This window comes from Phragmites australis, chromosome 18 (genome assembly GCF_958298935.1).
Source record: "Phragmites australis chromosome 18, lpPhrAust1.1, whole genome shotgun sequence".
In the NCBI taxonomy this organism is placed as follows: Eukaryota; Viridiplantae; Streptophyta; class Magnoliopsida; order Poales; family Poaceae; genus Phragmites; species Phragmites australis.
The window spans coordinates 23,324,941-23,387,463 of NC_084938.1; the positions used below are offsets into that span (position 1 = coordinate 23,324,941).

Consider the following 62,523-nt stretch of genomic DNA (forward strand, 5'->3'; position numbering starts at 1 on the left):
CGTGTCCTGCCGTAGGAGTTCAGGTTCAGATACCTGTTGGCCTCGTAGAACAGGCACCATGGTGCTGTTGTGCGCAGGTTTGCAGTGTTGGTGCTATGCCCTTGTGAAATTGCCAAGCATGCAGGGGCGGGCCATTGCTGGAGTCTGGCATTGGTAGAGGCCAGATGAAAAACATGAACATCTCCCAGAAAAAAGGAGCCACATGTTTACTCCGAAGAAAATCGCCTTCGAGGTGTCAGAAATCTAACTCCAAAAGGAGCAGAAGGATGGACGGCTTTGTTGTCCTGCGGTTACTTGGTCATGCATCAAGCATTCAAGCTTTTCCTTGCAGGATGTTTCTGTACTGATGTCTGAAAACAAACCGTGAAATGTAAATGGTTACTTATTCTGCTGAGTGTCATGCCATTTGTAGCGTTCTATAAGTAGCAGTTCCTCTGAATCGGAGTGTAGATTTGTGCTTTCATGGATCTGACGATAAAGTTGGATACGGATATGAAAAATGAGTTTTCTTTATACTCTTCAGCATTAATATTTAAATAAATAGATCATCGATAATGAAAAGATTTATAAAAATAGACGTCTACCACTCAAGTTAGTTCTTTATCATCTTTTGAGAGGGCGGTAAGCACCCATGTTACCGTGACAGCATCTTACCGCCTGCCCTTACCACCCTACGTGAACAGTACTGCATCAGAAGTTCGGTTTACAACTCTATTTTCTACTCATATCTTCTCCAAATAAAATAGTAGTCTTCTGTTGCTCAAAAAATCTTATAACTTTTTGTACGTTTTTCATAATCTATGTGCAACATATTATAATTGAATTTACCTAAAAAATCATGTGTAAAATTTAAACTAAAATTCTCAAAAAAAATTACTTTTATAACTTTTAACAATTGTTAGGGTCTCAAATAAATTTCCAAAAATCTGAAAAATCACTAATATTCTTCTTATGTGATGGACTAATTTTTAAAATTATTTTCAGCCCTAGGTTATATGGTGAAAAATTGAGTTCTATTGTAATGCTCTAGTTATATGCATTTTTATCATTTCATATGTTATTCTTCTTTTTATTTAATTTGAATTCAAACATATACACCCCTTGACTACACCAGAAGTACATTTCATAGCTCTATTTTCCCCTCTCATCTTCTTTGTACAAAATAGAAAACTTTTTGTTGCTCCAAAATCAGGTAAAATTGACTAATATTCTTCTTATGTGATGGACTAATTTCTAAAATTATCTCTAATTTTGTAAATTTGGCTATTTTGTTCTCTACTGACTAGATGCGTTATAGAGCAGCTGACCACGCGACTCAACTTTAAGCATAAAATAACAACACCTTGCTGCCAGCAGAACATCTATATCGTGACTTACACTTTAGATACGAAGTGACTACAAGATAGAGTTTTAGATATGAAATGACAACACTCTATCATGCATCAGGATTTAGACACGAAGTGTCCACATGACTCAACTTTAACTATGAAATGATAGCACCTTTATCCTGACTTAGGCTCTAGATACGAAAGTGACCACATGACAGAGCTTTAATCATAAATTAAATATCAACGCCTCTATACTGACTAAGGCTTCAAGCACGAAGTGACCACACGATAGAGCTTTAAGTACGAAATGAGAAGTCAGGGTTCATTTGCTGGAAAGCGGTAGTCATTTCATGCATGAGTTGTAAATGGCTTTTATATAGCTACCTCAACACATCATGTGCTTTTATAGACTCAAGCACCTAACTCCACATGACGGTTGCTATTGAAGATGGATTTACGTCACTCATTTACTTTATTCGTCTCTAAACGGCTCAAAGTGATCTAAAGATAAGAATTATTGGATTATTAGAGATGGGTTTATTTTACTCATTTGTATAACTATTCCTTTTTCACTAATGACTACTATCCCAAATACGTCATGGTATGGAATTCTTTGTACTACAAGATCAAACCAAATAATAGAACAGCATCTCATAATTAACGTTCAACAAATTGGGATTCATTTAGCAAACGATTTTTATCTTCCATTTGAACTTATTTCCCTAATTCTTCTAGTTTCTTTAATGGGCCAAAAGCATCAGTGCCCCTGCTTTTCCGATTTGAAGCCATCGACTTGCCCTTACTTTGCAACGAATGGTTCATAGCGTCAAGTTAGAGAGTTTGACTAAACTGGACTATTTTACCCTTGTATGGCTACAAATAGCTAACCAACTATGGGAACATGGCTGCAAAACGGAAGAGAAGTGTGAGAGAGAGAGAGAGAGAGAGAGAGAGAGAGAGAGAGAATGGCAGAGAGGAGTGCTTCCAGCGGATGCAAGGGCTCTGCGTATTTGGGCTTGTTCAGATTTTATTGCGATTGCAAGAGCAAGAGCAAGAGCAAAGTTGCAAGGTGGAGAGCTGGAACTTCGGCCAACTATGATATGGTGTTCTTTAGATGCTATGATAGGGTGAGTTTTGTTCTTGTATGCAACATCAATTGAATTTTGAAGGTTCTTATTGTTTTTTTTCCATGAGTTGCAGAAATGCAACTTTTTTATGTGGGAGGATGTGTTGGAGAACAACAAAAATTACATTATCAAGGAAGTGATGAACCAGAATGCAGATGCAGGGTACAAAGTAGAAGCTTTACATGATATGTGGTTGCAACTAGCTGCTCTAAAGGAAGTACCCATGAAGATAAATATAATGGAAAGGAGTCTGAACCACCTTAAGATAATGGTGTTTGTGCTTATACTTGGTATGGTCTTGATGATGACTAGGATGTAAGATTCCTAGATGTAATATGCAGTGTAATGTTAAATCTTGATGTAAGGAGAAATAAATGGAACTAACTGGTACTTCAACATCTCAGGTCAGAAAGAAGATAGGAGGCGAAAATAGAGCTATGAACAGTACTTCTGGCGCAGTCAAGGGGTGTATATGTTTGAATTCAAATTGAATAAAAAAAGAATATCACATGAAATGATAAAAATGCGTATAAATAAAGCATTCACTACACGAAAACACCTCATCAAGTGCCGGTTCAAAATCGTCACCAGTGATGGGTTTTTTACCGACACTGATTACTCGGCACTGATAGTCACTGGCTATCAGTGCCAGGTATAGAACCAGCACTTGTAGTCGGTCTTGATTCAACGTTTTTCTGACCGAAAAAAGTTTCAGTTTTTTTTCGTGACCTAAGGCACCCGACCAGAGGCTAACCACCCGACTGCGTCTAATATTCGCAAACTCACGTGATATTCGCTCACATGCGGCAACCAAGACTCGAACTCAAGACCTCCTGTGCGCATGCATGAACCCTCTAACCATCTAGCAAAATAAATCCTTTTGACATCTTCTGACCGAACATTTGAATAGCTATTTAGATATCTAAATGATCTCAAATAAAAAAGTGATCAACCACAAAGTTGCAGATCTCATTGAGACTACAATTTTCATATAAAGTTTTTCCCCATCCGACTTCGTGTGAAAAAGTTATGAATTTTTTAATGTGAGCTGTCATCGACCACTGCTACAACTTTATTATAATTATTTGGGCATTTAAATGATATCAAATTAAAAAAATTTCAACTACAAAGTTGTAGATCTCGAGAGCTATAATTTTCTTATAATTTTTTTCTCCATCCGACTTCGTGTGAAAAAATTATGAATTTTTTAAGATGAGATGCGACAATAATAATTATCAGTGACGGTTCGTAAATAGAACCGACACTGATACTAATGTATCAGTGCCGGTTCGTGTCTAGAACCGGCACTGATACAATCACTATTAGTGCCGGTTCTTACCTCTTCAGCTGTTATTCGCGCGTGAGAATTTAAGAACTGGCACTGATATATTTTCAGTGCCGATCACTGTCGAACCGGCACTGATAGGGCACTACATATGTGGTGTTGTATAGTAGTGATTATAAAGAAACTCATTTTTTCACTATATAAACTAGGGCTAAAAATAATTTTAGAAATCAATCTATCATATAGAAGAATATTAGTCATTTTTTTCAAATTATTAGAAATTTATTTTAGGCCCTAACAATTGTTAAAAGCTATAAAAGTAGATATTTTTTGAGAATTTTAGTTTAAATTATACACATGTTTTTTTAGTGAATCCAATTAAAATAAGTTACACATGTACTATAAAATATGTAAAAAAGTTTTAGGATTTTTGAAGCAACAGATGACTACTATTTTATACAGAGAAGATGAAAAAAGAAAATAGAGCTGTCAACAATACCTCTATTACAGTATTGTTCACACGGGCAAGAGCCTAACTGCCCCCATCGGGGATGGTAAGACGTTGTCACGATATTATAGATGCTTACCGCTCTATCAAGTGACAATAAAAGTCTAATCGTCCTATAAAAAGTAGGAACGTACCCATTCTTATAATTTTTTTTATTATGGATCTATTTATTTAAATATTAATGTTAAAAAATATAAAAATAAAAAACTCTGAAAATGAAATGGACAATTCGGTCCTATTCTTTTGAATGGACAAGGTCCAACAAGTATTTTTGGATGAAGTTTAGACAAGTCTAGGCCCAAAATATTCGTCCTGCATCCCGACAAGCCCAGCCACACCGAGCTCGATGATGCTGGGCTCTTGGCCCCATCTCCCGCTGATCGACTCCGCCTTGCTGCCTTTATCGGCTTCAGTCTCTCAGACAGCCAAGGCTACGGCCCCATCGCCCGTTGCTTCGGCCTTGGTCGGCAGCTGCTTCGGTGCGGCCGTGACTGCCGAACGCTCAGTGCCTGTAGGCCGGAGCCGGAGCCACAGGCAGTGGTCACTGTTACGGACGCGTAATCGAGCCTTTTTGCCATTTCTCACAGAGGGATTAACGGTGAACTCGCGAAAGCAGATAGAATGAGTCCATTCACAGCATTAGTTTGTACAGTTTGCATGTTTGGTATGGGACTAATCATACCTTGCTAAATTGGAAACTAAGAAATGCCTTTTTTTAGAAGGATATGACAATGCTGTGGAAGGTGTTACCCATGATCCATCAGTGGAAGGTGCTGTGTCCGGTGGCCAAGTTGCAGGATATGGAGCACTTCATATGCACTTTAAAGGAGGTGGCATACAGACCTGTGAGACTACGGGTTTGTTTGTTTGCCTATATATAGCTCAGTCTGGCTCGTGGGATGCATACAACAGGTGTTTGATTGCCTGTATATCTCATTGAGCCTAGCTCTTAGGGTGCAAAAGAGATCCCTCAGTCTGACTCTATAGATACATAAGTTTTGAGCGCTTCTGTAGAGCCAGGCTCGCTGGATGTAAGCTGGTGTCCTGCTAATGATGTTATTAGCATGTGATTAGTGTGTATTAAGTAATATTGACGCATTTTGAAGAATATTAAGGCTTAACAAGATAAATTAAGGATTATAAGAGTGTAGTTACGTAAAACAAAAACTATGATAATACTTGTTTCTCCACTTTTATCTGATGCAACATGTTTTCACATATGCAACCAAACATTATCTCTTCTTAGCCAAGTTAAATAGATATTGGTAACCAAACGAAGTGTCATTGCATGTACTCAGCCTGACTAAGTTGAGCTTGGCTCACAGATACAGACTAGGCTAAAACGTGCGGGCAACCAAATGGACCCTACGAGACCAATGCCGATGTTGAGAGTCTCTACAACACCTTTAAGTGTGCCAAGAAGCCAAGCACCAGTGTTAGCCTTCCTGCACATGAGCGAGGAGGAAGGAGAAGGTATCTTTTTTTTTTTGAACCGAACCGACAAGAGAGTTGCCTATTGTATAAAATAAGAAGAAAGCCCGACAGATTGAATTGCTCGGTTAGTTGAGAGAAAACTGAGCGAAAACCACAAGTCACAACGGACAAACTACCTAGCTAAACTAGGCCTAGAGCACCGCAGAGACGACATTGACTCTTAAACCATCAGCCTAGCTAGACTAGGCCTGAGATGGTCGACAACACCCTGAAGTAGAAGAAAGCCGAATTCGCGGAGAGTCTCAGCCATACGACGCCTCCAAGGAGGGAACGACACCAAATACACCATCGTCAACCAATCTCAAACATCGAACCTGGGTTTTCACTCAGAGTCCTTCTCGGGATCGGCAGGGAATACCACATCGCTGCCTCCAAGAAAGGAAACAACGCCCGAGGACATCACCGGTGCTAGCATCGATATGACGTCGAACTATGCTTTCGCCTGGTATTCCCGACCCCGCTTAGCCGCCGAATAGAGCAATGACAAACCCCAACCAAAGTCTCACTGACACAACAGACCCGGAGATGATCTAGACATTACGGCTAATCACCATCGCACAAAGCTTGAGAGAGAATAATAGAAACAACGACACAATCACAAGCTGCCCGTGGATGAGACTAACCATGGCGAGCATACAATGCTAGGAACTCTGACCGTCGAGGATAGAAAGCCCAGACGAGAAGCGATAGCCCCTTAGCTTGGCAGAAAGACAAACAAAACATAGGAGCAGTGAGGCTTTGTCCTCGACTCAACACACGAGTGGCCATCGCACCGACGCAACTGAAGATGGAGCGCACTGACAAGGCTCAGGGAGAAGGAGCATGACATGACGGTCGCCCAGTGCAGACGCGCAGGACCGAGGAATGTCGCGTCGCCGAGCAGCTGCACAACACCACCGGACCGCCGCATCAAGGTCATCCACCATAGGAAGCCTTAGTGGCACCAAGAAGGGCACGGAGCTGGGCCTACGACACCAAGACATAGCGGTGCACCACCAGGATGCCCCGCATCCGTATCTGGCCGTCGGGCCACCACGTCGCACTGGTGGACGCGTGAGACCGACCACTGAGACGCCGCTTCGTGCCACCAGTTGTGTGGAACCATCGGGGGCACGTGGATCTATGCTAGGCCTGACCGTTGCATCGTGCTACACCGTCGAGCGACCATGTAGCTTTGTCGGGCGCCAGGAGCGCTGCTTCGGCCGCCGTGTCACATCGTTGGGCGTGCGGATCTACCTGTTGTTCAGTGCTGCACCACCGGATGTGTGGGACTGGCCGCCGGGACTCCGCGCCGCACCATCGAGCCACCTCGCAGCGTCATCGGGAGTGTGGAACTAGCCGCTAGGGGTGTGGATCTGGCCCTCAGATAGCCGCTCCGCGTTGTCAGGTGCACGGATTGGGCCGCTGCCTCACATCTCCTAACACACTGTGCCAAGGATCTAACAACCAGATTTAATGTGAAGCCACAGACGTGAAGGGGAAGAAGAGAGGGAGATAGGAGGAGAAGAAAGCCGTGATGGTCACCGCTTGGTGCCATCGCTGGCCATCGCCGCCACCACCGGCCGACAATGATGGCAGCGGCCATGCTGAGGAGTCTGTTGAGGTGGAGAGGTGGAGGGTGGTGGTCGCCCCCGAGTTGCCTCCAAAGCCAACGCGAGGCCACTTTGCTATGTTTCTGCCTAAGGAGAAGGTATCGTTTAGGAAGACAAAGTTGCGGAGAAGAGGTGGTGAATGTCGCAACTGAAAGCATGACCAATCGTCTGATAAGGATTCCAAAAGGAAGCAACTTGTACCTGCAAGTGTGTGCGGTTGTTTTTGGCCGACCAGGTGGTCACTGTGCTGTAATAGCGATAAACTCTGGCACTGTAAACAATATCTGTCTGTTGTTATGCAATGAGACTGGGGCTAAGCCCTAAATCTCTGTCTGTGGACACCGGTAAGCATATAAACACATCAGTCATCCTTATTCTTAAGTAGATCAACTTGATACCGTTCCAACCTACCATTGCATTACTTGTTGAGCAGTTGAGCTGCAACCAGTCCGAGGGAACTGAAAGTTGATTTAGCTCTGCATATCAGCCCCTTTTGGAGTAAGAAAGAACAGAAAAGCTGATGTGTGCGTGTAGATTGTGTCTGCTGGGAGCATTAGGCATGGTATGAAATACCGAATTTGGTCAAACGTGGTGATGGTTCAGTTATAGAATTTGTGATTGAGCTTGCTTTATTCATGTTAGGGTGTTTGAAAACTTGTAATTTTCATTCGGTTTTTGCAGTCCTATTGTGCAACTTTGTAATAATAAAAGGCTATGTGCATCATGTGTAAAAGCCGAGATAATTTTATCCCTTCATTAAAAAATGGTCTGAAACAATAAAGACATTCTGCTATACAAGCCGACCAAGGATTGGTTGGTGCCTCATTCGAAAATGGCGCGATTATGGGGATCTCCTGCAGTGAGAATGCAGGCTGGGACGCGCTGGCAACCATATTTACTTGAGCCTTATCGTCTCCTTTCTTTTTTCTTCTCTCTCCTGTCCTCTTGCATGCACTGTAGGATCATGTATCTGCAGCACAAAAGCGTCTCATGTTCGGACATGAGGTCCACTCACCTATCCCAAAAAAGAAAGCTCTAACGGACAGCACTAGGCATGGCGCATCCAGCGATGCCGCTGGGACACCCCGAAACGGAATAGCAGAGGAAGACCTCAACCACATCTCATCTGACAGCCAAGTGGCCACCGTACTTGCGTAGAGTTCGGTGCTACCCTTCCGTTGAAAAAAGAAGAGAGAAGCAAAAGAGTTCGGTGCTGTTGTACGCCTAGACGTGGTCTTGTGTACCCCAAGTGGCGAAGATTCGTATCCTCATCCACATTGCTCTCGGTCCCCGGAAGGAAGGTCCGTCGAACCCACCGTGTAGCAGCTAAATCTGCGAGGGATTCGGTCGTGATGCTCAAACTCCAGCATACGCGAGATAGGCTAAGTATCATATTTAATAGCGCATGGCCGTGATGTTATGTTAGACTCGTGCCTTATAACACCGAAAAATCCTAGGCCGGCAATCTTGTCAGACTGGGCGGTTTTCACTCATAGTGAGCATGTATTTCCGCACGCTAGTAGTTGCGCGCTAAACCTTTTATCATCAGTCACCTACCTCATTTTCATCAGTTCGATTGTCATTGCCTTTTAGCCTCTATCCCCCATCCCTAACTCTCACTCATCAGTTGACCACTCGTTATGGCCTGAGTAGTAGCTGAACACTGGAGTTTTTTAGATAATGTGAAATCTGGAGTTTACTGTGGTCCAAACTGTTCACTAAGATTCAGATGCTGAAATGGGTAATGCCAGGCGAGATGGTCCTGCATGGTTAGTCATTGTGAGGTGTTGTTGCTTGTCCGAACTAGCACGGCGACGTCAAATTGGCAAGGGGGACAGTAACATTACATTTGGCCCTCACTACCGGAGACGGCTTCTTTGCCGAGTGTCTCATACTTTGCCGTGTGCTTTTTCATCGGGCACTCGGCAAAGAGGCTCTTTGCCGAGTGACAGAGAGAACAAAGAAAGAACTCGGCAAAGAGGACATTTGCCGAGTGCCAGAGATAAAGAACTCGGCAAACATCAGGCACTCGGCAAAGAGGCTCCTTTGCCGAGTGTCATTTTTTAACACTCGGCAAACCCTACCTATTTGCCGAGTGCCAGAGAGAAAGAACTCGGCAAACACGTGGCACTCGGCAAAGAGGCTTCTTTCCCGAGTGTCATTTTTTGACACTCGGCAAACCCTAATTTTTTTTTCACTTTTGACCTCCAAACTTTTTCTGCAGTCCTCATACAATACCTGGTACTCCATGTTCCAATGTGGCACATTTCTCGGACTTTTTCTATATTTCTTTAATTTATTTCAATTAATTGAATTTTCTTGGATAATTCAAATTATAACTGCTAGTCATTCGAATAATGAAAAAAAATGAATGAAAAAATGATATTCATGTTATTTAGTATAATGTGAGGCCGTATCCAGGAACAGATCACAAATTTCGAACATCTTGTTCACGAAACATGACCACGAACTTGCGGTCGAGTTGTTTTTAAATTGTATAAAAAGCAAACGAAGTCCGAAAATCATGAAACTTGTCAAGATGTCATGATATCATATGTGGAGGCTGTGATAAAAATTTGAGAAGGTTTTGCACAAGTTGTCACGTACGATGCTTGCAAACCGAATAATCTCCGAAGAAACCTGGGTAAACTTCTTCGGTTTGCAACAGATTACAAGCATCGTACATGACAACCTGGGTAAACTTCTCAAATTTTTATCACAGCCTCGAACATATGATATCATGACATCTTGACAAGTTTCATGATTTTCGGACTTCGTTTGCTTTTTATACAATTTAAAAACAACTCGACCGCAAGTTCGTGGTCATGTTTCGTGAACAAGATGTTCGAAATTTGTGGTCTGTTCCTGGATACGGCCTCACATTATACTAAATAACATGAATGTCATTTTTCCATTCATTTTTTTTTCATTATTCGAATGACTAGCAGTTATAATTTGAATTATCCAAGAAAATTCAATTAATTGAAATAAATTAAAGAAATATAGAAAAAGTTCGAGAAATATGCCACATTGGAACATGGAGTACCAGGTATTGTATGAGGAGTGCAGAAAAAGTTTGGAGGTCAAAAGTGAAAAAAAATTAGGGTTTGCCGAGTGTCAAAAAATGACACTCGGGAAAGGAGGCTCTTTGCCGAGTGCCAGGACGTCTGGCACTCGGCAAAGAATTTCAATTTTTTTTTAAAAAACCCCTCTTTGCCGAGTGCCAGATCGGGGGCACTCGGCAAAGATTTTTAAATTTTTTTAAAGAAAACCCCTCTTTGCCGAGTGCCAGATCGGGGGCACTCGGCAAAGGGGGGATTTAACCCCCGGCCCACGCACCGCACACACGCAAAACCTCCCCGCCGCCGCCCGCGCCCGCGCCAGTCGCCCCCGCCCCCGCGCCCGCGCCGGCCGCGCCCGCCGCGCCCGCCCGCGCCCGCCCGCGCCCGCGCCGGCCGCGCCCGCCCGCGCCCGCCCGCGCCCACCCGCGGCCGCGCCAGCCGCCCCCGGGCTAGCACCGCCCGCGCCAGCGCCGCCGGAGCAGGAGGAGAAAGAGAGGAGGAGGAGGAGAGGAGGAAGAAGGAGGAAGAGAAGGAGGAGGAGGAAGAAGGAGGAAGGAGGAAGAAGAAGGAGGAGGAGGAGGAGGAGGAGAAAGAGAGGAGGAGGAGGAGAGGAGGAAGAAGGAGGAAGAAGGAGGAAGGAGGAAGAAGAAGGAGGAGGAGGAGGAGGCGCCCCGGCCGCCGTTGCCACGTCCCCGACGCCTTGTCCACCGGCGCCCTGACCCCTTCACCACCGCTGCCCTACGACGCCCACTAGGTATGCCATCCGTCGTCGTCGTCGTAGTATTACTAGTAGTTGCGGTATTTGTAGTGATGGTATTACTTGTGCATGTCGGCCATCGTGCCGTTCATATATATGTGCATGTCAGCCATCGTGCCGTTGGTTTTCTTGCAGGTTTTGGAAACCTCACCGTGCAGGGGAGGTGCTGCCGAAATTTTGTATTGACAGTTTTATGTTTCTTTTTTTTGCAGAGAAGAGCCAGTCGGAGCGGCGCCGGAGTACCTCGGCGACCCCGATCGCCTTCCTTGCCGCTGCGGGTCTGCCTGCACCGCGTCGCCTCGCTACTGCACCGACCCGCCACGGCCCCGCTAGCCTGACTCCACCGCCACCCTAGGTATAACCCCTCTTTCCGTATCATGGTCGTAGATCACGTAACCCAGTTAGGCGTCTCCCGTTCGAAAGAGATACGGTTGGAAATATGCAGATATTTCCATATCTAAAACCGTATCTGTTTCGAATTGTCCACGTTTTTTGGACAGCCCGCGGATGCGTAGGTGGGGTTAGTTTCCATGGTCTGCTCCGATCCGAGACAGAGTTTCGGCATCATCTCCCTGTTGTTCTCCGGATACACACTCTCCCTAGCAGGACGTGTATTTGGAGAACAGCGGGGAGGTGCTGCCGAAATTCTGTCTCGAATAGGAGTAGAGCATGGAAACTAACCTCATCTACGGATCCTCGCGTGGGATTAGGACCTATCCTCACCTATTAGATAGTAGGAACGTCGTGTAGATGCAATTGATGTTTATATTACTCGTCGCTATATATGTTAGAGGATGGAGGACCGTGAGTGGATGTACACGGGCCGCGCAAGTCAGGGTCAGGTCACCAATGAATGGATCGACAAGACCGATGCTTTCTTGGAACGGGCATTTGGCGTGGCTGCTAAAGGAGCGAGTAAAATTTGCTGTCCCTGCAGCAAATGTGCAAACAGGAAAAGACAAACGAAGAAGGTCATGGGGGAACATCTTTGGAAGAATGGATTTACGGCAGACTATACCCGGTGGGTCTACCATGGTGAAGCCGATCGTATGAGAGAGGAGGTGGTGAGACCACGCGTCGAGGATTATGATGCTGATGCCGGGGTAGCAAACATGTTAAATGACTATCACGAGGCACAGTTCGCTGAAGGCCGTACGGAGGAGGAGCCAGAGGCAACCGCAAAGGCGTTCTACGACATGTTTGCCGCGGCACAGAAACCCCTTCACGGCCAGACAAAGGTTTCTCAACTGGATGCCATTGGACGCATAATGGCGTTAAAGTCCCAGTATAGCCTGAGTCGAGACGCCTTCGATGGTATGTTGACAGTTATTGGCAGCCTGCTTCTGGAGGGTCACCTTCTGCCAAAGAGCATGCACGAGTCACAGAAACTCCTTCATGCACTTAAGATGCCGTATGAGCAGATACATGCTTGCCCGAAGGGGTGCGTCCTATTTAGGAAAGAATACGTGGAAGCAAAGTACTGTCCAAAGTGTAAATCATCTAGGTTCCTGGAGGTAGGTTCTGGTGATGGCCAGAAGAGGCAGCTTGACATTCCCGTGACAATCCTACGGCACCTTCCGTTCATACCGAGGATCCAACGGCTATACATGACCGAGGAATCCGCGAAACAGATGACATGGCACAAAAATGGCAAACGATACAATCCTGACAGGATGGTACATGCATCCGATGGTGAAGCATGGACCCACTTTGATGGCATTCATCATGAGAAAGCTAAAGAGGCTCGTAATGTACGTGTTGCGCTGGCAACAGATGGGTTCAATCCTTATGGAATGATGGCTGCCCCATACACATGTTGGCCCGTGTTCGTTATCCCCCTCAATCTCCCCCCCGGCATATGCTTTCAACGACAGAACATATTCTTGTCGTTGATAATTCCTGGACACCCGGGGAATAATATGGGTGTGTTCATGGAGCCTGTGATTGATGAATTGGTCCGTGCTTGGGAGGAAGGGGTATGGACATACGATCGAGCTACAAAGAAAAACTTCAAAATGCATGTTTGGTACCACTACTCCCTGCATGACTTCCTGGCGTATGGCTTGTGCTGGCAGAGCATGTCTGGCTTGTGCTGGCAGAGTTGAGCTATTTCTTTCGCCAGCTTTGTGCCAAGGAGTTATCTCGGACCGTGATTGCTGACTTGGAAAGAATGGCACCTGTGTTGCTCTGTAAGTTGGAGAAGATCTTTCCACCCGGCTTCTTCAATCCGATGCAGCATTTGATTTTGCACCTCCCGTACGAGGCACGAATGGGGGGGCCCGTGCAGGGCCGTTGGTGCTATCCAATCGAGAGATGTCTAAAGGTTCTTCGAAAGAAATGTAGAAATAAATGCAAAATCGAGGCTTCCATTGCAGAGGCATACATTCTGGAGGAGGTGGCGAACTTCACAACAACATACTATGGTGACAACCTCCCTAGCGTGCATAATCCACCCCCTCGTTACAATGCTGGCAAAAATGAATCGAACCTCAGCCTTTTCCGAGGCCAACTCGGAAGCGCAAGTGCATCGACCCCCAAGACCTTGAATCATGAAGAGTGGCGCCATATCATGCTATACGTGTTGACCAACCTTGACGAAGTGGCACCGTACATGCAGTAAGTTCTCAACGAACTTGTTAAATACGCCATCACTATTCTGCATCCAACCCCCTTGTTTCTCGTTGGTATAGGGAATTTCTTCATGAATTCTGGCGTCAATCAAGGGATCCTACCCCGCAGCAGGTAGATACCCTTCTTAGACAGGGTGCGGGAAATGGAATGCCCGATTTCATTTCTTGGTTCAAACGGAAGGTACCGTCCAATTTAGCTCGTACGTAGTTTGACATTCCAAGTTACTCGTACGTGCGAATAATATAACGATGTATCCTGCTTGAGCTTGCAGGGCCAGAGGGATGCGTCTATGTGTGCCGAGTTGAGACAGGTTGCCGATGGCTTTGCCTATAGGGTCAGGTCATTTTCTGGTTATGACGTGAATGGATATCGCTTTCGCACAACAAGCTACGAGCAGAGTCGGCCCAATCGAAGAACCACAAGTTCCGGAGTTTTTACGCCCGGCGTTGATGAGGTCGAGTATTATGGAAGAATTGAAGAAATATACGAACTCAAGTTTCATGGTTCCAAACCTTTTAATCCTGTCATATTTAAATGCCATTAGTTTGATCCTGAAGTAACGAGGCGGACATATTGTAATCTTGGGCTAGTCGAAATTCGACAGGATTCCGTCTTACCAGGAGACGATGTCTATATTGTGGCCCAACAGGCCACGCAAGTTTATTATCTCCCATATACGTGTCAAACCATAAGGCATCTTAAGGGTTGGGATATTGTGCACAGGGTATCGCCACACGGTAAAGTGCCTGTCCCAAATGATGAAGATTACAACTTAGACCCAAACACATATGACGGAGAGTTCTTTCAAGAAGAGGGACTAGAAGGGAGGTTTGAGATAGACTTAACCGAAGCGATCGGAATGGAAGTAGACAATGAAACGGTTATTGAAGAGGACGTTGGAGATGAGGTGCAAAATGTGAAGGACTTACAAATGCTTGAGCGATTACATTTAGACAATGAACATGGCAACATTGCTCATTCAGATAGTGTTGATTATTTCGACATGATTGATAGTGATGATGAGACTTATGATCCAGCTAATCCCGACCATGAAGATTATTTCTAATACATGTAATACTATGTTATTTTGTAATTACGTTTTGTTTATTTTGCATCTCTTTCTAAGTACTTCTTGTTTATCTGTGCTTATTGGTTTACTCTTTTTAATTGCAGGTGATTGAACAAAGATGGTGGGCGGTGGGATGAGGAAGCTAACGTCCTTGTACCGAAGGACAAGGAGGAGCAGCTGCAGGAGGGAGTCGTCGCCTGCCGCCCCGTCGCGTGAGGAGGAGGAGGAGGAGCAGGTGCCCCAGGAGGACGCGCAGGAGGAGGCGCAGGAGGACGCGCAGGAGGAGGCGCAGGAGGACGCGCAGGAGGAGGCGCAGGAGGACGCGCTGGAGGAGGCGACAGCAGGGGGTTCCGCTTCCTCTAGTTCGTCCAGCGTCTACTTGCGAGGTCCCACGAGCCTCCCTCAGCGACCGATACCTCGTGAGAGACGCCCGCTGATTCGACCCGAGGGGGAAAAGTAAGTAACTTTAGATGTTATCACTACTTTATATGATATGTTGAATATCAAAATAGAAATTGGACGATTGTTAATCACTTGGGCAGGAACTGGACGATTGTGGCGAGTGGAGGTGCTCACACACGCCAAGTCAATGGCATCCTCGGTCTTCTGTGCAAGGAGCACTTCCCTGGCCCGGTTGAGTACGCCGGAGTGACGGGGCCGGCCTACTCGTTTGACCACTACGCCGCCGCCCCCGATGCTGCAGATCGGGCCCGCAGGGTATTCAACAACAAGGCGGAGCGGGTGAAGCAAGAGCTGTGGGTAAGTCTTCCTCGCACTACATTGCTCAATACATCGTATTTATTGGACATTCTTGAAATAATGAATGGATACATCGTGTTTGTATGCAGGATTTCTTTAGATGCCAGGACGGACATGAGGCCAGGGCGGATGCGGTGGCTACCAAATGCTGCAAAAAACTCATCGTGGACATGCATTACGAGGCGCGCATCCAGGCCGTCGTAACTTACCACGGGACCGTCGTTGGAACGAAGGTCACCAAAAGGGACGCAAGAACCATGACGCTGACCCGGGACCAGTACCTGCAGGTAAATACAGAACATTAATACTGATTCCTTTTGAGATTAAGTAGGCTTAATTTCATCTTCTGATATGTCATGTACTTGATGGCCTGTAGATGATTCCTTATTGGTGCGCCGCGCATCCCCAGTGCTGGGAACAGATGGTGGACAAGTGGTGCTCACGCGAGTGGGAGGAGACGCACAACTTGTGCCGGGAGCGGCGTTTGATGATGCCAGGTGTAGCACACCATCAAGGCAGCCGCAACCTCAGCGGATACGCACAAACATGGGTACGCGAATTCATTTATTTATTCTAACGCTCAATTCTGCATGATTTCTAATCATCTTGCTGTTTTTCTCGCAGTCGACGTCACATGGTGGCCAGCCTTGCTCCATCTTCAAGGCATTTGCTATGGCCCACAAGGGCAAGGCGACGTCTGACGTCGACTACAACCCGGAGGACGGGCCCGAGGCGTACAGCAATGCGACCGTCCACAACCGCCTTAGTGAGTACACATCGATGGCAAGGGAGGTCCATGAGCCAGAGTACGATCCGAGCACCGAGGACCTTGATGGAGAAGTCGTCATGAGGGTGGGAGGAGGCAAGAAGCATGGGCGATACTGGATTGGCGACGGCGCAATCGACTCGGCCGCTACTCCCAGTCTCTCCCAGATTCGAGCAAGCAGCACGAGCACGAGCCCGGCCATACGACCTCGGAAGGACACTTCACACCACCGGGTGGAGGCACTCGAGGTTATTCCTGGTTTATTCGTCGTTCATTGGTTTTTTCATACCTTTCCTTTGCATTATTGTAACATTAGGGTGAATATATTGTAGGCCCAGCTGGAACAAGAGGGGAGGATACGGGAGCAAATGCAGGCGACGATGGAGGCCGAGCAGCGGAGGATGGTGGAGATTCTTCAGTACATGCAAAGTATTGGCGCTGCTACGGGTGTGGCTCCGCCACCTTCGCTATTCACTCCACCTCCACCTCCACCTCCTCACTATTCTACTCCTGTGAGTATAAATGTTTTAGTTTGTATGTTCATGCTTACGGTCAAACCTAGTGGAGTATGAAAGTTTTATTCATGTATGGTATATATTTATCTTGTCTCACACATGCAATCTCTTCTCCTTTGTGCAGAATCAATCGGCGGCATCGAACGATCCTCATGCTTCAGCGAATCATTCACCAAATCAGTTTCATTGACCATCTTGGTGATGATACTTGTGGTTGTTAATGGTACTTCTATTTGCAATTATGGTTGTAGATGATGGAGCACTTGGATTACTTGTGAACTTATTTGTGATATATTGTGAGACATGTGATGTTTGTGATATATATGTGGTGTTGGTGATATATATGTGCTGTTGATGATATATATGTGATGTTGGTGATGTTTGTTATATATATCTGTTTGTTTGGATGGGATGTCAAAAACAAATAAAAAAGACTGTTTTCAGTCACTTTGCCGAGTGCAATGGCCATGACACTCGGCAAATTGACAACATGCTTTGCCGAGAGCCACGGTCCAGGCACTCGGCAAATATGGCCTGTTTGCCGAGTGTCCTCCAGGTGGCACTCGGCACAGACGCCACCTTTGCCGAGTGTCCTCCAGGTGGCACTCGGCACAGACGCCACCTTTGCCGAGTGTCAGCTTAGCACTTGGCAAAGCCTTTGCCGAGTGCCCGATAAATTGCACTCGGCAAAGAGGTCTTTACCGACAAATTTTTTACCGAGCGCCCTTTGCCGAGTGTAGCACTCGGCAAAGCCTTTGCCGAGTGTATATCGTCCTTTGCCGAGTGCCTAAGGCACTCGGCAAAGAAGCTGTCTCCGGTAGTGCCTGTCTGTCTTCTGTAGGGTACGAGGAGACGGTGGAAGACGGTAAATTCTGCTGCCCAACACTGCTTCGGCAAAAGCAGTTATAAAAACCAACGGAGAAACCGAGGGGGGAAGCCGTTTTCTGTCCGAACTAACGACCTGCTGTTCAAAACTGGACACCGGAACTCAGTCCGGCAGCTCTTTTTCTCGTTTTTCTCATTATGCCATCTTCAGTGGATACAGTAAAATTTTATTATTTATAATATTATTATAGTATCTTCTAATATTATTATAATATCTCTTATGTTTTTCATCTTATTTTACTCTTTTTATTCTTCGAACCCATACGTACTCTATGAAATCTCTTTTCCAGCAGTATCCAGCTCCCATCCGCATCACTGTGGAGGTCAAAACCAATTCTGCTGGAGCTTTATAGTGGACAGAGGAGCGGCAAAGTGTTGATACAGTGTTGCCGCTTGCTTTTTCCGGTGCTGCCCGAGATGGCCTTAATATACCTAGCAATATGGCTCATGTAAATTGCAAGACTAGACCATTATAAATTCCACAATTATACTTTTTAAGATAATTGTTCAAAATAAAACTAAAAATTTCAACATGTCAAGAAGCTGAATAAACAATAAGCAAGTTTATTTTATTGGGATTAAGCCGTTAAAGACTGGTTCAATCTACTGATAAGTGTATTTTTATTATGAATAGTCACGTGATGGTGTCTGCTTGCATTTGGCATTTATGATCAATTTTCAAAATAGTAAATTCTCACGGTTTTGCTTATGAATACGAATCATGTGCATTTAGGATGCACATAGAACTACAAATAATTGAACTTGTACGCACATATAAAAAAATTACGCAAAATCTATTGTGTACATAAAAATGTTGCTACTATGTATTTGAATTTGTAATCATCACAATATTGCATTTACATAAACAAAAGCAACGAGCTTAATACATGTACAATATATCAAAAAGATATACGTTCAAACTGTAGTATAATCTTGTGTTTAGATGTATCAAGGGCTAATTGTTGGAGATCATTTTGGTGGATGAATCAAATGATACTTTCTTATCAATTCACTTGCTAATAATGTCCGATTATCAAATCATACACTCATTTTTTTGATTAACTTTGCCACACTTGCGTCTAAGAATTTCTTAGCCATATTTTTCGTGGTAAGCCACACTAAGCTAATCATAGGTGTGACAAACTTAGTCGCGAAACAAACATAGCCATCTAATCTACCAGCCAGCCATGCTGTTCTAGCCATTTATGGTAGGCATGTCAAGGACGACTGCAACTCGTTGTCTTTGCCGTTGATGTAGCTATTGTCAACAGGCTGCTAGTTGTTCTATCATGACGTTAAGGAAGCCAACATCGAAGGACATACACACGCTCAACCAGGGCGACTGCTTTGGCACCCTATGTCTTGGTTCTATTGCCGAATCTCAGCTCGCTCGTCTATGTCCGTGCCTTAACCCACTGCTTTTTTATTGATGTAGCTATTGTTGATTGTGTCTTCCCCATCTACACCGATCCTCAATTGGATCACTTTCATTTGATCCATTTTTCGTCAAACTTGAAATATCTTGTCTTTCTAATTACCAAACACTCCAAGATAGTTACCGTCTTATTGCCATAAGAAAATGAACTATTACAAAACGCACAACCTCACTTGTTGTTATTATGCTCGCATCATCACCCTTACATAATCACTGTCTTCATGATGTGTAGCTTTGGACTCATGTCCTGCTCATAGAACTTTGAGAAAGAACCAAGGGAGGAATTGATATGCGAACACAGTGGCCTGTTAATTCCATTAGGAATGAAATTACTTCTCCTCAATCTTTTATCAATGCTATTCCCAGCTATCATTGCCGGTTAGTCATCATTGTGACCCCTATCGACCTTTTTCACACTATGATGGCTTGGGTTTGTTCCCTCCTTGTTGAAATCGATATATTTTGCATTGACACCACCCGGATTCGATCCTCCACTGCCAGGATTGATGTAGTCTGCATAGTTGTTGCATGGACTATACTTGAGCTGCTGCTGGCATCAATTTTTTCTGTGCTACTCCATCTGGGATTGACCACATAGTTTAGTGAAGAAAGAACCAACCAACACCAAGTTTGGCCCCTTCTTGAGTACGACCATCTACGTGCCTTCTTCATCAACATCAATGCTAGCAATATTAATCTACAATGGAGTGCAAGATTAATTGATGCCAACACCTCTTTGCTTGCCACAGTAGTGTCATGTGATGCACCTGTGACCATAATATATCTTTCAAAATATATAAGAGAAAAAAAGAATAATATATAGTTCTAAAGCACTTTTGATGTATGTAGCTACTCATTCAGTTGCACAGGCCAGGTGTACTCTTCAGAGTTTGCGTTAGGCTGTTGCCTGTGATTTTGTTTGGTTGTAAACCTAAGCTAAGCAGCTCCCTCGCTGTCAGGCAAAAGTAAAGAAGCTACGCTAATCTGGTTTACCTTACTTATAAGCCACCACATGGGCCACGACTAGCTCTTCACCTCCTAAGCAAGCTTGTAAGAGTCTCACTAGTCACCACCACCTCGTTAGATTGTAAATCATTGCCGTTGTCACTCGTCGTGGATCTCCTAGTGCATTATCTTTTTTCAATGTGGGCATCTGGCACCGTGCCATTGAATACGAAAACCCATGGACTTCCTTTATTTCAATGACAATTCTGTTGGAATTGATCACGACCGTATATATTTACGTGATCCCTAACGTGACTGAGAAAGAGGGGGAGTCCGTTCCCTCTCCAACGTTCTGATTGGGAGCCCCAACCAATAAATGGTTGCGGTCCTACCTTGTGTTGTGCTATAAAAACCAGGGGGGAGTCCCGTGCAACGTGCGATCATAATTCCCACGTTTGGCTTGATCCCCCCCCCCCCAACATCTTCTAATCTGATCCTAAGAAGGCGCAGAGAATAAGGTGAAGGCTGTCACCACTGTGACTTCACCAAGGTGCTTCACCACGCTGACGTCCACTACACCGACGGTCTGCACGGCTACACTGAGCATCTCCTCCTCACCGATCAACTCTAGATGGCATCTCTGAACGCCGGTATGTCCACATGCTTCCGCAAGTAAGGTGGTGTTTGATGTTAGGGCTAATGATCTAGTTAAATAAGATATAATTAAGTTCTACATTTGGTATCAAAGCCACCTTAACCCTAATCAGACATAATTAGACCTAATTAGATTATCTTATGTTCGGATGATGCCTTTCTATGACCATTTAGGCCATATTAGGTTCGGTTCAATTGAAATTAGTTGTTAATAATGTATTTTCAACGTCAATTTGGCTCGGATCCATATGTTTATGTTCTGTTTATTACTTTATGCCTATGGTTGTTGTGATCCGACCCATGCTTGATCATAATTGATGCATATTGGACTCAACTAACCATGTTTAGTTCAAATTGGCATCGGTTTAGAACTTATTAATCATATTTTAGTCATGTCCATGCACATATGTGTGTTTGGGGGCTCAGATGGGGTTAATTCGGCTCGGGTTTAGCATATAGAAGGAGGGGATTAATAAATTTCACAAAACCCTCAGTTTTCCCCTCCTTCCCCTAACCTCAATCCCACTTTTCCCCAATTTCGAAACCCCAAATCCCTAAATCAAGCCCTAAACTTGTTCCCCAACTCAAGAACCATAGAATAAATAGAGAAAAGAGGAGGACTTACGTTTTGTTGGTGCATCTCATCGCAATCACGCCCGCTGGAGCCTCTTGTGCTTCTTCTTTGGTGGGATGTCCTTTCTTTTTCCTCGGTTGTGCGCGGTTTCTCCGGCTATGACCTCCTCGCGCCGTCGTCGTCTTCTTGCGGGCGTTGTAGATCCACCGGAGCATGTCTCCTCTCCTCTTTGCCGTGTGCACACGTCGCCTTTACGAAACCACCTAAGATCGGCTCGACGGAGATGCGCGCAACCGCAGTCGCACACGTGCTCTGGTGAGTTGACCCATGGTGGCGTCGTTTCTTCTCGCTCTGCTCTCTCTCTACTTTCGCCAGCGGCTTGCCGTCACCGGGTCTCTCTCGTCACCACTCTCTCTGTCAGTGCTAATGAAATGGGGGCGGGCGAAATGATGTTAGGTTTAGGGTTTTTAGGGCCGGCCACTAGTTTTGATCTGGCGAAAACAGCGGACGAGCGTCATGATCATGATGAACGGCCGGGATCACATAGGCTCGGGTGGTCGGGCCGGCGCCGCGCTACTAGGCTAGGTGCACTCGTGCATGTCATGTGGGCTGAGCAGCCGAATAGGCCGGTTGGGCCATTTTCCTATTATTGTTTTGGGCTTTTTTCTTTTAATGATTTATCCAGTGATTATTAATGTTTCTTAATTTATGCACTGGATATATATTAATATTTACAACCCAAAATAATGATATTTTATGCACTAAAATTATGAATTAATTCTTTAGTTGAATTAGAACCAAACTGGAAGATTTTATGGAGAATTTTATAGTTAATTTATGTAAGTTTATAATTACTTTCTAATCAAAGTTGATTGTAATTATGCGCTATTTTATATGTTAATTCAAATTCTTTTTCGTCTTCTACCCAACGGTGATGTGGATTAGAGTTTTATTTTTGGCATGATTTTAATTAGATCAAAGTAGGGTTATTTTCGTGCAAATTATTTTGTTATGATAGATTTTCTGATCTGGTCCAAATTTTCTCTCCAGCTCTTAACGCTTCCTCTGTTACCGCCATAATTGACGGTATAGAGCAACTTACGAGGAATAACTTTTCCACTTGGAAAGCTAAGGTGACTGTTGTCCTTGTAGTTTTGGACCTTGACTATGCACTCAGTGTTGATGCTCCCACTACTCCTGCCATTGGCGTGGAGAATTATGATGAACTAAAGAAAACTTATGATACACTTTGTGAGAAGTGGGAGCAGTCCAACTGCATGACACTAATGATTATGAGGAACTCGATCTCAAAAGTAATAAGGGGAGCAATCCCAACCTCGGAAAATGCTAAGGCGTATTTGACATCTATGGAGGAGCAATTCAAATACACCTCTAAGGTTTATACCAGTATATTTATTCAGAAGCTCCTCAACACTAAGTACAATTATGTCTCTGACGGCATAAGAGACATCATGATGATGACGGACATGGTTGCCAAACTTAAGTGCATGGAAATAGAAATCTCTGATGGTTTCCTTGTCCATTTCATTATGACCTCTCTCACTCCTAAATTTTCTCCCTTTAATATTAACTACAATACTCATAAGGAGAAATAGACCATGAGCGACTTGATCGCGATGTGTGTCCAAGATGAAGAGAGGCTGGGGGATGAAAGAAAGATTTTGTTAATCAAGTTAGCAGCCCCAGAAACAAAAGAAAATTCCAAGGAGATTTTAACACTAAGAGAAGTTGTATTTCATCGCTAAGCACACAAGACAATACAGAGGGCGCCCAAGGCACCTTCTCCTTCTGCTCCTGCATCTCAACAATCTAAGGATGACAGATGTCACTTCTGCCACAAGAAGGAACACTACCAGAAAGACTATGTTCGTTTCTTGAAGTGGATCGTAAAGAAGGATAATGATTTAATAACATTCATTGATGAATCTTTTTATGCTAATTTTTCTCTTAATTCATGGTGGATTGACTCAGGTGCCACTGTGCACGTTATCAACTCATTATAGGGATTTGTTACCGTGAGAACATTAGGAAAAGGGAAGTGAAGTCTTAGAGTGACCAATAGGAAGGAAGCTGAAGTTGAAACTATCAGATCCCTTCCATTAGTTCTTGATAGTGGCTTCACTCTTAGACTGAATAATGTAGTTTATGTTCCTTCCATGAGGAGAAATCTCATTTTAGTTTCGATATTATACGATGATGATTTTTATTGTAATTTTAGAGACAATAAATGTATTCTTAAGTTTAATTCAGATGTTATTGGTTTTGCCATCCAACAAGACAAACTTTATATGCTTCCCCTTAATGAATTCTCTATGTCTATGAATGTCTATGATGCAAGCTATAAGAGAAAGAGAAGTACAATTAATAAGACTTCTTAGAAATTGTGACATTGTCATTTAGGCCATATTTTGAGGGGGAGAATGGAGCGTCTCATTAAGGAAGAGATTCTCCAATCCTTAGACTTCTCTGACTCTGATCACTGTATAGATTGCATTAAAGGAAAATACGTTAAGCAAATAAAGAAAGAGGCCACTCGTAGCATAGGATTATTATAATTAATTCACACGGATATATGCTGTCTTTTTCCTGTGACATCGGTGGATGGTTTTGATTCTTTCATTACCTTCACTGATGATTTCTCTCGTTACAGCTATATGTACCCCATTAAAGATCCATCTGATTCTCTTGACAAATTCAAAATATTTAAGGCTAAAGTAGAAAATCACCACAACCTAAAGATTAAAGTAGTGAGATTGGATCATGGAGGAGAGTATTATAGGAGACATGCCTCATATGGGCAAATACTTGCTCCCTTTGCCAGATTCATTCAAAAAAATGGCATAGTAGCTCAATATTTTGCACCTAGTGAACCTCAGCAAAATGGGGTAGCTAAGAGACGCAACCGCACGCTTATGGACATGGCACGAAGTATGTTCCGCTACTATTGTTTGTCAGTTGGACTGTGGATGGAGGCACTTAAGATAGCCACATACATTCTTAATCGGGTTCCCAGTAAATCAATTCCAAAAACATCTTATGAATTATGGATTGAGAGAAAACCTTCTTTGAAGTATTTGCATGTGTGAGGTTGTGCAACTGAAGCTAAAGTATTTAATCCATGTATTGAGAAAATTAGATCATAAGACAGTTAGTTGTCCCTTTATCAGATATCCTGAGAAATCGAAGGAGTATCGCTTCTACTGTCCAAACAGGGTCACTAAGTTTATTGAAACAAGACACACTGTAGTTCTTGAGAACAAGGATCTGGAGCCTAAGGAAGTTGATCTCGAGGAAAAGCAGGTTTATGTTCCCACACCGCTGATCCAAGAGCCCCACATCCCTGTGCCCCAGATGGTTGCACCTTTAGTAGAAACTAACGTCAGTGCACCCTCTGTTAAGGTCTATGAAATTCCTAACATTGCACCTAACGATGAGCCTCAGCAGTCCCCTACAGTACCCAGTCCTGGTCATGTAGTACCTAACGAACCGATTAGAAGATCACAGCGTGACAAGAGACCTATCATCTCGAACGATTACATTATCTACATGAATGAGGATGTTAATGACATAGGGAAGGAAGAAGATCCTAACTCATATAAAGAGGCCATGCTGAGTGACCATTCATCTAAGTGGCTTAATATCATGAAGGACGAATTAAAGTCTATGAGCGATACTGATGTATGTGACCTAGTAGAAATCCCTAACAGAGCCACAACAGTAGGCTGTAAATTGGTCTACAAAACAAAACATGACTCTAAGGGGAACATCGAAAGGTTCAAAGTGAGGCTCGTAGCTAAAGGCTTCTCGCAAAGAGAAGCGATTGACTATAATGAAACTTTCTCTCTTGTATGAAGTAAAGATTCCTTCATAATAATTATGACGCTTGTAGTGCATTATGATTTAGAGCTGCATCAAATGGATGTAAAGACGACATTCCTTAATGGTGACTTGGAAGAAAATGTTTACATGGCTCAACCGGCAGGTTTTATCGTGGAAGGCACGAAACATTTGCGATGTGACCTTAAGAAATCAATTTATGGTTTAAAGCAAGCTTCTAGGCAGTGATACCTCAAGTTTGATAAAGTCATTAGAAAAGTTGTCTTTAAAGAAAATGAAGTTGATAACTATATTTACGTAAAGCTTAAAGGGACAAATTGACCATCTTAGTTTTTTATGCGGATGATATTTTATTGGCTAGTAGAGATAAGAATATGTTGTCTGAGATCATGAGATTTCTATCCTCTAATTTTGATATGAAGGATCTCGGTGAAGCTTCTTACGTTCTTGGCATTGAGATTCACCGAGATTGGTCCAAAGGAGTATTAGGTTTGTCTCAAAAAGCACACATTGACATAGTACTGAAGAAATACAATATGCATAAGTGCTCTGCTACGCCTGCTCCTATTATTAAGGGTGATAAATTTTGGACATTCAACGTCCGAGGAACCAGTATGAAACTGATCAGATGAAGTCGGTTCTTTATGCTTCAGCTGTCGAAAGCATTATGTATGCTCAAGTATGTACTTGTGCTAATTTAGCTTTTGTGACAAGGATGCTTGACAGATATCAGTCAAATCCAGAACCGGACTACTGAAAAGCTGTTAAGAAAGTCCTTCACTATTTGCAAGGCACTAAGAACTACATGCTCATATTTAGAAAATCTGAGAATCTTGAAGTTGTTGGTTATTCAGATGTAGACTTTACGGGGTGTGTGGATACTAAGAAATCCACGTCAGGTTATATCTTCACCCTAGCTGAAGGAGCTATCCAATGAAAAAGCTCCAAACAGACACTTGCGATATTGTCAACGATGCAAGCTGAGTTTGTAACATGTTATGAGGCTACCGGGCAAACTGTATGGCTAAAAAATTTTATCCTGATATTAAGAGTGGTAGACAACATTTAAAAGACACTTATGTTGTACTACGATAATCAACCTGCAGTTTTCTACACGAGTACAAACAAGTTGAGTGGTGCTGCCAAACACATCATTAAGTATAATGTTGTGAAAGATAGAATCCAAGATCAAAAAATAAGTGTCAATCATATAAGTACTAAGTCAATGCTTGCAGATTCGCTCACTAGAGGCTTACCATCCCATATCTTTTGTGATCATGTTGTCATCATAGGGTAATTGGAAAGCCTATGATTCTGGATAAGAGGACTATAACACAAACCAACTCCCATTAGGAATAACGAATTTTCATTTTGAGATAGAGTGGTATACTATAGGTATTTAGGTTTCAATGGTATTTAATCAGTTGCTGTAATGCTTTGCCTTTGTTGGAGCAAGAGATCGCCTTGCCCCAACAAGTACGACGAGAGTTTCTTCTAAGGAGGAGACTCAAGCTTGGAGATAGAGTTTGAGATGAAGAAACTCCACAAATGTATTGATAGTAGAAAAATGGATTGGTCTGGGGGGGGGGGGGAGGGAGTATCACAGCATGGTTTAGCGCTTGAGTACCTTTGTGTACTGTGTGTTGCCTTGGGCGTTCTCCTTGTGACCTCGCTTTTTTAGATGACCACGACCCCCTATTTATAGGATGGTATGTAGCTTAGTGTGCAAGTTATCACGATATACAAATATCTAGGACCTGACCGAATTACTTGGCCTTATCCAGGATAATTACTTTTTACCCTGTATAGAGGATAAATATCTACTATAGTAACTATTGTGGTGCCTGCCCTCTGAGGGGTGAGGCGGTTACCAATTGCGGCCCTGCACCACACTGCCGGGGGTGTCAGGACAACTTTCATTGCGCTGGGGTGTCAAGATAAGCACCACTTGCACTGGCATTAATCCCCTGTTGCCTAGCGTCGGGTTGGCTGTAGGGAGTGTCCTTTTCTTCTAAAGGCCGCATGGGCACTAGAGGCGTGGCACGAAGGTGTCCGCAGCCTCTGAGGGCCAGGCCTCCTGCTGAGAGTCCGAAGGCTGAAGGTTCTAGAGAGACTTGCTATAGCTCCGAGTCTTTGGAAGGTCATGCATGTGCCGGAGAGGTGGTCCGAAGGGGTCCGCAACTTCTAAGGGCCAGGCCTCCTGCTGAGAGTCCGGAGGCCGAAGGCTCCGGAGGGACCTTTGATAGCGATCGTCAACCATTATCCTCAGGCTAGTCTATTTTCCTCCAACAGCCTTGGTGTGTTATTTTATTGAGAGTGGACTTATGATGTTAGCGTTACGATCAAGGGGGAGAATATTGGAATTGATCGTAGCCTTATGTATTGACATGATCCCTAACATGACCGAGAAAGGGGGGAGTCTGTTCCCTCTCCAGTGCTCTGATTGGGAGCACCAACTAACAAATGGTTGCAGTCTCACTTGTGCTGCGGTATGAAACCAAAGGGGGAGTCTCGTGCGACATGCGATCACAATTCCCACATTTGGCTTGATCTCCCCCCACATCTTCTAATCCGATCCTAAAAAGGCGCACAGAACAAGGTGAAGGTCGCCACCATTGTGACTTCACCGAGTTGCTTCACCACGTTGGCGTCCACTACACTGACGGTCTGCATGGCTACACCAACACATCTCCTCCTCACTGATCAACTCTAGATGGCATCTTTGAATGCCAGTATGTCCACATGCTTCCACAATTAAGGTGGTGTTTGATGTTAGGGGTAATGATCCAGTTAAATAAGATGTAATTAAGTTCTACAAATTCTAATCAACATGATGATGTTTTCATGGAATACAGGAACCCTTGAAATTCAGCTGCTTGTTTGTCACCCAATCATTGTGAAGTGAGCGATGAGTTTTGAACCTGATCGCGCCCCCTTCTATTCTACTGCAAATGATTGATGGAGTCCCTATGTGTTGGAATATAAGACACTTTTATGTTTAATTTAATCCATAAATAATTTATGAGAAGAAATTGATAAACTGATATGATCATATTAACAAAGTATAATCTAGACATGTGTACGAAAGCACAACAAATGACTAGATCTACTATACTCGAAATTAGAAATTGCAGAAAATAAAATACGAGTAACATGATTTTTACGTACTCGTCCTGCGCTGTAGAGGTTGCTGAAGATGCTAGTTGCACCATGTTGATGGCACGATCCATCCTGCTAACGATGCGCCGAAATTGTTGACGATGACAGCGCCCAAGCGACCAGGAAGACAAACCGTGGTGAAAAACTTGAGTAGCTTCACAAAGACCTTATTTACCCTCTCTCAATGCAGGATCTCAAGAGTGAGAGTTTCGGGGACCTGCTCTCCCGGTTGCCGGTGCACGCCGACGTCAGGATGGAGTAGACTACAGCGGCAGCACAATAGAAAGAGAAAGAGGCAAAAACCCTAACTCTTATATAGACTCACATAATGAGAGCGTTCCTAATTTTAGAGCTACTCTCAATTAGCAGTCTATGTTTTTCGTGTATCCAAAGAGGTGGGGATCCTTACATATATACATGCAGAAAACTCCACCTCCACCTCCATTAGCTATATGATACTAATAGAGGATGAGCCTCAATATGGACCACTTCTCCACAATATGAGCCTTTGAGATATATGAATTATTATATGAACCGGCCCCAATAATTTTAACACTATACAATCATTGGAGGATGTATTCTTACTTGATCGCTCCTACCTTTGTCTTCTTTTTTTTTTTCTGATCTCTGTTGCTTGACCGAGATCATAGTTGATTGGCACCGTGGTTCACGGACATCGCAAGCGGAGGGGACGACTGACCGACTGAGGGGTCCTGCGCTCCTCACTCACTGTCGCGCGTTCGTGGTGAGGGCAGGGTTTACGTTACCGACCGGAGCTCGGTTATTGAGCTCCAGCGGTAACCGAAAAATCGCGATTACCGCGGTAACCGCTTGAATTTTCAAAAAAATTCGGACAAAATTCATTTGAATAAATTTAAAATTTAGGGGAAAAATAGTGATTTTAGCTGCTCGGTAACTAGTCCATTTTTGCGATTTATCGAGCGGTTTTCTCAAATTTTCTGCATTGTCGGTAACCGCTCGGTTTCTCGATTTATAGAGCGGTTTTCTCGATTTTCAGTGAAGTTAAAAAAAAATTCAAAAATTATCTCAATCTTGTAAAATCAATAACTAATTTATCTGAGCTTCAAATCAAGTGAAACAAAATTTGTTGGTTTTCTTGTAACATGATCTACATGATAAAAGTATTTATACTCATAAAAAAGTTTAAAATTTTATGTGAGAAAATGTATTTGTTAAACCAAGTTAAATGCATAGTTTACTCTTTGCTAATCCAAAAATCATGAAACTAATTTTGTTAGTCTTCTTACACGATCCTATATCTTTTAAAAATATATGAACTCATAAATTAGTTATTGTAACATGCAGGATTGTGTAAATGTGTTGCGACTAGATTAATTCATAACTGACCCATCACACCTCAAAAATTAGTGAAACCACTTTTATTAGTTTATTTATACTATGATTTACGTAGAAAAAATAATAGTAGATATGAAAAAGTTAATTACAGTATTGTTTCTTAACATATTCATTTTATACTTGTCAACTTTGTAACAATCATAGAGAAATTAATAAAACTCTAAATAAAGTGAAATTAATTTTAAAGATCCTCTAAAGATACGTTCTACACAAGAAAAATATGTGTTTACATGTCAAACCTTTTCTTAACATGAGTTAATAACTAAGCCGTATGCTTCAACTTTTTTTTTATTTTTTTTCAAACTACCTCCCTATAAAATATGGTGCAAACGATATTATTTTTAAAATATTTTTTCACATAAGGTCTTAGAATTGCAAGGGGCGTAGCTCCATTCGTTCGAGTACGTCCCTCGGTCCTTGTGCCACGCGGCTTGATTTTGATTGAGACTCTTTTCCGCATCCCTTCTTTTCCCGAATTGCATATTTCTCCCAAGTCTTTTCACCTAGATTTCTTTGTATCATGCCGTGTCCTGCCCCTGGTAGTTTTTTGTTACTAAGAAAATTGATTCCACTAGCAAAATTAGTTTCCTTACAGATAGCCTATTCTGTAATATTTCTCCCGAGTCTTTTCACCTAGATTTCTTGGTATCATGCCGTGTCCTGCCCCTTATAGTTTTTTGTTACTAAGAAAATTGATTTCACTAGCAAAATTAGTTTCCTTACAGATAGCCTATTCTATATTAGAATAATTCAATGTTCATATTACCGACCAATTATACCTAAAAAGATCCCTCTCAAAATAGGACTCTAATTCCGAATTTAGTATTTACGAATCGTATTTGATACGACTATTTGATTTTCGAATTTATCTATTTATTAATCATATTTAATATGAATTTTTTATTTAATCTAGACCGTTAGATGTTTATAACTATAAGTGTTCTAGATCTTTTTCTTTTTTTTCGAATCGTGATAATTTTGTGACTTCTAGAGAGAGCGAACATGATTGCTTATTTTCCTCTCAAATTAGCAGCTCTCCTTCGTTTTTAAAAAAACTGGACACCGGAACTGCTCGCTGTCTCGCCAAGTAGCAACTCTCTCTCTCTCTCCATCCATATGCTGAGGTCAGTGTCCGGCTCGAACTCCTCCAGGGGCATCGCCGCCGTGGTCGGCGTCGGCCCCCGGCTCGGCTCGGCGGTGGCACGCAAGTTCGCCTCCGAGGGCTACACGGTGGCCATCCTCTCCGGCGACCTCGGCACGTCCCCGTTTTTTCTCTCCACGCCGTTCTTGCACGACCGCTGGTCGATGCACGCGCGCGTTTAACGGTGTAAATAACACTTGTTGTGTTGCCGCGTGCAGAGAAGCTGTCGCAGCTGGCCGATGAGATCGCGCAGGAGGCGAAGGCGCAGGTGTTCGCGCTCCGGGTGGACTGCGCCGACGCGCGCTCCGTGCGCGAGGCCTTCGAGGGCGTGCTCTCCCTCGGCCCCGTCGAGGTGCTCGTCTACAACGCCTGCGAGCCGCCCGCCGACGCGGCAGCCGCACACCCCACGCCCTTCCTCGCCATCTCGCCCGACGCCTTCCACCGCGCCCTGGCCGTCTCCGCCGCAGGGGCCTTCCACTGCGCGCAACAAGTACGCACCACCCCTCCCTCAATAACTCCACCTCTCCTTCCCTCTCGATCGATCGATCTTGACCTCCACTTCTACAGTCGCCCGCGCGCGTACGTAATCCAACAACCGCGCGCTCGTGTCCTGACACATACCTCTCTGCATGTCGCTGATCGATCACATCGCAGGTCATTCCGGGGATGGTGGACAGGGGCAGGGGCACCATCATCTTAACGGGCTCCTCGGCGTCGGTCACCGGCTTCGCCGGCTACTCCGATCTAAGTAAGTACCGGCCGCTAAGCAAAGCAAACACACACTCGCTTCTGTGCCAAGCAATTCCTGAGGCTGATGAGCGCCCGCGCGCGCGCTAAACGCCTCCATGCAGGCTGCGGCAAGTTTGCTCTGAGGGGGTTGTCCCAGTCGCTGGCCAAGGAGTTCCAGCCGGCCGGCGTGCACGTTGCTCACGTGATCATCGACGGCGTTATCGGCGACAGGAGGTCAGTGAGAACTCATCACATCCATCCCCCCCCCCCCCCGCCCCCTCGACTATACGCGCTCGCGCGCACACATATTCGTTCTTGCTCTTTTTCAAGACCGTGACTTTGCTCGACCTAGCTGTTCATCTACGTGCATTTGCGTCGGAATTAGTACATGCCAAATTTGTGCTAGCTAGTTCGTAATCAGGCTCTGGACGGGTGTTGGCAAGCGGACATGGAATATTGACATATGAGCAAGGAGTGAAACTACGTGTAGTTTGGGTGGCGCACTGGCATCAGAGTGAATAATTTTTTTATTAGTAATCTGTTTATATCAACTATATAAAATTATATATGTCGTTAGATATATAGTAAAGTAACGTCAATATTATTTTGACTTAAGCTTTGCCCCACAAGTTAGCTGTGACAAGACCAAAAGATACACCAAAAACCACAGTTTTGGTAGTTCCCAAATCTCTCATCGTTGCCTGCCTCCCTAGTCAGAGTGGTCCAGCGGTATCCCAATGTGTAGATCTGATCCGCCCAGAGGCCATTTTCAGGAAAGACAACAAAAGAAACATAATATGCAAGAATCCATTCCCTAACGGTGGCACGGATATATACGACATCTGCACCTCTACAAAAAATGCGGCATCTGAATCTTAGCGAGATATTTGATCGTGTGGAACGTTAATTCTCTGTGAAGGTGCCATCTGAAAAAAAAAAAACTATTCCTAGCGCCCGCCAGCGGCTAAGGCCCTGTTTGTTTCACCTTCGGATTCTGGCTTTCAGCTTTTATAATCCGAAGCTGAAATAAACAGGCAGCTTTTGGTTATAGCTTTTTAAAATCTGCTGGTTGGATTGTGAAAATCTGAGAAGCTGGTTTTTCTCAGTTTTTGATAGATTGTGAAAGTCCATTTTACTAAACTGTTCATTAAATTTTTTTAGAATCTACAGTCTAAAAGCTATTCACAATTCAGCTTTTCACAATCCAGCTTTTATAAACTGCTTTTCAGAATCTCTAGCTGAAACAAACAAGCCCTAAGTTACGAACGATGCCGTCTGAGCAGCTCACGGACCTACTCGCGCTGGATTGAGGGACCGATTACAGGCCGGCTCGAGCGATAGGAAAACGGAGTGGTGGAGGGCGGGCGGCCTCTAAGCCGACCTAAGCTACTGCAGTCTAGATAGGAAAAAAGAGAACGTGCACACGGCTGATTCAACTCAAAAGAGTAGAAGTCGTGGGCTGATATTTTTATTGAAAAAAAAGTTTATGTTGAAAATTTTTTATCGATAATTTTTGCTAAATTGTTTTTCTTGATAACTTTTAAGTTAAACTTCTCTTAATAACTTATGAGCTACACTTTTTTCTCAAATTAGTTGAGACAACTTTTGAGCCACCAGCGCACTGTTGCTTTGCTGGTTCCCGATCGGGTTGGGTGAAACGAGTGAGACCGTGAGACGCCGACGTGTGCGACCTCGTAACTGAATGGGGCGGACGACTTGCGAGCGCTTTTTGTCGGTGTGCTATCCGAGCAGCGCGCGGCAATTAGCAGGATCCCATCTGGACCGCTGACCCAGGCTCTCAAGCTTGGCTCCTCCAAAGGCACAAAATGAACCAAGAGCGACAAGCATCTAACTGAACACGTGGTCGACAACAATCAAAAGAATCAGGATGATACTCCTGATTAATTCGAGCAACACAACTTGCATCCCTCCAATCATTGATTTTTATGCGTGATACTCCTATTTTCTGCAACACAACTTTGGAACCTGCATGCAGAGTCCAGTTCTGACTTTTGCGAATCCACGGAGTGATCTCCACGTAGTGATCTACCAGTACATGTAAAGTTCTGGTTTCTTCGCCGTCGAGGAGAATCGAGATGCGCTTTTCGCCTCGTCAATATCCAGGCTGCTCGGAGGCTGCGGCACCTGCTCGACTGCCTGCGGGCACGTTGCACCCGGAGCATTTTCCCGTGCGACCTCCTTGGACGGACACCGGGGACCGCGCCCCTCGGCTGGACACGTTCGCGCGGGGTATATGCCGCCGCGTTCCCGCCGCCCCAAAGCTGGCGATTTTATCCCGCCGAGGTGTGCCCGTGCCGAGCGCGACCGTAGCCCCCGATGCGTGCCGCGTGCACGCCGCTTTTGGCCAAAAGGCCGCGAGGTGTCACCGCGCGGCGCGGGGCATCGCGCCACACGTCGGCGCGGCCGGCTGGCGAATTTTCGGTACCCTGCGCCCGAGCACCAGGTCTAGATCCACGTGTAAGTTTCAAGTTGGGACGCGAACAACATCGGAATCTCTCGGTTTCGCAATATTTATTCACATTTACTTATTATCTACAAACTAAGAAGTACTAAAAATCAAATGAAAAAATACAATTAGATGACTGTATTATCTCTAATTAATGTAAAGATGAGAGCAAGTAACTCATCAGCGTTGGAATAAATGTATGCATATATTTAAGGATATAAAAAAAATAGACTATAAAGTATTCTTAGCTATCGCAATAAATAAATAATTTATGATAGATATTTTTAAGATTATAGATAAACGTTACGAAACATAAGAGCAGTGAGAGGTCGATACTGACGGAAGCGCTGATCTCCTCTTTGTCATGTGGTCAGGTCGCCGAGGAGCAGCAGGGCCGGCGCGGGCGACACGGCGGGCGCGGACCCGGACGCGGTGGCGCAGAGCTACTGGCACGTCCACGCCCAGGACAAGAGCGCCTGGACGCAGGAGATGGACATCCGGTCACCGTCCTTCATGTAGCAGTACGATCGAGCTAGCAGCTGCTGCGTGCGACTGTCGTGTGGCCCAGTGGCATCTTTAGTGGTGTGCTACATTTCCAAGCAGGAGAGATTCAGTTCCGGCCGTGTCGTCTCGCGCGTGTGTGTGCGCGGCTGCGGATCGGGAATCGTGTCCCCGTCCCGGGTCGCAAGTTCGCGCCGCGCTAGCTTTAGTGTGTGATGCTCGCCGGTCGCCGCTGGTTCCTCCGTTTGTGCGCAGGAATTGCTGCTGAAAGCGACAGTGCAGCTTTCATTGGCTTTCTTTTCCTCTTGCCCCAATCGCCGGCGGCGGCGATCGGCCTGCAAGCTCTTGTATTTGTGCAAGATATGCATGCTTGATGGTTGCTACGGCAGTTGAGCATCTGATCCTGGGCTTGTAAACTGTAATATATACTATGAACTAAGGTAGAGGTATCGGTTGGTCTTTTTTTTTAGACAAAAGGAAACATTTTCCTGTTTTTATAAAGCCAACAGCAGTTTAGAGATATACTGGGGTTACCAGTTTTGCAAAAAAGGAGCTAGTATCATAACCCAAGCTCAAGACAATCTAATCTATTACATGATTAACACATCAGAACAAGAGTTGAAGATGGTTTAAAGGTATCGGTTGGTCTTTAGATGTGGTTTGTGGCTCATTTCTGCGCTGTGATATCCTAATGCTGATTTGCCTATCTTTTGAGCTAGAAACCGATGGTCCTGTCGTTCAGGTTAGAGGTTTTGGTTGAATTTTGCAATTGTAATCCTGTCCTTGTAAGTTGGTATCCCCAGCAAAACAGTTTCTGCTTTCTATAAAAAGCTGGGCCAAAAGCGTTTGGTCTAAACTGTAATAGATATGCATGAACACCTGCAGATTGTCTCGAGACTTGGCTGAACAAGCAGCGGTGGCCTTTGTACAAGTAGGAACCTAGAGTATTCGAGAACGCTCTTTCGAGCGAAAGAGAGTGGCCCCCGGTACGCACGCAGTTGTGTCAACAGGGCTGCATTTCAAGTGGTTAGCCACTGTACGGCAATCATGGTGTTCTTTTGGACGAAAGCGAAAGGTTGCTGTCATCTGTATTCGGTTAGCTGGAAATGGTTTCAGTGTTCCCCGCGAATGCCCATCTGAGAAGGACTCGCTACTCCCTCGGCCCATGCCCTGTCTGTGCGCCTGCGTGCCCGATTGCACGCCTTGCATCCGGTGCGACTAATCCGCCATGTTCCTAGTGACAGAATATAATCAATGTGCCTAAACAGCAACCGGATAGGGCCATGGACAGTAGCGGATCTAAGAACACAAGTAGATTGGCTCTCCCTCTTCTTCCTCCCCATCCTTTTCTTTTCTTCTTCTATACCCAAAAATTTATAGAGGACTCTAAAGTGCGTCCAGAATAGGAGGCTTGAACCCCTTGCGCCCTGTGGATCCGCCCCTGACCATGGGATAGGAACAGTACGCGCAAACGCAAATCGTTTCAGCTCCACATATTTGCAGCAATGGAAAGCCAGAAAGTGTTAGCTATACAAGTGTATCATTTTCCAATTGATTCGTTACAGCTAAAAGATGATGACAATGTGTACTATTCGCACGTGATCAATGCTGCAAGTTCCTCAGAAGATAAAAATCTTCCTTTGGCAAATATTCAATGATAGACTCTAAACCGCAACTACACTAATACGAAGAGGTTGAAAAGGGAGTAAGTTATGTTGCCTCTGTGGGAAAAAGGAAACCGTCGAGCACATCATCTTCCAATGTGTCACTGCCAAGTTCCCATGGAGTGCGCTAAGAGAATGCTTTGGCTGGGCGGATTAGCCCAAAAACCTCGACGACCTTGCTTCTGGCCGCTTGCTAAAGAATCTGAATATTCCCGCAAATCTGTGTCTTTTCTTTTTTGCAGGTATTACCTGGTCTTTGTGGGGCGCCAGAATCAAGATGGCAATCGAGAATGTCTTCCCCAACAAGCCGATTGATATCCTTCTCAAAAGCCTCTCGTGCTTGTAGAGTTGGAAGATCCTGCTCAAGGAGGGCGACAAGGATCTACTTCACCCGGCTCTTGATCACCTCGCGGTGTGATGCTATAACTTCCAGCCAAACACTATCCCCCAGTCGGATGTGATGAAGCTGTAGGGGTTCCTGTCTTGCTTTCGTTTTGGTCTTGTGTAGTGGGGTGCCAGATCCCCCTGTCTGGTCAGGATGTTGTGTGCTTGTTCTGTGATCCCTGATACTAGAGGTGTTCGGTCCTTTTGTTGTTTCCAGTATTTTGTGCTCGGCCTGAGTGCCTGATTTCGTTCCCTGATGTAATAGGTTAGCTGGTGTATGTGGATCTGTTAATTTGCTTGCAATCAAAGCAGAGAAGTTATTATCGTTTCAAAAAAAAAAAAAATCAATGTTGCAAGTGCAATGGTCCAAAAGCTGAAATTAGGCAGAGGTCTTATCCCCACCAAAGGCATTCTCCAGGACACCGGTCTCCTGAAGGTGACTGATGTCTCCCCACATCTTGACAATGCAACGGCCGGTGGTACCAGACACAAGGATAACACTTCCTGATGTGTTGTGTATTTTACCATGGAGCGGCTTCGTAGGACTGGCATGCCTGTAGAGTTCTCTGATGATACAGCCACATGAGACCACGATCACCCGCTCCCCTGTCAGTAGACGGCAGCTCATAAGCTCGCAGGTAACTCATATCCCAAGTGCAAGTGAATCACAAACTGTTATTTGGCACTAAATATTTATGTTTACCAAAACTTCACGATGCTGCCTTAACCCCTTCTCTTCTATGGCATTCCTTCCGGGTCTTACACAATCCAAGTAATCATGTCTACAAAAGGAAAAAGTCCACATTTCAACCTTCAACTCTTCTGGGTTCGTTTTTTAACCCTTAACTCCAAAACCGTTTGAAACACAACCCCCAACTATCAATTCCAGTGCAAAATACCCCCTTGTTAATGGTTTTGGTGGCATGGCAGTACCTTACGCTGACGTGGATCTTAGGTGCCATGTTTTACTCACTTGTATGCTACATGGTGCCACGTAAACAAAATCTCTAAATATAGTTCTTGTTCTTCTTCATCCCCTCTCTCTTGCATTGCATCGCTGCCTTTCACCTCTGCCTCCTCTGCAATTTGCCTTCGCCTCCGGCTGCACCTCGCACGTTAGCGTTGTCGTGCTCAGTGGCTCAGCCTCAACGTTCCTGACCATGCGCAGGCTTTTATGGGCGGATTCCGCCGATGTGGATGCATTCCTTGAAGCGATAAACGACCTCATTAGCACCCTGCAAAAGTCATCCTCCACGAGCTGCTGCCTGATACAACCTATGAGTCTACGAGATGCTGCGAGTGCTACGAGTGGGTGTGGATGTTGAGCTTCAGGCTGAGGGCTGGAGAGATATAAGAATAGAATAGGGATAAGATGAGAGCTCTGGTGATGCCCAATTGGGTATTTGGGTCAGTGAAGGGAAGAGAGATTCAGAGAGGTGCTGCAGGGAAGAAGATCGAGGAAGAAGGGAGATTAAAGTAACAAACTAAGTTGAAATATGTCTTAGTTTATATATGATAAGTCATTGACAACATTAGATTTGAAATGATTTTAGTTGACATGAGCTTATTTGTGTGTGATCTTATTTATGACTAACCAAAGTTTGAATTGAAGCAGACTATGACTAACCAAAGTTTGAATTGAAGCAGACTGTTTTCGAGTCTAGGAAATTATGCCTCACCGGAACATCTGGTGTATGGGTCTTTTTACCACACCAGATAGTTCGGTGTTATGGTGAAGTAAGCACCAGAGTATTTTTAGTGCTAAAGCAGAAATAGAAACAAACACTCGATGGTCTGGTGATGGACTTAGAGAGTGTCGAAGTATTTTCTATAGAGAGATGATTTTTTATGCCAAGTTTGATTATGTACGTCGGATAGTCTAGTGCTGAGTTTGTGAACACTGGAGAATGCACTGAAACTTTTGTTGTAAAGAGGTTGCAGAAGGGTGGTTCGGTAAATTGGTATACTTTAAATTATCCAGTGATGGATATGAGATTACCGGAAGCTTTCACCAGATCTTTTCTTACAGAGAGCAAAATTTTCCTAAAACAGATAGTGTTACGCTCACCGGATGGTCTGGTGGTTAGGAGCAAAACACACCGGAACATCCTATGTTCACGTTTTCTGCAGGATATGCTCTGAGTTGAAGTTTTAGATTTTGTGCTAACCTAGAGATGTTTTAGTGTGTGGAGAGATGTGTTTACTTGTTTCAAAGTGTGTAGGTGATGAATGCAAATTGGCGGTCAACGACGGGTGATCGAGGCTAAGCGGGTGTTTGGTGCCAGACGATTAAAGAGGGTCAGGCGGAGTCAAGGGTGATCCTAGCTATACACATGAAGGTCAAGCAAATCATGAAACAGAGGATGAAGACGACGTGTTGACAAAGTCAAGCGAAGGGGATGCTAGTGCAAGTGCAAGGCGGCCTGAGGGATCGGGAGTAGGAGAGACTTATCGGTGGTCAAGATCACAAGACGGAGGATGTGCATCATCATCAGAGCGCTTGCTTAAGTTGGAAGCAAGTGGCTGCTAGTCACGCTTTGAGAAGCATACTAGGGTTTCACAGTTTGACCTCAAAACCGTATGAGGACTGGAGGAGTATGTGACACCATTGTAAAGCTTGCGTTAAGATGAAGCCAAGTCATGAAAGCGCCGAGGCCATCCGATGAATGAAGAAGAAAATAGACTAAAATACCCTTAGTGGTAGGTGGGAGTGTAACACAAGAGAGTGGTATTTTAGGAAAAGCTAGGAAACTTGAGGGTCATTTTCTAGACCTATAAATAAAGGGATATGGTTATGAGACAGGATGGGTCAGCCATTTGAGCCTCTTGTGCTACCCATATGGGAGCATTGTGCTAGGGTTTTAGAGGAAATGATGATGAATGCTTAGCCTATATAATAGATGAGAGTTTTGTGAGGAAAATCTTTATAATCTGCTTAAAATAGGGCTGATCTCTTTGAGTAATAAAGTTTATTTTGTTACATATGCTTGAATTCCCCTCATTCTAGTTTCCCTCTCTTGGTTCCCTTTCTTTGTGTGCAAGTTTTCTCTTCAGTATTGATTTTTGTTTTTCTTTTAGAGCTGAAATTTTAACACCTTGAGAGGTTGTTCTTCTTGATGCTAAAGGCATAAAATTTACATACACATGCATATGTGATAGATTCTTGAATTTCCTTGCCTTTAGATCATCATCTTGGAGATCTTCTTCACCAGGTGTTCATCTCTTGATCCTTAAGTGATCTTTTCTCAAGATTCAACCTTTGTGTGGAGATGAGTTATAGATTGATTTGTTGTGGAACCTAGTGTTCGATTCCAACCATGAGACCCACTTTTTATTGAATCTTCAAGTTTGGTTTATGATCATTCTCTGAAGTCTTCGGACTTTCTGGGTAGGTGTAGTTTTTCCACTGTGTATTTGTGTTGTATTCTATTGTAATTCTCTTGTATAGGTGCATTAGGTGATCGAATAGGAGGAGGCCATTAATTTCGTAAGAAATTTGTTGAGGTGTTTATTTTTGCTTCTAGTCATCACTCTCAATCCTATTATTGGTATCAAAGCCGGTTTGATTACTTGTTAACTTTACCTGGCTTTGTGATCCATAGGCGACATGGAGAGAAGTGAAAAAATTTCGCTGTTTAATGGTCATGATTTTTCGTACTGGAAGGTGCATATAGAGGCTTATCTTCTAAGCCAAAGAACAATATGGGAAGTAGTTGATTCCAAATATGAGATCCTTATTGCTCGCATGACTCATGTTCAAATCGAACAATATGAGGCCAACAACAAGGTAAGAAAATTTTTGTTCACTGGCCTGAGTTGGAATGAGTTTGATAGGGTTCAACATCTTCGTATAGTCGGGAGATCTGGAGTACTCTGAGTGTCTTTCATGAAGACACTAATCAGATTAAGGTCAGACCTCAAAGCACATACAACCAAGAATACTAAATGTTTGTGCAAGGCCTTGGAGAGTCTTTGGATGTGATATTTGCTCGCTTTGATGGGATTATTAGAAATCTTTGATCAACTGGTGTTTGCCCTATTCTGACCACAAGAGAGGGATCAAGCTTCTTTATACTCTTGATCGTATTATAGGGGAAGTGAAGATCTCGAGAATTGAAGAGTCTCCAAGTTACGACACATTGACTTATGATGAGCTCTTCAGCAAGCTCAAGTCTACCGAGATAGCCAAGGCGGCTTGGATCGGTCTCGAAAATCCCCTGTCTCAGAATATGGTGTTGGTTTCTACACCTGGTGGTGGCAATCAGTCTGTAGCTGGTTTTTGTTGTGCTAACACTTTATCGAGTGGATTTGTTTTGTCTTCCTTGATTTTTGTCACAGAGGAGCAGGTGGACGTGCCAGATGATGAGGACCTTGTGCTGATTGTGAAGAAGTTCACCCATTTCTACAACAATCATCAAGATCAGAGGAGGGGTGGTTCTCGTGCCTGCTTTGAGTGTGGTGACACTACCTACTTTAAGGTGGACTGCCCTAAGGTTAAGAAGAGGGAGGATGGTGACCACGATTACAACAAGCATAAGAAGAAGAAAAAGAAGCCCTTCTTCAAGAAGAACCGTGACAAGATGGCAAAGAAGTTAGCCAAGGCGGCTTCTAGGGCATTTGTGGCGGCTCTCGGTGACATCGACACCTCTTCCAGCGAGGAGGAGAGCTCAGAGGAGGATGAACCGCAATCAAAGAACAAGAAGAAGGTCAAGGACTTCACCGGCCTCTGCTTCATGGTAGGCGATAACAACGACAATAGCGATCCCGAGCTTGATCCTTCCAAGATATTACCTTCCTACGACCAGCTTTTCATCCAAGTCGATACCTTGAATGATGCTCACGTTAGCCAGGATAGGTTAATTAAGAAAGTTGTGCCTGAGTTGAAGGATCTTAGGCCTAAGTATGAGTCTATCTCTACTGAACTTGCATTGCTTAGGTCTAGACTCGATGTTGAGGAGTGTGAGAGTTGCCTGATTGTCATGGCTGAATTTGCCGAGCTTCGTAATGTGCATGCTCAAGTCACCAGTCGGCTAGAGAGTGCTGAGAAGAAGCTCCTATTCACTCCCCTCTAGTTTCCACTCTCGATCCTACATAAAGGATGACACGTGGTCCTATGTAATTTTTTAATTTGTTTTGTTGATTTGTATTCACTGGTGTGACCATGTCATTAGGTTGTGTACACATGTGGATGCCACCTCAGCTAAAACTGGGCTATGTCAGCCAAAACCACTAGAGTTTTAGGCAAGGTGGTATTTTGCACCGGCACTAATATTTGGAGGTTGTGTTCCAAATAGTTTTAGAGTTCAGGGTTGAAAAATGAACCACGCAAAGAGCCGAGGGTTGAAAACTGAACTTTTTCCTCTAAGGAAATATTAATAGTTTGAATTCATAATAAAAGACTGGTTTAAAGAGTCCAAGAATGAAGTTCATAGTGTACCTTTGTGTTTCTCAACAATGTCATACAAGCACGAGACGCATCGTTCTAATAGTTGATCAAGACTCTCTCCACCACCCTAAGAAACAAAAGCAGTGAGAAAACAATCCATAACCTAGGTATAAATCTAGTTAAAGAATATGATAAATCCTTACGAAAAGTTTTGTGGGGATCATATATGATAGCCCTTAAAATCATAACGTTTTCTTTCCAGTCCAATGCAACCTAGAGAAAATGGCTTTTGCCTATAAGAATTTTCTATTTTCTACTGCCTTAAGTGATTCATTTGCTTGTAGTAAGCATGTAGCTGAGGACTGATTCCATCGGCAGTGAAAATGGATTTTATCATTTCAAGTTGTGCATAGAACTACTAGCGGAGCTTAATGAAGACGATTGGGGGCCTTGGCCTCCTTTGTCATTGAAAAGCACTTAGTTATGCACTTATATTTCAGTAAATATGTATTTATCAAGTAACAAATTAGTTTTTTATATAAGTTTGTTGATTAATCCTTTGAACTGGTTCCTCTTAATTTTTGTTGAAGCTCTGCCACTGCATAGAAGTAGGTAAAAGCCTATGAGAGCTTACAGAAGATTGATCATATTAACGGATCATTTCAGCATATCATCTTAAAGCCTTAAACTAAGTACACACATTTCTAATGAAGAAAACCATTCCATGTTCCATTTACATGTTTAAACCAATAGTGTTTTACTGAGGGATGTTTAATGTATATAGGTTTTACACATCTGCCTCAGAAGATCCTTCAGGTTACTCATACATGTTAGACTATATGTCAGTATGCGTAGTGTCGGGGGTTGTCATCAAGGACTCTCAACGCCCCTTAGCTTTGACAGTCTATGTCTAAGGACCATCTGGCTCAGGACCCCTCTGGGACCCCATATGTGATCGACATTTATTAACCATCAAGTGGTAGCCGCTTGACATGCTGGTGCAAGTGGTGGCCGCCTGACACGCTGATGCAGTGCGGCGCTGGAATAGATGACCAACCACTAGGACAACTGTCTCACTAGCCGTATCAATGATGTACATGGTTGTCCCTATGCCCTGCTGTACAGAAAAGAACTTGTATGTCTATTGGCCTCATATAGTCATGTTTATACATTTACACTCTAAATATCAATGTAAATATTGACCCTTGGCCACCAAGCCAAATAACACATATTTTTCCCTGAGAACTTTAGGCACTTATATCCTCTCCACTTCTCCTCCAAACTTGAGCCGCTCCTATGAATTGGTTCTCACCGCATTTTGTTCATGGAAGACATTTTCTTTCACCAACAGTTGGTGGTCCATGGGGAGAGAATAAGTGTAGAATCACGATGAGAGGTAGGATACCGCCAAAGAAGAAAACTGTCAGGGCGGCGGTCTAGGCAGTTGACTCCTCGACCACACCAGTGCGAAAGTCCACACGACTGCCACAACTAAGCTCACACTACGCCGATGCCAGCCCCTCAACTGGTCGAAATGAGGGCCCCGTGGCCAGTGGTGATCCGGCCACAACCCTGGCCATGGCTCATTCTAGGGGCCTCGGCATTCCAGAGGCCCTTCAGTTGCACCAAGGTGCGGACCTCATTGCATCCCAAGGAGCTGCGGCTAAGGCCACAACTGCACAAGCCGCCACAACCGATAACTAGGCGAATGCGGTGGCCCTCCGATCCCAGTTGGAGGAGCTGCAGGTGGCCTTGAGGGCTGCACAACCGCATACCGACATGCTCATGCTAGGGCCCATAACGGCCAACATTGCGCTAGCCCAGGCTCCAAGGGCCAGGGAGGGCTTCGACATCACGACGCATCATCACCGCGTGCCATCTGCGGTCAACCAACAGGCAGTTGAGCCTCGGGCCCGTCGGCACGAGGCCCCGCTCATCAACTCTGACTCTCCCCTTTAGGCGGACCTATAGGCTGTACCCTTCCCGAACAGATTCCGGACACCAAAACTACCTAAATCAAAAGGCGGGTCGGACATAGAGGAGTTCCCTCAAGCATATGCCCTCGCCATCGAAGCCATTGGAGGTAGGCAGGACACCATGACCAAGTGCTTTCCTCTCACTCTGGAGGGAGTTACCCTCCGATAGTTCTAGGCGTTGGAGCTCGGATCTATCTACACCTGAGCCCAGCTCAGGGACATGTTCTACAACAACTTATATGGTACCTTCATCGAGCCGGTGACCTCTGGGAGCCTGTATGCCATTAAGAAATAGCCCGGTGAGACCCTCCAGTAGTACTTCTAAAGGTCCATCCAGACCAAGGTCTAGGTAAAAGGTATTTCTGAGTCATCAGTCATTGACGCCGCCACCCAAGGTTTGGTCACCGGGCGTCTCTTTGATCAACTACATCGATGCCTGGTGCGCTCAGTAAGCACCCTCATGTGCAAGTGCAAGGAATACGCACGTGCGGAGTAGGAGTGGTTCCATCAGGAGATCATGCATGTCACCATGACCCCCTGCATTGAGCCTGAGAACCCCACCCCCCATGCCCTGCCACTTGCATCGGTAAAAAGGGGCTCCGACGAAGATGAGGGCTTCGAGGCGCACATGCCTCGATAAAAGTAGTGGTGCGGCATGCACAACATCGCTCAAACCCAAGGGGCTCTGAGCTCGCCCCGTTCTAGGGGCGCGGCCATGGGAGCTTCAGAGCCATCCCTGAGTGGCAGTGCGTCCTAGACTGGCAGTCAGACAAATGATACTGGTGCACTCTACATGGGGCAGGACGAGCCCACAACACCAAAGATTACCGAACCCTCATCACCTTTCAAGAGGAGTAACTTGAGAGGCAGGCAGCTCGCGTGGCGGTGGATAGGGCTGGCGACGAGCAGCGCGGAGGTCATCGGCTAGCAGCAGGCTGCTAGATTGATCACCTAGCCTAGCAGAGCCCACCCTCACTGGCTCTACCTTCGCCACCGCCGCTGCTACCCATGGTGCTGCATGTCGATGAAGAGTACTATGCTAGGCAGGTGGTCCTGACCATAACAGGAGGAGGACCCTCCGATGGCTCCTCGAAGCAGCAGCGATGGGACTATGCACATGGGGTCAACCACGCTGGAGCCACCAGCATCCACTACCAAATCCCTGGATGGGCGTAAGACCATGTAACCTTCTCCCATGATGACGCTATGAGAGTAAACTTCCCCCATACCGACATGCTGGTCATCACGGCAAACATCACCGAAATCGAAGTTCGGAGGATGCTGATCGACAGTGGAAGCTCCGCAGATATCCTCTTCGTACATGCATTCGACTAGCTTTGCATTCCGTGAAGCCAGCTCTCTCCAGCCCAGAGGCCCCTTTAAGGGTTCAATGGGGCTCCCCTTGATGCCCTGGGTCAGATAGAGCTGCTGGTCACCTTCGACAAAGGCTTCGCTATGCAGACCAAGATGATCACCTTCGACATCGTGGCCGTGCACTACACATACAATGTCATCCTAGGCCCATGAACTCTGAACAAGTTTAGAGTAGTCTCCCATCACAATTACCTCTGCATGAATATACCTGGGCCCCAGGGGCTGATCTCCATACACGGTGATCAATACTTGGCTAGGCGCATCGAGTATGCGCACCCCGCCCCCTCGATAGCTACCACATGCATAATGTGGCTGAAGGCTCCCTTAAAGATACCTCTTGCCTCAATCACCGAGTCCCTCTGAAGCCACGACCGGAAGGGGATGCCAAGCACATCCCATTGGGAGTAGGGAACCCCAATCAAGCTTCCTAAATTAGGGCAGACCACACTTCAGAACAGGAAGCCCAGCTCATAGCCATCCTAAAGGATAACTCCAATGTATTTGCACGGTCTCCGCAGGACCTCCCCGGAGTCAATCACCACATCATTGAGCATGCCCTCCGGGTTTACTCGCAGGCCTGGCCTATACGACAGGGTCTTCGCAAGCTGTCCACCGAGCGAACGAATGCCACAAAGGAGGAGGTCCGGAAGCTACTAGAGGCCGGTGTCATTCGGGAAGCCATCTATTCAGAGTGGCTGTCAAATCCTGTCCTAATCAAGAAGCCTAATGGGAAATGACGCATGTGCATTGACTTTACGACGTTCAACAAATCCTTCCCACGAGACCCGTACCCACTCCCTTGCATAGACCAGCTGATGGACTCCACCACTAGCTGTGAGTTGTTGAGCTTCTTGTACGTGTACTCTGGATACCACCAGGTGTGGATGGTTGCAGAGGACAAGGGAAAGATCAGCTTCAGTACCCCCTTCAAAGTGTACTACTACGTCTAGATGTCTTTTGGCCTCCAAAATGCTAGAGCTACCTTCTCTCGCCTAGTACAGAAAATCCTGGAACAATAGTTAGGACGCAATGTGGATGCCTACATCGATGACATAGTCGTTAAAAGTAAGCTTGAAGCTAACCACATTGCAGACTTATAGGAAACCTTCAATAACCTTTGGGTCACTAACTTGTGGCTTAAACCAGAGAAGTGCATCTTCGGTGCCAAAGCTGGAAAATTACTAGGGCACCTCGTCTTCAGGCAAGGCATCAAGGCTAACCCTGGCAAAATCCGTACCATCACGGAGATGGCACCCCCACCACCTCGAAGGGGGTCTAGCGCCTAGTCGGTTGCCTTGTAGCCCTCAGTCGTTTCCTTACCAAGTCCACCGAGCATAACCTTCTGTTCTTCAAAATGTTGAGGGGCTCTAGGCCATTCACGTGGACGATAGAGTGTCAGGACACCTTCGAGGCCCTCAAGCCCACCTTTCCAACCTCAAGACACTCGCTATACCCCTTCCTCACTAGGGGCTCCTCCTGTACCTAGCCATCTACGCCTCTGCCTCCGCTGTAGGTTCCATACTCGTACGGAAGGAGGAGAAGGAAGGTCATTCTATTCACAGGGTAGTTTACTATGTTTCAGAGGCCCTAGCCGAGGCCAATACGCACTACACACAACTCAAAAAGGTGGCATATGCACTTTGATGGCTTCCCGCAACCTCCGGTACTACATCCTCACCCAGGACATCCTGGTGGACGGAGCCCATTACAAGACCAGAGTCTGTAGCCCTCTCCTCCGCTTAGTCACCAAGGAGCAAGGGGCCGACCTCCTAAGAGAGATTCATGAGGGGCTCTATGTTAGCCACCTCACACCCCGTGCCCTGGCAGGCAAAGCACTACGCTAGGGGCTATATTGGCCCACTATCATGACCGACTCCGAGGAGCTCGTCCGCACCTACCAAGGATGCCAGTGGATGGGACGATGGATTCACCGTCCTTCAACCCTGCTGTAGCCAATCATTCCCGTTTGGCTCCTGGCACGCTGGGGGCTAGACTTAATCAGGCCATTGCCTTACGCCAAAGGGAATGTTTGGTATGCGGTCAAGGCCGAGGCCCTCATAGCAATCATAGCCAACAATGTCCAGAAATTTTTCTGGAAAAGTGTCGTATGCTGCTTCAGCATCCCATGACACCATCGACAACGGGATGCAGTTTGACTCCAACCTGTTCTGAGAGTTTTGTGCCGACCTCGACATTGAGATGTGCTTTGTCACAGTTCTTCACCCACAGTCCAACGAGACGATCGAGCGCGCCAATGGCAACAACCTCTCAGGACTAAACCAGCATCTCATCAGTTTTGCAAAAGGCCTATGGGTTGAAGAGCTCCCAAAGGTGTTGTGGTCCCTTCGTACTACGGTCACCCGTCCCACCGGGTTTACCCCCTTCTGTCTCAAATTCGGCAACGAAGCCATAACTCCGATAGAAATCAAGGACATTCCCTCCAGGTTCACTTACCAGAACATATAGGGGAAAGAGAGGTTTCCCTCGACCTTGTGGAGGGCATGAGGCTTCATGCTGTCTAGAACCTCGACTGCTACATCGTCGAGACCAAGGCTTGATACAATACTAAGGTCGCCCCGCAAACTTTTAGACCCGGAGATCTAGTCCTCCGACATGTGCTGGCTCTAGGAAAGCTCTGAAACAAATGGGAAGGCCCCTACATCGTCCTTGAGTCCAACAGACCAGGCTCCTATTGCTTAGCAGACATTGACGGGGGCACCCTTGAGTAAGGCTGGACAAAAAGCTTGCGGCTCACGAGCTAGCTTGGGCTTGTAAAGGCTCGACTCGGCTCGGCTCGGCTCGTTGCCCAAATGAACTAAACCCGAGCCACACTGCTAGCTCGTTTCAGCAATTGAGCTGAGCTGAGCTAGCTCACAAGCCGCTCGCGAGCCAAATCGAGCCATGGATGACTTGCACTAATGCCTGATCAGCCCGGCCACAGCCCACAGGGTCCGCCATCCGCATGATCCATGCATGAGTACATGAACCAGCAATCACCTTGAGGCTTGAGCCTTGCCTTTTTTAATGCCACCGAGAGCACTCATCACATGATCCATGCATGCATGCACGTTTTTCCTTTGTTTATTCGGTAGCCACATGCATGTGACAGTCACCACCAGTCATGCAAAACCGTATGCATGCATGCAAAACCAGCCCGACTTGCATGCTTCTGGCACCCAGTTTTGGCAGGCTCGTGAGCCAGCTCGAGCAGGCTCGAGCCAGCAACCGAGCCGAGCCGAGCTGGCATTTTAGCTCGGTTCAGAAACCGAGCTGAACCTACAGTTCATCGAGATTCTACGAGTCGAGCCGAGCTCGGCTTGGCTCGGCTCGTTTCCAGCCCTACCCTTGAGCACACCTAGAATGTGAAAGCACTCCGTAGATACTATGTGTAAATGGGGAACCGATGGAGCCTCGCCACAATATCAGTTGGGGGAAGAATGTCTTGAGCAATATATTCAACCGATGGGACTTACATCCAAAAGGGGCTTCCACATGCAGGGTACCCCTTTGAGCTCCTGACCTCATAAGCAACCCTGAGGACAAAACACAAAAAGAAAAAAAAACCTAACATACTACATGGCCGTAAGGCCGGTCGACTCCCTCAGCATGATGGTCTGCTGGGGGTGCTTCTTGCTGGTGCGGTGAAGGTCCACGCCTGACGGTGGCCCAGGAAGTGGTGGGGGAACTGCGCCCCTCGCGGCTCCTGCTGGCATGGCGGCCTGGTCCCTAGATGTTGCGCAGCCCCCCGACGGGGTTGGGGTTTGCCACATGCGCTAGAGCGAGTCATGATTCCCCTAGGATTACCGTGAGGAGCGCTTGACAATGATGAAATGTGGGGGCGCAGTGGCCGACGAGAGCGCTGGTGAAAGCAGGGGAAAACAGGTGAGAGTAACGGACAACCGAACATGACTCCTACCTTTATTCACCCAAGAAAGAGACATTACCGCCTGGAGGCATGGGCGCACGTTCTATCCTATGCTTTCTGTACTATCACCAGGAAGCGGAACCGCTCTCTATGACCCTTCAATATCAAGGAGCCACGCGTCCCACTACCGACCAGCCAGACACGACTACGTCACTAACTATAGGCTGTTTGTAATGTTCTCTCTCGTAGGTGACATTAGGCACTCAACCTGTCGAAGGGCCAATGGCCCATGACCAAAGAGCCAAGGGTTGTCGGAGGCCTTGCTTCGAGTACCGTGGGGACAGCCGCACCACTGGCCATCCTTACGAGGGGCTGCTGTTGGGGGGCTGCCATCAAGGACCCCCGACACCCCTTAGCTCCGCCGGTCTAGGCCTGAGGACCATCAGGCTTAGGACCCCTCCAGGACCCTATAGCTCCGGAGGGGTCCCGGAGGCCATGCCTTCGGAGCCCTTCGGACTCCTGAAGCCATCGGTCCTTCAGAAAGATCAATCAGGAGGGGGCCTGTAGGCCGCCCCCCACTTGCAATGAAGTAACCAACATTTAATACCTATCAAGTGGTGGTTGCCTGACATGCTGGTGCAAGTGGTGGCCGCCTGACACGTTGGTGCAGTGCGGCGCTTGAATAGACGACCAGCCACTGGGACAACCGCCTCACTAGTAGTAACAATGATTTACAGGGTTGTCCCTATGCCCCGCTGTACAGAAAAGAACTTGTATGTCTACCAGCCTCATATCGACACGCTTGTACATTTACACTCTGAATATCAGTATAAATACTGACCCTTGGCCACCAAGCCAAAGGACATAGTTTTTCCCTAAGAAGTTTAGGCACTTATATCCTCCTCATTTCTCCTCCACACTTGAACCACTCCAGTGAATGGTTCTCGCCACACTTTATTCGTGAAAGACATTTTCTTTCACCAACACATAGCATTGCTAAGAAAACAAAATGGTAGAGAAAGTAGTATATAAGATTATTTGCAGGAATTTGTTGGTTTCTCTTGTGGGACACAAAAGCTTTGTAAGCCTCTGGCCTTTCTATAGCAGCATATTCAGACTTCATGCCCTGCAGATCTCCAATATGTCTTTCTCTCCGTGCTGGATCAAACACAACATGGGATGATTAAGCATTGTATTTGTTAAGAATTAAACCAATAATTAATCTTGTACAAACAGTATATTTCTAAATATGGAATCAATGTGAAACTCTGAAACATTCAAGCAACAAACGAGGAAGATGCACATACATTTGGTAAATTGCAAGTTCTGGCAATTGTTTGTGTAGTCTCTGCTGCTCGCTTTAGATCCGAAGAGTACATCACAGCCGGCTTGACTTCTTTAGACAGACAATGATCCTTGGGAATTTAAATAAATTCCAAATAAGAATTGGAACCACAAATGTCTAATTACGATCTCATTAAGTCACACCATACCACAGCAACTTGCTGCCTCCCAATCTCATTCAGCTCAGCATCCATATGCCCTTGATTGGTCTGCCCCTGATGCCACCACCCCCTCCCTCCTACCTCGCAACTATTAGAGCAGGCTTTCGAAAGCCTACGCAATGGCGAGGATGGCGGCGGCGGGGCTTCCTCCTGACGAGGTTACTGTGCATCGGTGCGCCTCTTCTCTAGCAAGATCCACATGCTGGGGGTCGGATCCAGGCACCGCCAGTGGGATCTGCCGCGCCGTTGCCCATTTTTGCTTGGGGGTTGTCTTCTTCTTCATGGCAGCCAACCCCTTCACGACACCACTGAGATCCTCATGCGGCTGGTTGGTCTGCAACCGGGGCGTGGATGCAGCTGGACTTCAGCGTGGCCGGCTATGCAGTCGTCAAGCAGATCTACGCCTGTGAGCTCAACAGTGATGCACCCGCGGTCATTCAGCTGGAGCCTATCGACACAGATGGCGATGGCTTGGTCGATGTGAAGGTCCCTGGCAGTGGCATGCGCATCATCGATGTGCATCTGGTGGAGTACAACAACGAATTGCTGCTCCTCTCGGTGCATGACGACGTGGTTTGCAACTTGGACGTCGGCCTTGCAGTCAAAGAAGGTGACAACGGAAGCAAAGGGGACGCGTCCGTGGTGGAGGTGTACAGGGTGGAGTGGTTGGAGGATGGGGCGATGTGGCCGGTGCACGAGGCGGACCTCAGCTGGCACGCACTATTCTTGGGGCAGAACCGTGTGTTCATGCGCTCGCCGGCAGAATTCCCCCCATGCCATGCCATCTGCGTCTACCCTGTCGCGGCGCAATGGAATTTAGATGTTGGAGGCCACCATGGAGCCAGGTAGGTGTTGCTGGCAGCATCTGGGCATTTTTCTGCGTGGTGCAGCCATGATTTTGGTGGTGGCTTGATGGAAGGAGGATATGCACGGATTGCAGGGTGGAGCTGCACACACATTATGGTGAGGCAATCTGGATCCGTAGTGTGGTGTCCGACGATGGGTGTGGGGCGGAGCCTATGTGCTATGATCGAGACAATGATTGAGGCGGCCTAGGAGGTGACCAGATCTGGTGCGATGCTTCGGTCGGTGGGTCTATGCGGTTCTGCAACGACAGTGCAACTACGGGTCCGGCACCACTGCAGACTTCTCGGTGCAGTGCGGTCAGCATCGCAACGGCTTCCTCTACGCTTGGTCAAGACCAGGGTTTTGACAACTGTGAGCGCGAGTCGAGATGTGTTGGGGTTGGCGGTGGCGACTAGCCCTGCATGGTGGTGGCTAGGCTGGTGCTCGATGATATGGTGATATGGTGGTCAGATGGTGCTCCGTTGATGGTGGCCGGTGTCCGGTGGTTGTGGTGGTGGTGGCCCAGTGGGGCACGATGGCTCGATGGCTGCCGGTCCTGCATGGCGGTGGTCAGTTCGGTGAAGGGCAGCCGTGCTCTTCGGGGTGACACGTCAGTGACCGAGGTGGTGCAGTCTGTGTTGTAGCAGTTGTTGTTTTATCGCTTTAACTCCTTATGTGGCCATTGTTTTGCCAATCAGCAGCTCTTCTGTTTGGTTTGTTTAAAAAAAAATAGTCTGCAAACTGTTATACTGACAAAAAAAAAAAGAGTTGAACAATGCAATACATGGTTTCTGAGCCAGTACATATGGGGCAAAGAAGGATGCCAATGTGCTCCCAGTCCAAACTACTATGGGAAGCTAAAACTTGTTCTTGAAACTGTTTCTACAACTAACATGACTACATCAAATTATATACAGTACTGATTGAATATACTACTCCAGTGTAATAGTTGTCGCCAAAATATATTCTCCCACAATTGCGCTGGCTAGTCCCTAGTAGTAGCACACGAGAGCATTCTAAACACTAGAAAACTGGTGCGCCAAATCTTAGGTCCTTCCCAATTTCTCCATCACAGAATTACTGATCTAAGCATGATGTTAAGAGCTAAGACCAAGCTTTAATTACGAGATAGAGACGGGAGGAAAAAGCAAGCGCCACCTGAATGATGCGCGGGGCGTTCGAGGACATCTCGCCGTGCCGCACGATCATGACCTCCGTGAACTCATCGGCGGCCTCACCCTCAGCGCTGGAACCGGAAGTGGACGACATCGTCGCCAGAGCCGCTCCCGGGGTGTCGACGCAGCGGATCCGTGCGGCGGTGGCGGGTCCATGAGGTATGGACACGGCGGCAACAACGGAGGGTGGAGGAAGGCGTTGAGGGAGACGCGCCAGGGGTCGGGCGGCGCGGGCGGTGGGGACGGACCATTGCATAACCGGGATGGGAGGCCTTGCCGAGCGGACGATCAGCGGTTTGGCACTTGAAATTGAGAGAATTCCTTATTTACCAAGGTCATTTCGTATTTTCCAATGAGAAAAATAGATTTTCTTATTTACTATTGGTTGGTTTTTTTTTATCCCTTATTTGCCACTGCCGTACCTTCTCCTGTCAATCTGTTGTTAAGTAAGACGCGAAATGACAAAAGTGTCCTTCTTCCATGTCTTATCGTTGCGGTTAAAAATTGTTGCGTTCTCGTCAGCCTGCTCCAGCTAGCGCACGGTGCAGGCCGCTGTTCCCGTCGCTGAGCACCCAATGTGCCTCAGCGAGCTCGCCATTCTCCTGTTGCATTGCGCCAGCCTCCTCGTAGGCCGTGCGGGCGCACGCGAGCAGTGCGTTCTCCCAGGCGCACTACACGACCATGGCCTCCTTCCACTCGGTCGTGACGGTATCGAGCTACTCGGTCATCGACCACAGCTCAGGTCTGCCTCGGCAGTGTGCAGCAGCCCCTTGAGCTGCTCAACCTCGGTGTTCGCGCCCTCTAGCTCGGCCTGCGTGTCGGAGAGCCAGACCTTCACCTGCTTGGCCGCCATGGTGCCCGCGGACAACGTGACAGTGAGGTCATCAGCCGCCTTCCTACTCTGCTCCTCAGCCAGCACCGCCGCTCGGAGGTTGATCTTGAGCCCGTTGATCTCCTCGTGGGCGGCTCTGAACATGAGGTCCATGACGCTCCATTGCACAGTGAGGTCGGTGGAGGGGGGATCCATGGAGGGGAGGGCGAGCTCAGTAGATCCGTGGTGGGGAGGCGAGCTCGGCGTTCAGGAGGATCCGTGGTGGGGAGGGAGCTCGGCGTTCGGTAGGAGCTACGTTCGGCGGGGGTGCGAGCCCAGAGGTGTGAGGAGACACGGTGGTCCAGGTCAACCGGACATGAGGAGGGCAAGTGTGACGGGCACGAGATGCTAGACCTGTCGCCGTCAAGTTCATGAGGGACGAAGGAAGACTGAAGAAGAGAGGAGATGAAGAAAGCCACCTATGTCATTTCACGTCTCACTTAACAACAAAATGATAGGAGAAGGGACGCTAGTGGCAAATAAGGGATAAAATACTCAACGAATGACAAATAGAAAATGACCTTATTTCTTGATGGCAAATAAAGAATTCTCTCCTTAAAAATTTGTAATTTTTGTTTCTTATTTTATAAATAACTAACAAGTTGGCACATGTTAATAGCGTGGCTCACATCTTTGTAATATTTTACCACGACAAAAATTGATTAATTGTTTTTTTCATGTACTCTTTATTCAGGTATTTGATTTTTATGATAAATTTTTTTAAGACTATATTTGGTATGAATATTTCTTTTTTCTATTCTAACCCCAATTTCAATTATTATTAATTTATTTTTGTTGGGCTCTTTATTTATATATTTTGTTTCCCAAACGGTAAGGAAATAAACTACTAATTTTTCATATTTTTAATTCCAAATTTACCTATTTAATAATCATATTTGATACGGACTCTTTGATTAAATTTAGACCGTTAGATGTTCATAACAATGAATGATTTGAATCTTTTTTCAGATTAACATGATAATTTCGTAATATTGAAAAAACGAATGTGGTGACTCATTTTTCTACTTAAATATTAAGAAAATAGATAGATTGTTTGAGTTGAAATTTTTTAAGAGCTAGGGAGTTGTTCGTTCTTGCCACCAAGAAGCCAAGCCAAAATTTAACCTTACATAGGAAATTTGACTTCCGTTTGGATCAAGGCCAAAATTTGGCTATGCTTCGAAAAATTTGACCAGCCAAAATTTTTCTATAGCAAAACAAGGCAATATTTTGGTATCCAAAACGGCCGCCCCAATTTTTGGCCTTCCAAAATTTTAGCGCGGCCTCAAACCAAATGCTACTTTAGTTATCCCAATTTTGGCATGATCTCATTTTTGACATGACCAAATTTTGGCCTGTCTTTTTGAGTCTAAACCAAACTGCTCCTAGATTATAGAATCCTCTATACCATATATATTTTAGAATGTTTTATAATTATTTTCATAAATTTTGAGAGCATTGGAATACTGTTTTTTTAACCTGTGTCCATTGGATGTGTGACAAATTTATTTTTTAAACCTGTCATGCTTTGGAAGGGCCTGAGCGATAGTAAACTAGTTTTGCAATTTTTTCAAACGGAAGAGCCTAGCATCATCGTGCTCTCGGTGTGGCTGGACTTGTTGGGATGCAGGCCGAATGTTTTGGGCCTAGACTTGTCTAAACTTTATCCAAAAATACTTATTTAATCTTGTTCCATTACATGAAAAATAGACAAAGAAAACACAATTTAGTGACAGATCGATCCGTTACTTATATCATCTCGGGTTGCGATAAGATATAGACCCATCATAGATATCAGGTAAAAGGTGATGGATCGTAATATTACCCGTAACCTATAACATGAGTAACAGGTAATGACTACACTTATCACTTATAATATGATCATAAGTAATGAGTCTTTCTACACCAGTTATAAGTGACATGTCGTGTTATAACCCGTCACTTATGACTTGGTATAGGTGATAGGTCTCTTTGAGCCAGTCATAAGTGACAGGTCGTAATATAACCCGTCACTTGTGACAAGTAATAAGTGATGGGTCATAACACGACCCGTCACTTATTACATGGATCTGCTTTAAGAGCTCGCCAGCCACTGTGCGGGCGAACAATTACTCAATAGTATCGTCCGCACAATGCTGACAATTTTCATTGGCTCCATTAGAGATTTTCTAATATCTTATTGATTTGAAGTTTGAATTTGTGGTAGGTCTTTGAAGGTTTTCATCTCCCCTTTCCTCCTTATCTAATCCCTATTTGGTAGATTTGTTGTGCTTTGAGTTGTAATCAGTCATTTTGCATCTTTATCGAAAATCTTACTACAAGTGAGTTGTATTTATGTTAGATTTGATACTAGATTTGCCCGATCTACTGCGAGATGCCACAGATCTAGTGTATTTGTATGAAATTTTTAATTGCATGCTTAACCATGAAGTTAAGATAATTGTTAATTAAGAATGAATGTTTTTACATTAATTGTAGATGACTGACAGAAGTTAGATGTACCTTAAGACCTAGACTTGTCTGGAGTACTTAAGCGGGGTGAAGCATTTCATGAGTACTGCCTTGGTGGATCTGAAAGATCGTGGTAAAACTGTAATATATTGTCTATGTTGCGACTGCAAGAATGATAGGAAGTTCCCAAAACCAGACAATATTCATGCACACTTGGTCATGTGTGGATTTAAAGATAATTATACATGTTAGAACAAACATGGCGAGGAAGGTCTTAACGAGATAGAGATGGATCGGGCCCTCCATGTTGACAGTGTGGATCAAGGACTTATACCCGGTTGCAAGGGGCCAAGTGCTTCCAGACGTCTGTATCGTACATACGTTCCCGATACGTGCAGGCTATGTCGTGGTTACGATGGATGTGGTACATAGCAATGCCACTGATAACGTGTTGGAACTCCTCCCCCCCCCCCCCTAATGATGAAGTCACAACTTCGGGTGAAGCTCTTCGTTAAAGGATTCAGTGGAAGAGGGGTGACATCATGGTCTCTTGTGCATCCCAGTCTGTACAAGCTCCAAGTGCACCACCGTCGCACCCCTCACTTCTAGAGAAGGCAGCTTCATTGCCTTCTCCTCCTATAGAGAAGCTGGTTTCACTGCCTTCTCCTACGCATCTGGCAGCCTCGCTTTCAGGTCTAATTCCATCTCCCATAGAGAGTCCAAAGAAGAATGAAAAGGAGGCCAAGAAGAAAGGCTCTAAGAAGCACCTGCCGAAGATATCGAAGGCCATTGTACCGGCAAATAAGTCCACAGACATTGGAGCAGCATGGACTAGTGCCAACTCAAAATTCTAATATGGGAAGCCCATGATGATGGTAGATAGCCTAGCAAGGATAGGAAAAGCATGCGTCAACCGACATAATTACTACATGCAGGCTTCTAGAGATAGCAATGCCACATCCATAGTCGTACAGTACAAATGACGACACCTCTTAAGTAATGATGACAGCTACTTCATTGCAGGTTTCAATGACTTATACAACCTCTTCTACCTTGTGGCCTTGACATTCCATTATTACAGATTTTCACATTGTAAGTCCTTTGAAACTAAATATTCATGAATTAATACCACTAAGTCTTGAATCTAACTATGTTCTTATCTATAGACACTTGATGAAATAAACAAAGAAGAATAAAGATTCTATCTTATGACTTGACCCTGAGGCCATTACAATATCGGTCATCCAACTTCACCCCGACTACACTTGCTTTGCCCTTCGGGTGATCTTACCTTCCCTCGAGTCCGATCTCGGGAAGGCGCTTAGGCGAGCCACTACTTAAAAGTTCCGGTTCCCTAAAACGCATATCACGATGCTAGTACGGGCTAGCATTGGCTCATGTGGATCATGTGGCCAGGGCAATACAACAATATTCCAAAATGTAGTACATGATGCTCGTCCACAACACCGGTCACCATTGGATCTTACTGGTCATTTGCCTCAAGTGGGACTTGGTGTTCCACCTCGACTCATCAAGACCAGTAAGACCAAAAGTCAAACTTAGATAGCGTGATTACAACGCTATAAAATGAATTCTCGACTCATAAGTTTTGCCTAAATTAGTTTACATATTTAACTTCCTTATGTGCAGTGGGAGCCCAAGGTACTTGCATTGGAAAGGTTTAAGCTGCCTTGGGAAGACCAAGAGCAGATCATCCAAATTCATATTCTAGCATCAAGTTGGAAACAACTCTATCTTAGATAAGTTCATAATCAGGCCGGAGCATCTCCCAAAAGTTGTAAGCACCTCATTTAGAGTCTTCAGTTCTTGCTTATCCGGATTGGTGAAAATGGCTGCATTGTTGACATACAAGGAGCATCTTAGCTTTACCTTTACAGGCATCACCAGACAGAAATCCTTTCTCCTCCGCCATCTGCACAAGTCTTTGAAGCGAATCAATTGCTATGATAAAAAGCATAGGCGAAAGAGGACCCCCTGCCTTAGACCTTGCGCATGAAAAATTCCTGACATGGCACCCTGTTCAGTAGAACACGACAGGAAGATGAGGCCAACAATTGACAGATCCAATCATGCCACTTATGGCCGAACCCTTGTCGGACCAACACCTCAATTAGATATTTCCAATTAACTAGATCAAAAGCCTTCGAAATGCCAAGCTTCACAAAAAGAGACGGCCTCTTTATCTTGTGTAATTCCTTTGTGACACTTTGGACGTAAACAAAGTTGTCATGAATGCATTATTTTTTGATAAAAGCACTTTGGCTTATTGAGACAACATCATGAAGTCTTGGTGCAAGCCTATTTGCCAACAACTTGGATATGATGTTGGAGAAACTATTAATGAGGCTTATCGGTCTGTAATCTAACACATGTGTTGCATCTGTTTTTTTTGGAGCAAGTAAACATTGGCATTGTGGAGGACATGCAAGTTTGAGCACCTTAAATGAAAGAACGCTTCCATAGCTGCCATAAAGTCATTTTTTATTATAGGCCAACATCTTAAGTAGAAAAGACCAATATAACCATCCGACCCCAGTGATTTCTCCAGCGGCATTGATCTAATTGTCGCAAGGACTTTGTCACGCCCGGTTTTTCAAAAGAACAACCTGATGTATTCCACATGTATACCAGGATCAGTTTCATCATACGTGCGGTGACATAGCAGTGATATACAGTTCTATATCGAACAAAAATAACTTTATTGAAACAATTACCAAAGTTTTGAATAGCAGCGAAAGAACTCGAGGAAACTCCAATGAAGCTTTAGGGCACACAACAGGTAATCGACTGGGGGTAACGTAACCTAAGACGCTTCATCTTCCTTGTAATCTTCAGCTTCCTTGATCTCCGTGTAGTCTTCTCCAACTGAGCAGTATTTATTTTTGGAAATAGCAAGTGTGAGTACATATCGTACTCCGCAAGTGTGGGAAAACATGACATGAGGGCTTAAGACAAGAAAGGTTTGACTTAGGTTTACTGCATCTATGCCAAAATAACTTAGGACTCAAGAAAACCTAGCAGTCCTATTTACTATGTGTGACGACACCAACATTAAAGGAACAGCTCATCGGATTCCATCCGACTACCAGACTCACCAGATATTCCATATCCGGTTACCAACTCATCGGGGTACCACCACCCGACTATCCAAAACCAACCATCCAAGATTCCCCACTAATCATGAAGAAGTCCAAGCTCGCTCTTAACCATGAGAACGACTGATCGATCAGTTTTATACTCTGCAGAGGTTGCACACTTTACCCACGAGTCGTGATTCTCACTTCCGTGGTGTAGAGCAGGGTTCTCACTACAAGGCCTTTACAAAGTGCCTCCAAATCAATATGCACCCACTAAGGTTTCACCGCTAACAGGGATTACATCCACTGCAGAGGCCCCCTCTTGTGTCACTTAACCGTCCACTGGTGCGTACAGAATATGGAGGACATCTAATTAATTGGTCAGGCCGTACCCATATAAGCCTCGTGGTTGCGCTGTTTAGCCGGGTTACAGGCTTCAAAAACCGGTCCTTAGGATCTCAAGCAGGTGCTTGCACATCACCTAATGCGCACACATCAGCCATACCAACCAAACCAACCTGCCTAGATCCTTATGATCCACGTTACTACGAAAGATTACCCAAACCGGTTTATGTTGCATAGACCATTAATCCAATTAACATTTATCCCACCCGACTTGACAGTACAACTAAGCATTTCTAACCTCGACACCCAAACTACAACACATGCGACAAAGATAATATGGAAAGTACTAAAAAACCCTAAACATGGGATTCATACTGACAAAGAATGCAATTAAAAAGTAAAATACACACTACTCTATAATAGGCCCAATGTGATCAAGGACACTTGCCTCCTCCGAAGTGCTGCTCAGTGTTGTCGAAATATTGATCTTGAAGTCACTCGAACTATTCCAGAACGTCATCGACTAATCGTAGGAACTTCCGACAAATAGCACAAAGGAAACACTAAGAACAATGCACCAAATAGAAACAAGGCACTATAAAAAGCCTACTAACGGAAAGTACTAGTTGCTACGATCGCGGGAGCGCGAGAATCGCCTAAAACGGAGCTCGTATGAAAAAGTTATGAGGGTTTTAAACTATACGGGCTTTTCTGAAAAAGAACAAGGGCTAATTTGTAAAATAGAAAATTCTAGGGGATGATTTGTAAAAGTCCAGGGTCCTATTTGCAATTAACTAAAAGTTTAGGGGCTAAAAGTAAAATAATAGGGCTGCTAGGGGTTATTTTGTGAGTCTAGGGACCTAATTGCAAAAGTTTATATTTAAAAGAATTAAAAAAATTATTTTTAAGTAGAAAACCCTATTTATGACGTCAGCATGACATCATCACGTTGACGTGGACGCTGACCGGCTCGGCTCGGCTGACGTGGCTGACACATGAGCGACACGTGGTGCTGACGTGGCACTCATACGCTGACTGGGTTAAAGAGGACACGTGGCGCGATCTAATTGACTAGCGAAGAGGTATTTTGCAATCTAATTGTGGCCGTTGCTGCAAGATCGGACGGCTCACCTTGAGTCTTCCTCCTCTGGTCGATGCGACCGGCGGCGCGAGGATCGGTGCGGCGGTGCTCGACCGAAGAGTCGCCGGAGTTGAGCTCTGGTGGCCGGCCTTCGATGACGAGTGGTGGAACGCGGAGAGGAGACGACGGCGAACCCGTTTGAGGGGCAAGTTCGCGTCAAGGCAATCTCTAACGCCTCGGCGACGATGGCAACCTTTGGGGATGGTTCGGCGATGGAGTGAAGGCGCTCTGGGGGAGGAAACTCGATGAAATTTGGGGCTTTGGACGTGGTGTGGTGAGAGGAGGCCCGACCGGGGGTTTGATTTGGATTATATAGACGGGAGGAGCGGTTGCGGAGAGGGGCACGGGGTGGAGATCGTGCGGTGGCTTTTTCGGCGGCAGTTGCGGCACGGCGTGGGCAGCAGAGTGGGAGCGGGGGTTGGGGACGGTGATGGTTGCTGAGACGAGGTCACAGACTTCATCATCATCATCAACTGGATCCTCTAGCTCATCTAAGTCCACCGCTTGGTAATCCAGGGTGTCCCAATTCAAAGCGAGCTCCTGTTTCTTAGCAGAGCCAAAATGATTTTTGAAATACTTATAAACTTCCTACGCCTTTGCCTCGGTCGAGACCACCACACCATGATCTGTCTGCAAGCTCTTGATAAAGTTTTCCTTTTTTCTCGTGTTTGCTTTTAACTGGAAAATTTTTGAGTTTACATCAGCTTTCTTTATCCATGTCAGTCTTGAATGTTGCCTAAGCCATGATTTTTCAATGGCCGCAAGACCCACCACTTTTCCTTTGAGGAATTTTCTAAACTCAATCTCATCAGGAGAAAGGGCTCTCTTCTCTTCTGCTTGGTCCAGCATGAAAATGACATCCTGTGCTATTGCAAGGCGTAGTCTTGTGTCCCCTATCGTTCTCCTCTTCCAAGCTCTGAGGTCTCTTTGTAGACGCATAAGCTTAGCATGAAGCCTTAGCAGAGGCTCTACAAAATGGACCGATTGATTCTAGCTAGACTGTATCGTTACCATGAATCCCGGCATCTTGACCCAGTATGATTCAAAATGGAAAGCGCTATAGTTGGTCCTTAGGAGGTTCCCAGTCAAGAACAACGGACAATGATCTGACCCATTTGATGACAACGCTTGCAGATGCGCATGTGGGAACATAAATTCCCAATTCGAGGTGTGGAGGAACCTGTCTATGCGAGTCAAGGTTGGGTTTTGCTACTGGTTAGACCATGTGAATTTCCTACATGTTAGCTTGAGGTCATGTAAATTTAACCCATCAATAAGATCCTTGAAGTGCCGCATCATCAGCCTGCGATTATTCTTGTCTTCTTCTTTATAGATTAAGTTGAAATCCCCACATAGGAGCCACTACAACTTTATGTGCTGTTTTAGATCCTGAATTTCTTACATAAAAGCCACCTTCTCGGCGTCATCCTGCGGCCCATAGACAACAGTTATGGACCAGGTCATATTGTCATTCAACATCATGATGTCGGTTGAGACCGTGTGTTGCATCATTCTGCTGTTTGACAGAGAAAAAAAAGAGTCCGAGCAAGCAAGAAGAATCCCTCCCGAGGCTCCCTGAGTTGGGAGCACTACGTAATGTAGTGCAAAGTGGGTCCCCAACATTTCAATTACCAACTACTGTGACCACGTCGAAAACTTGGTCTCCTGGAGACAAAGAATTGTTGCCCCAGTTGATTCCGTGACCAACCTAACATTTGCACATTTTGCCGACGCATTCAGCCCCCTCACATTCTAGCAAAGAATATTACAATTAACTTGCAACATAGGTGCACCAAAAGACGACTTGCTTTCTGTAACATAAAA

At 45.4% G+C, this 62,523-nt stretch overlaps 2 protein-coding genes and 1 pseudogene across 2 annotated transcripts; 2 read left to right on the forward strand and 1 right to left on the reverse strand.

The window, feature by feature from the left end:
* The window catches only part of LOC133898307 (uncharacterized), a 5,002-nt pseudogene extending 4,608 nt beyond the window's left edge, over nt 1-394 (forward strand).
* A 30,426-nt stretch (nt 395-30,820) lies between these two features.
* LOC133898419 (uncharacterized) lies at nt 30,821-35,017 on the forward strand. Its single transcript, XM_062339107.1, has 5 exons — nt 30,821-31,035; nt 31,140-31,411; nt 31,576-31,669; nt 31,773-31,884; nt 34,492-35,017. The coding sequence occupies exons 1-5, from the start codon at nt 30,897-30,899 to the stop codon at nt 34,634-34,636; spliced, it is 762 nt and encodes a 253-aa protein (XP_062195091.1). The 5' UTR covers nt 30,821-30,896; the 3' UTR covers nt 34,637-35,017.
* Nucleotides 35,018-37,045: 2,028 nt separating this feature from the next.
* LOC133898619 (phosphoglycerate mutase-like protein 4) lies at nt 37,046-53,049 on the reverse strand. The gene is made up of 6 exons (XM_062339308.1): nt 52,777-53,049; nt 50,761-50,820; nt 50,577-50,682; nt 50,310-50,443; nt 42,104-42,179; nt 37,046-37,272 (listed from the first exon to the last, which is right to left on the reverse strand). Exons 1-6 carry the CDS (start codon nt 53,047-53,049, stop codon nt 37,046-37,048), a joined length of 876 nt encoding a protein of 291 aa, XP_062195292.1.
* Between the last annotated feature and the right edge of the window lie 9,474 nt (nt 53,050-62,523).

What these genes read in the sequence shown, in the direction of transcription:
- LOC133898419 (XM_062339107.1), top strand. Translation starts at nt 30,897, where the DNA reads ATGCTGAGGTCAGTGTCCGGCTCGAACTCCTCCAGGGGCATCGCCGCC. An exon ending in CCTTCCACTGCGCGCAACAA is followed by an intron (nt 31,412 to 31,575) that starts GTACGCACCACC and finishes ATCACATCGCAG; the next exon opens with GTCATTCCGGGGATGGTGGA. An exon ending in GGCGTTATCGGCGACAGGAG is followed by an intron (nt 31,885 to 34,491) that starts GTCAGTGAGAAC and finishes TCATGTGGTCAG; the next exon opens with GTCGCCGAGGAGCAGCAGGG.
- LOC133898619 (XM_062339308.1), bottom strand. Translation starts at nt 53,049, where the DNA reads ATGCAATGGTCCGTCCCCACCGCCCGCGCCGCCCGACCCCTGGCGCGT. An exon ending in GGAGGCAGCAAGTTGCTGTG is followed by an intron (nt 50,683 to 50,760) that starts GTATGGTGTGAC and finishes TAAATTCCCAAG; the next exon opens with GATCATTGTCTGTCTAAAGA. An exon ending in CATTGTTGAGAAACACAAAG is followed by an intron (nt 37,273 to 42,103) that starts GTACACTATGAA and finishes GTCTACTGACAG; the next exon opens with GGGAGCGGGTGATCGTGGTC.